General features: G+C 55.0%; 1 long non-coding RNA gene across 1 annotated transcript; it reads left to right on the forward strand.

The window, feature by feature from the left end:
• Window positions 1–19,310: 19,310 nt before the first annotated feature.
• LOC148056041 (uncharacterized) lies at window positions 19,311–35,349 on the forward strand. The gene is made up of 10 exons (XR_015704294.1): window positions 19,311–19,447; window positions 20,987–21,233; window positions 25,791–26,257; window positions 27,478–27,662; window positions 28,222–28,348; window positions 28,456–28,653; window positions 29,629–29,877; window positions 30,057–30,195; window positions 34,654–34,723; window positions 34,847–35,349. It is a non-coding gene; the product is annotated as an uncharacterized LOC148056041 (long non-coding RNA).
• The last annotated feature ends 34,713 nt before the right edge of the window (window positions 35,350–70,062 follow it).

Here is a 70,062-nt window from a genome sequence, read left to right on the forward strand (position 1 = left end):
CGTATAGGAAAAATCCTTCAAAAGCAAAGCCTGCTCTTGTCTGCAGTGGCGACGTAGACTGAAATACTGAGCACTGTCTGCTTGTTCCTTAACTGTGCAAAACATCAGCGCTTGGCTGAATTGCTGCTAGACGTTGTGCTAGCACGTGCCGGGATCGCACGCCGGTGCCTCTGCTCTCCCCTGTGCAGGTACGTACAGGAGGAGCCGCAGGCTTTCCCAAAATGCCATCCTTTCTGGTGAAATCCTATCCCCTCCCCAGGTTTTAGCACGGGAATCTAATCTTTTGCAACAAGCAGAGGTTCTTTTTTGACAGCGAAATTAATATTCGTTATTCATCAGGGAAGAAAACGCTGAGCTGTTTATCATTGCTTCATTAGATTTAGCCAAATACCAGCTAAACATAATTACTTGCATAAACTCCTGTGGCAAAGCTTGAAATTTGTAGTCCAAAAAGAAAACCTAAGGAAGGATGGTGGCAATCTGACCCGTGGGTCTGGGCTCAGCCCCAGTTTCCGAGCTGCGGCACTGCTGGCGGGGGCACCACCACGCCGGGCACCGGGAGGCAGCCGCAAAGGGACGCGTGCTTCAGGCAGGATCTCCCCAGTCTTTGCCATCTCCTTCCTGTTGTTTACAGCCCGGGAGAAAACAAACAAGCTAACTAGCAGCCAACACGCCGAACTGCTCTGTTTGTGTCTGCCCGTGCCGCAGCTCCAGCAAGGGATGTGCGGGCACGAGAAGCAGCTCCAGCCCCGGGAGAGGCACGGGCAGGGCTGGGCTGGGCTGGGCGGCTCGCTGATGGCTGCGGTTTCCCCCAGGTACGGGCCAGAGCAGGGCCGGCAGCCCCCCCAGGTGCCCCCGTTGGGTTTTGTGGGTGGGGAAACGCAACTTAATTAAACTAATCAAGCCTTCCCCCTCCCCATCGGCTTCCCTGCCAATAAAAGCAGTGGCACGGGGCTGTATGAGCCCCAGCTGGGATGTCCTGCTGAAGCCCCGCTTGGTCCCAGCCCGCCTGACGGAGCCCAGCCAGGGATGCGGTGGGATGCTCTCCAGCGTGCGCGGAAGGCAGGTCACCTCTCCTCCTCCCCCGGGTCCTGACCAACGTTAAATACCTCTGACAGGCACCCAAAGAGGCAGCAAAGGCTCTTCTCTGCTTTCAGATCTGCTTGGTAATTACAAAGTGCGTTCATTTTAGCACCCTGCTATCCTATAATTGATGTTGGATACCTCTCACAATGAGCCTGATTTAAATGTATACATGTTTCTCCTTCTCCTGAAACCCTGCTGGCTGTGAGACACCTAATTAACAGCAGAGCTTTCAAAGTCTCCCTAACAAATGCATCCCTGTGTTTCTCAGCACAAGGAGTCTCATTAGTGAAGCTGTGCTTTGTGATTATTTATACCCCTTCTATAATTAAAAATTCTGAAAGCTAATTACAATTATCCATCAGTTTTCCAACATACTGGGACTAGAGATCTTTACCTTTTTTTACCATTGGGTTTTTTTTTAACCGCCATCCCCTTGTCCTTCAGGCACGGCCGTGCACAACCCCCTCCCAGGCTACGCCGCTCCCTGCAGCCTCCTCCTCAGCTGCAGCTCTCCTTCCCGTCGCACTCCGTAGCCGCTGGTTATTTGCTTTTATTATGTGCTTTGCTCCGTTGTTGCCAGCGATGGTGTTTGCTTTGGTAGCTGAAAGTGGAAGCAAGCGGCAGCAATTGCTCCTGGCTCCCGAGAGCCGAGGGAGCGTGCGAGGCGCTTGCGCGCGCGTCGGCCCCGCTGCAGCCCTGGTCAAGCAATGCTGCGGCGCCGAGGAATCGCACGTGGCAGCAATTAAGGTTCCCCTCCCAGGACTGGTTGCCCACGTGGCACTTTCCCTTTAGCTTTAGGCCAGTTCTTCCCATTGCCGTGGCAACCCGCAGGTTGAGCTGGGTGCTGCATCCCCGTGCCCACCCAGCCGCCCCGGGCGCGTCGCCCGCTCCCCCCTCGTGTCGTGGCCCCCATAGCACCTTTTGGGGTTTCGGAGCGGGACTGAAAAGGGACTGTGAAAAATGACTTTCGAATAGAGCGTGTTCCCTGCACGGGCTGCGTCTGGGAAGTCATAATCTTAATATGAACATCTTTAAATATCCTTACTAATGGGCTCATTCTTTAATTTCCTGAAGCAATGACAGTTTCAACAGACCCTATATCACAGCTAAGATGGGATCTGTCACTGAATGGCTGAATTATATTTCATCCTTTATTTTTATCAGCTCTGCTGACTTATTTATTACATTTAGAGTCTCGGCTGGCTTTTGTCTGGCCTGTACTTTGCTGCTGCTCATAGAGGAAAAAGCGATAGTTTATAAAGCCATTTTCTCAGCGTCCTCATAATTTTAGGCCATGTCTGAGGCTTCATTCTGAATGAAACTCTGTAGATAAACTGTTATTCGTGGTGATGCCTGTGAAGTCCTTGGCAGCCCCAAGAGAACGCTGCCTGCTTATAAAGGGCTTTCCTTCAGATTTATTTTTGAAGAACAAAGGGCGATTTTCCCATCTTCGCAGCAGCAGCCCACATGGCAGATGCCGCTCAGGGTGTTATCTTGCAGCATTTTTTTTTTATTGAAAACATAATAAAATCCGGGTCTGCGTGTGGCTGGAGAGCGAGCCCTGGGAATTGCTTCCCGCGTGAGAGCTGGTGGGTTTGCAGCAGGTGGCTGCTCCACAGACTGGCACCGGCCCCGGTTGCAGCCGGGCAGTGCCTGGGCGGGCAGGGCGGTGGGAAAGCCCCTGCGGGTTTCCCTGCCGGGCATCCCTGGGTGGTCCTGCCCCGCCACCGGCTCTGCCGCACGGCAGCTGGCCAGTTCGCCCCGGCCGAGGGCGAGAAGGTGACTTCCCGCTCGACTTGTCCCCCGCCTCGCTCCTCCGAGAGCCTGCCTCCCCGCAGTTCAGCCTGAAGCGAACCCCAGCCAGGCTCTAAGCATCTGGACGTTACAAGTACAGGTGTTGTTGAGCCAACAGAGCATTTGGTCATGTTGTCCTGGATGCGTTCCCGTGCTCCCTGCTCTGCTCGTGTGTTGGCTCTGGGGTTGCGCGTGCCCCCGGGAGCCGTCAGCATCTCCCAGGCCGGGCGCTGCCGGCACTGCTCAGCTGCTCTGCGGCACCGGGACGGCTAAGCACCATCTGCGAGCCTCGCCGGCCTCTCCCGCTTGCCGAGCAGTTCAGGGCAGCTCACAGCGGGGCACAGAGACGAGCTGCCGGCAAATGTCGGTGACCTCCAGCCAGCCGCAGTTTTGGGGACAGGGAATTTTCCAGGCAGAAGAGGAGAGCAGAAACGAGCCAGGGGAGCGGAGGTGAAGCACACGAGCAGCTCCGAGAGCTTCTCCCGAGACCCGGCAAGTGCCAAAGTTAATACATTTAATATATTTTGTACGCGCTATGCCAGCCATTAGAAATGTGCTTGTTCTGTCATTGCTCTGAGGCAATCACAGTGAAGCATTTGTCCTCTGAGTGCACGGGGAAAAATTAGAGTGCCCTGAGCTGAATTGGTCAGCCAAAAATAATGTACGGCTTTATCCTTGGAAGGAAATTGGGCATTGATTGGAGGACAGAAGTTCAGCACAACACTTAAAGCAATGTGACATTTCCATATGTTAGGGGAGCGTGCGCAGTAGGTGTAATTCAGGGTGTAAATCACCGGGTTCCGGTTGCGCTCCTTTGCGTGCCTTCACCCGTGGTCGAAGGAGAGCGGCTCTCGCCAGGCGCCGTGTCCCGGTCCCCCGCTCGGTGCGTCGCCCGCATGCAGCACTGTCCCGTGGGAGCATCCGTGATTCTGCCACGGAGGTCGCTGCAAGGATCGGCGATTTAGCGCCGCCGTAAAACCTTGAGTGGGGAAATGATGGGAAAGCTAATACAGTCATTACCACATACTGATTTATCAGTCGTGGGGGGAGGCGATGGAGCAAATTAGCTTTGGTGTAAATGCAGGCAGCTGCCAGCCTGGACCCTGCCTGATCCACTGATCTGTTGCCTGCCCTCCACCGCCGCTGTTCGGCTCAGCGATGGGTAGGGTGGGATGAGAGAGACGCTGGGAACTGCGTCCGTTTTCAGGTGCACGGGTTTCCATCAACAGCGTATTTCCAAGTCTTTTCATATTACTAAAAATGCCCTTAGCAAGTGTTTATATTCCTTCAGTTCCTATGCCAATGGATATTAAGAGGGGAAAAAAGGCAACTTCTGGCTTAGGTAATTATGAGATTGCTTCTGTTGCTGCTGACGTGCGGTGGGAGTACCTGAGCTTGATTTCTCCCCGGAGAAAGGCTGTGCAAAGACCTAGAAGAGAACCTTTGCTAAAGCATCCTGCTAGCACGAGGTGCCAGGCAGCTGCGCCTGCTGCCTGCGCCTGCTGCCTGCGCCTGCTGCCTGCGCCTGCTGCCTGCGCCTGCTGCCTGCGCCTGCTGCCTGCGCCTGCTGCCTGCGCCGGCTCGTGGCTGCTCAGCAGGTCCTGGGGTGCTGCAAGCAGCAGACCAGGAGCACCTATTCTCCGCTCTGGGGAGCTTTTCCAGCCTCGTCACGGGATGTAGGAGGGACGACCTGTTGCCACTTGTGAATAAAAAGCCTATAGAAAAATTCTAGCCTGCGGATTTCTCTGGGAGCTCGTCTGAGGTGACAGCTCCTACAGCCCTTAGCAGGCTTGTGGAGGTAATTGCATTAGTTCCTGTGCATCAGTCTGAAGAAGTGGACGTTCAGATAGGACTGGCACTCGCAAGAGGAGACACACAGTCGGCTGAGCAGCAGCTGTACCTGTGTTACTGCAGGTAGTAAAGCCACTGTGGGAGCCTTCGGGATGTTCCCGCAGCAGCGGTACAAGCAAACTGACATGCATCAGGGCGAGAACATGCTCACCCTGGCCTTCCTCTATCTCGCCTCACCGCAGCTAAAACCTGGAATAGCTGCAAAGGAGCGAGTGACCTGGAAAAATGCCGAGGTGTCCACCTCCTGCTCTCCGGTGGACAGTCCCTTCGTGGCGTGTTAGCTCCGAGTGCCGGGCTGGTGCTGCCACCGGTGCGGGCTGGTGAGCCCTGGGTGACCGGCCCAGCGATGCCCAGGCTGGGATGCTCCTCTGGGGAGCGGTGGCTGCGGGGGAGAAGCTGCCCGGCCCAGTTGGCCAGAGGTGCTTTCCCTGTTGCAGCCTGTCCAAACCATGAGAAATTGCTCTCAGCTCTATGAATATTTAAAGTAACTTGCAGGATCTCAAGGGCTCCGTATCTACCCTTCTTAGGCATGGTAATGATCTCTGAATATGAAATTAGGAGTAATTATAATCCATTCATCCCTTTAATAATGAGTCAAATAATTCCAGTGCTTGTTGGCAGAAGTTCTTTGAAAGTTTTCCCTCCTGCGTGAGCCGAAGCAATTTCGCTGCCGGCTGAGTTGGTAGCTTTTCTCTTTGCAGCAGCCCATGGTCCCCCAGCCCCCGGCGGCCCGGCTGGGCGGTGTGGGTGCCTGGGGGGCCCGTCTCGCCGGCCTCTGCCCTTGGCGTCGGGCGCTGCCCGCGAGCCCGCAGAGCCTCCGCACAGGGCGCTCGCCACGGCTGCGGCACCCGCTCTGCCGCTGCCCGCCCGCTGGCATCTCCGGTCCCTCTCCCTGCGTGGGAAAAGGCATTGAGAAGTCTCCTGGTTTTCATGTAATTGATTTTGCTGTGGTTTTAATTAGCAGAAGGGGGATCAAGCTCCAACTCTCAGGTAATGAGGGCATTGTCTGTAGCTTATTTATGTTTTTCCATTTAAAGTGCATTGGTTTTTATCTCATTATATTTTTTCCCCTTCAAATAACTCACTCGTAATTACCTGTTCTCATACGGATAGGATGCTTCCATTTTATCAGCTTGGTTTTTAAAAGGCTGCTAACAGCATAAATGTCAGAGAGACTCGGCACTGAGCGACGCAAGTCGTGGTCGGCTCCCGCGCTCGCTGTCGGTGAGCTCCACCGTCGGACGGGGCATCGTCAGGGTCAGTGCAGGGGCATGAAGCGTCCAAGGGCCGTGGCTGCGAAGCAATCTGGAGAGGGGGAGTGCTTTCATTTCAGAGCAAACTTTCCAATTCCAGCAGTAACTTGAGGAATTCCCAGGCATGTCCGAGGATGGAAAGCCAAGCGCTCCCTTCCCAAAGCTAGTATATATATATAGACAAGAAGAGAAAAAAGGAGCTTATGACTAAACATTACAGTAGCCTGAAGAGCACAGCAGTATTTTAAGCTACTGCCTACTATCTTTGGACTGTGACTCTCTGATGAGTAACAAAATATTTGCTTTTTTTCCCTTTATGGGTCTGTCATTTCATTGTCAGAATCTTGTCCTATTGACCCGAAGAACCTCAATTTCAAAGCTATTAAAACCTAATTTTCTATACCAGGCTCCTGAGACAGGCAGTAACTTTCATGGAATAATTCATTTCTTCCCTCTGAAGAAAAAAAAAAAAAGAGACGAGAAAGACGTTAGAGTGCCTATTCAAAGGAAAGGCCGGGATGGAGCCGCGCAGCCAGGCAGCGGCCGCCCGCGTGTTCGCTGCTGATATTTCCCTCCACAGCGTCCTTCCAGGAGAGGAGCAGAAGCGCTCCTCGGATAAATGCCCGTTCCGTAGCCACGGAGCGTCAGCTGTATTTACACAAGGCAAGTGTTGTGTACTGATAAAACACAAAGCCCCTGCCGCTGCGCTCCATCCTGCCTGCGGGCAGAGCTGGGCAGCCCATGCCGGCGGTGCTGCCCGCAGCCGGGCGGGCAGGGCGGCTCGCCTCATTCTCACGGGACGAACTAAGCTTCCAGCCGCCGCCTCCTCCTCCAAAAGAGTTTGAGACCTTTGGGTTTGCTTTATCCCAGGAGCTCGGTGCTGGTATAGGACCGAGCCCGAAGCCTTGCATGGCCGCCACGCTGGGCTGATGCGATGGCCGCGTGGCTCCCGGTGTTGCTGCAAGGACGGCGGGGGCCAGGGAGGTGTTGTCAAGAGTTTGTGGCTGCTGGGTGAGTCAATCCCACAACACTGCTGCTTCCTTTGGCAAAATGTAAATGTAACGGAAGAGAAAGGCCCAACAGAATAACGCCCGAACTGCATTTCAGCACCTGGAGGAGGGTTTGCTGAAGAGCAAAGCCACGATCCCAACAGGGGACGCGTTTTCCCAATCCATGGCGAAAGAGCGGATTTCGAAGGCTGACACCAACTTTGCTGCCAGAGCGGCGCTTGCTGATTCCATTACTGATCAAAGCACACCAGGAGGATGGGGACAGTCGCAGCCAAGGACAACGTGCCGTTTTCTGGGGCTGGCATCTCCTTTCAGTTGCTGGGTACCTGACGATTGCACAAATCTCCCACGGCTGCGCTCTGCAAGAAGAACAAAGGGAGCATTTGGCGCGGGGACGAGTGCTGGGGGTCCCAGGGAGCACGGGGAGAGCTGGGAGTTGTGTCATGGCAGCAAACTGAGCAGAATAAGTTGGGAACTCAGGGACTCCCCGCTTGGCTATTGGGAAACCAGAGGGAAAAGGGTGGTGGTGTGTGGGGCTGTGCTGCGGCGGGGCCATGGAGACGCCCCCCCTCTCCCCTCCTGCTGCAAACCCCTCGCTGCGCTCGCTTGGGTGCCAGCAAACCCTGCAGCTGGCCGTGCTCTGCCGAGCCACCGTTTAATATTCTCAGTCGTGATAACGCTTTGTTGGATAAGTGCTTTTTAAACCCTACAGATAGATAGAGTATCTGGAGTGGCATTTTAAAAGAGAAAATTGAGACAAGATTCATTACAGGCACCAGTAAATGTCAAACATTTTATCAACTGTGTAAAGTGCCGTGTTAAGCTGTCTTTTCCCCCCAAAGCTTGATTAAAACTATAAATGCCTTTTTAATATTAATATTATTCTCTCCTGCGTGCTGCTTGTTTGGTTATTTGCAATGGGAAGAAAGGGCTGGCGGTGAGCGGAGGAGGTGGCGTGGGCAGGAGAGGCAGGGGTGCAGGCAGCAGGAGCCCCGCAGCATCGCTCAGCCCTGGCAGCGCAGGTGCCCGGCTCGGAGCTGCCCCTGGGGAGGGGAGCAGCCGCCCCCACCGCCCTGTCCCGGGCTGAGCCCTGCCGCCGCGGGACCCCCGTCCTGGGGCAGCCTTTCAGACTCGCTCCCGCTCTGAAATTCTCCTGCACACATTTCTCTCATGCCAGGAGAGTTGTCTGTAACAGGTCCTTCTCGCTAAGCTGTATTTAATTAAAAGCTGGCTCTTCATTGCATGTGCTAATTAGCACTCTTTGCTTGGAGGCTCAGACTCAATCAATATCTAAATCCGTGGTCTAAATCTAGCACAATAATAAATAGCTGCGCAGGCTATTTTGCAAGGATCCCAAAGCTGTTGTCACTGTTGTCGTCTGCAGCGTGAATTCAGCACCGGCAGTGCTGAGCGAGTCTGCCAGAGCCAGCCCACAGGGCCGGGAAGGGCTCGCACGTTTCCCCAAAGACTCCCTGAATTTGCAGGCAACGTGCCCTTTAATGCAGTTTTCCTCCAGAAGTTGCCCGTGTTTGCAGAGAGGGGGGCAGCGTGCCTTGGGAGGAGCCGCCTGGGCGTACCTGGCTTGCAGGGCGCTTGGTTCCCCCCGCACAACCTGTAGCGGGGTTTGGTACCCCTCTGCGGGTGCAGCCCCTGAGACCCGCCGGGGACCGCGGGTCCCTGCAGCGTCCCTCCTGCCTCCCCCACAGAGCAGAGCAAGCCAAGCTGCGTTTCTTTCATCAAGATGATCAGAACCAGCTTTTCAAACAAATTATTCATTATAAAATTACTTCTGTTACAGACACGTCTGATCTCCATAAAGGGTGCAGTTTCTGAGAGCAGAACGAACTCATGAAAAGTACATGACCTGGAGCGTCTCTAGAATATTTATTTATCCAGCGAGTCTCGCGCGGGGCGTCACGGCGCTGCTGGGGGTGCACGGCGCTGTTGGGCGCCGGCATCGGCAACTGCCGCCCCCGGGGCTGCCGGCTCTCACCCTGCCAGACCTGGGTCTTGGGTTTTGGGACCGGGCAGAGTTCCTGCGTGCTGCCTGCAGGCACGTCACTGAGGAGCTCCGAGTTGCAGCTTGGCCACAGGATAAACCAGGGCATGCAAAGACTTTCCCAAATAGCCAACGTCGGGTCTGCTAACGAGGTTCTGGGGGCAGGCGTGAAGCCTGGCTGGGAGGCAGCAGCTTCTGCCCCGTGCGGTTCGCCCGGGCTCTGGGGCAGCGCGGTTCCTCCTGCTGCTGGATGAGGCTGAGCCTGTGTTTTTCCTGTGTTTTCCTGATATTTTCCCTGCGAGTCGCCTTCAGCCAGGAGCCAGTCTGGCAGCTTCAGCCTGGCTTCCTTTCCCTGATTGTATGAGTAACACCGCCGAGCTGTCGGATGGACCTGCTGACACAATGAGTTGTGCTGGGCTGGGGCATAGCAACAAGGCTATCAACTAATTTCATAGAGAGTGATAGGTAAAATAAATGACGGTAAACGAATTAACTCCATTTGAGGATTAAGGCTGGTTGTGCACAAATGGAAATGCTCCTGCTGGCCGGCGTTTTCTGCCCGTACCGGCCCCGGTGAGGCGGGCGGGAGGACGGTGCAGGCACCGGCAGCCTGCGTGGGAGCCGTGCCTCGGCTGCCCGCGGGAGGGGGAGAGCTGGCAGGAGCCGTGCTGAGCCCCAAGCACGGCTCCCATCACCTCATTGCGAAGTTGTAAATTAATTTTAAATTTACACTGCTGTGCTACATCTACAAGCTGATCCTTAAAGATCAGCGCTTTACCAAAATGATGCCATTAACTGGTTGAGATATTAACTGTTGCTTCCTATCCCATCACCTCGCGCCGATGCTTAGCCTCATGTAAACGCCATTTAGCAGAGTCACTGAAAAAGACGTGTAAATCGAGAGGGAAAAGAGATGCAGAGAGAAGCCCAGTGAGCGCTGGGGGGAGTCTGGAGGTTGCTCCGTTGTGATAAAATGGGCATTTAATGATACTGGGCAAGACTGGTGTGTGCTCCGTGGGCAGGGTATGATTCGGCCCCGGCGACTTTGCCTTCACATGCTCACACTTTATAAATGGGGCGGTTGGTAGCTACTTTGTCGTCACCTAACAGCCTCGAGGGGTTTGGGGCTCAGCGGGCTCCTGCCCTGGCGCCGGCTGGGAGCAGGCACGTCCCCTCGCACCCGAGGGGTGTCCTCAAGGGAGAGACACGGGATGGAAAACACTTTTGGGGGATAACTTCATCCCTGCGTCAGCACTGATGCTAACCCACGTGTTAAACTGGAATATCAGACTCTTAAATCCCATACCGAGAGCACCACTGAAGAGGATTCGAGCCAGACAGTTAATTACCATGGCAAGGTTTTTATTTATTTTTTAGGAATGGGCTGGGAGCAGGAGGTTCATGCGAGCACAGAGAAAATGGATGGTTGGCAACTCCCATCTGTGCAGTCCTACAAATCACCCGTGATTCACAGTTATATAAAGCTTCTTATATAGTAAACAATCTTGTTAATAAAAGCAGAAGTACAAGGTCCAATGTAATCCAGCGAGTGTGACTAACTGGATTTATAGGCTCACTCTCAGTGCTCGGTGCAGAAGCAGAAAGATTCCTCAGATCTTACAGGAACTAATTTTTGCAAAGATCCTCAGCGGTGATCGTTCCGCCCGGAGAAGGGACAATGGCATGGAAATAGGTTAGCATGATTTATTTTTTTTTCATTTGCTTTCCCAGAACTACGATTTGAACGGCCCACACAGGTACTCCCCGCTCTCCACAGACGGGGGCTTTGCATCCGCGGAGGTGGGTCCAGCGCCCTGCTCCCGTCTCCCCTGAAAGCCACGCTGGGGAAAGCCCGGGGCCACCAGCAGAGCCCAGCTCGTGCGGGGGCACTCGTGGGCCACCACCGTTCCCTTCGCCCTCCTGCCACCCTTCCTCTTGGACCCTCGGGCCGTTTTGGGGACAGCGGTCGGTTTGCTCCCGAGGCGATGCGTCCCACCCCGTGCTGGTCTCGCCACTGCGGATGACTCCTGGGCTTGGCTCCGTCACCGATGGACCCTCCGCAGCATGGCCAGCTGCGGTGTTTGCTTGCGTCTCAGTGTCAGGACAGAAAGCTCTTTTTCCTTTGAATCAAGTGGCGATCGTGGGGTGGCCATCGCCTCCCAGGGTGCTTTCACAGAGATGGATGTGCTCCCGTGATCCGTAGCACTTCACGTCTTCCCTGCAGCCAGAGCTTTTCCAGCTTTCCATCTCGGGGTCCGGGGCGTGGTGAGTTGGGTCCTCGTGTTCCCGTGCTGGTTTCGTTCATGCCGTTTGTCAGCCCTGGAAAGGGAACGGTGAGATTTGGTGCACGGTCGGGAGAGAGGGGAGGGCTGTTGAGAAGGAGGCTTTGAGAACGGCAAATATTTATAGAATATTACAGCAATGGCATTTGCAGATAATTTTGGATATTAAGGGAAAATAGCAGCATTTGCTTTTCCAGCTACGCAAAGTATTTGTGCTCACAGCCTGCCCTGTCCCCTCCCGACCCAGCGAAGGCACCGTTCCCATCACTCGCTCGTAAAACCTCTCACGACTTTTTGTTATCCTCAGAGACAGCAAGTGGGAGAGTTTGATCCTTCCAGAGGCTCTGCCAGCCTCGGTGCTGCCTTCAGTGTTCCCGAATTGGGAGCCCCATTTGGCGCCTGCCCTGGGCACTGCGCAGCCCCTGCCACGGGGGTCTCGGCGCTGAGCCGCGGCTCTGCCCTCCGCCCCACCGCCCGCCCTCCCTCGCCCCTTGCTCAGGCCGTGCCGCTCGTCGGAGCAGCGGAGAGTAAGTGGAAACAATCAAATTAATTTAAGCACCTGCCAGACCTCCGCCTTCACTCAAGTGGAATAAAATTTTATAATTACGAGAGTGTGCTTTAATTATATCTTTGAAGAACTAGAGGTTCAGCTTTGGCGTTGACAAGGAGGAGCCCGTTAATCGGCTTATTTGATCACCCGGCGCCAGCGCGTGCCTCGCGGTTTCGCTGGGGCGGCACGGGCAATGCACGTGCCGGCAGGTCACGGCACCGCGGGCGCGGCAGGTGGCAGGCTGCGTCCCGGTGGGACCAGGCGCGGGCACCCTCGCCGGGGAACGCCGCTCCGCTCGCTTTTCCCTGGCCCTGCCAGTGTCGGTTAAACCATCGTAAGCTGAGGTGCCATATGTCATCTTTTCCTACAGCCTTTTTAAAGTGCGAAGAAAGAGACAACTGTGAGAGATGGCATTTCCACGCTCAGTACCGCAACATATGCTTTTCGTGAATAAACTCAGCCTCCTATAATACAGGCAACAGGTAGTGTGACATATTGCTGGCTATTCTGGGGACTTGGAAAGTACAAGTGATGGCCTCGGAGCTGGCCCTTGGAAAGACGCTGCCTTCCCAGCACGTGCTCGGGCTGGGTCCTGCCGGGGGGGACACCGATAGCCCAGCTCCCGCAAGCCCCCGGCTGCGATGCCCTGCCTGGCTGCGGGGCCGTGGGGCTGCCCGGCGCCTGCTGTGGCTGCTGTCAGTATGACCTAGGATGCCGCAGATCCAGAAACGCAGCTTAGCTCACCGATACAAACCATCTTTCCAGCTCATTTGGCTGTGGTAGCTCTTCAGGCCGCTAATGTGCGAGATCCAGCCTCTGGCTGCGGGCTCCCCGCTTGCCTAATTTCCCATGTCGGTCTTTCCTTTCTTTAAAATTCTGCTTAACGCTCCCTGGGCTCGGGAGCCGCCGCAGCATCCCCAGCGACGGCCGTTCAGGCCGGCTGCCTTATGTAGGCGAGGGAGGGACTTCGCAAAACTTGCTCCGTTCTGAGGCTTATTTAATTAAAAGCCAGTTTTATGGTGGATGTGCTAATTATAACTTTTTAGCCCGGAGGATCAAAATGAACTTGTTGCTTATAACTCTATAATTCAAATCTACTGCAATTAGTCTGGATGCTCAGAAGTTTTCAAAATGATTCACCTATATAAATGTGCTTTGCTGAGATGATTTTTTCTCACTTGAACATTTTTTGTGCACTTATATGCAAAGGAAACTGCCTGAGGCTATGTTCCTTGCAAAAAGTAGGGATGCTGAGTCTTGAAACTATTATGCTGGTGAACAATAATGATTATCCATGTTTTTTTCATACCGCAGTGTAAGATATCCCAGGCAACTGAGCATTGCAGAAGGGGAAACCAGTCTGGGGAAACACCGAGCCATTTTCTCTGGTGAGAACGGCAGCCATTTCCCATCGGGGCGAGCTCTTGAGACTTTAATTTGGTGTTTTCCTTCAAAGTACATAGGCTGCCGAAAAGCCGGACCCCGTCTGTGACTGAAGGGGAGAGGCTGGGAAAAGCAAGAGGCCATTAGTCCCTTGTTAATGACCGGCAGGTACTGTCCCTCTCGGGCAGCTCCGAGGATCCCTGGCAGCAATAAAGATGATTTGGCCACAACCCTCTCTGAGTAACGTATAGGATTCGGGGGGGTCTGAAGTGCTGGCTGGCGAAAGGGAGGCCCGTTAGTGCATGGCTGGTGCAGGGCAGCAGCAGGCGAGCGAGGACCGTGACGCCGAGCACCCACAGCTCAGGTCCGCAGGGATGCAGCGTGCTCCGACCCGGTGCTGTGCTCTTGGTTCTCCCTCTCTCCATGGCTGGAGGCGTTCGCTGTTGTCTGTGACAGCCGTTACAGAGCCACTGGCCGGGAGGGCTGCTGCGTTCCTGTCTGCGGTGCCGTGTGTGCTTGCCAGCGTGGGTCTGGATGTGGGTGGATCATGGCCCTTCAATGCTGTGAGAGACTGGACTGTTAAGATAATTGTCTCAAAGCTTGCGTCAGCCTGCGGTGGTAGCAGGAGGTTCTGATACCTGCCGGACACCAGCAGAGTGGCCGCAGAGACGTCCAGACCTGGCTGGCAACTTGTCACGGGGCAGGGGGGCGCGTGAAAGACTCCTGGCATGCACGCTACGAATCGCAGTAATTCTGTGTCATAATGAAGCCAATTCGCACCGCGGCTCTGCCAGCGCGGGAGCCCCGGGAAGGTGCACTGGGTGAGGATGCCTGCACATCCCAGGAGCGACCCACCGGGCGCAAGCCGTGCTGGCACCGGAGCCAGAGCGTAAACCCACGCTCCCGGCATCTCCTTCCCGTGCTGGCACTCTGCTGCCAGAGGCATGAACCGCAGAGGCGCGGGGAACCGCAGGGATCTTGCGAGGCAGCAACGCGTCGCCTGCCCCAGCTGTGGGTAAGTCACAGACCCGCGGCACGTGCCCCGGCGTAAGCGCCAACCTGCCCCGCGCGTGTCGCAAGAACCAGTCGTGGCCTCTGTATCGCTTACTTTGGACAGACCAGGGAAACTGAAAGGGAAAAAAAAGACTAGTCTAAGTTCGGAGTGGAAAAGGGCAACGCTGAATTTATTCTCGAGAGTGGAGCTGGGACTCCTGAGTACAAGCAGCAGCTGGTTTTCCTGAACGCACAGTGAAACACTGGGGCAAATTCTCCCAGGAGTTTTTAATTTTCTGTCCGGTGATTTCAGAGCTGTTTCCATCCCGACTCGCGAGTCCCAGCAGCAGGAGGCTACGTGTGTGCTGATGTGGGAGGCTGCCAGCAGCGCTGGCTTTCCCAGCTGCACCCCGGCGGCACCGCCGGCCACGGCAGCTCCTTTCCTGGGGCGCGGATCGCACCTTTCGGCTCCATCCGGAGGCAGCCTGACGAGCAAAGGACGAGGAAATGGTTCCCACTGAGGAGCAGCCCCCCCGAGGTCCCCACCACGCACCCTGCCGAGGTGGCGGCAACCAGCAGGGCAGCCTGGGGAGACCTTGCACCAGCAGCCCTTACTCTCTCAAAATTACTTATTTTGATAAAAGAGATTACTCTGGGGGAGAAAAAGGCTGGCTGGCCCTTTTCAGGCTGATCTGGAGTACATCAAACACTTTTTTCCTTGGTTTGCCATGCATCCCAAGCCTTTAGATGAAAGCCAAGTGCGAAGTGCTGCCATGGGTCGTGCTGGCCATCGGTGGGCGAGCGCTTGAAGCCAGGCACCACGTCCCAAATGCCACCTGCGGCGAGCCCGGGAGGGCATTTCACATACTCCCAATTTCTTATTCTGCGCTTCCAGGAGTAGCTGCAACGAGCTGCCTGCTCCGCTTCCACTGGGAAGATGATATTTTTGCTTCAGTTCATCATAAATAAGCATCCAGGGAAATATTAAGTCAGGAATTAAATTCCAGCTACTTATGGGATTGACACGGGAGTACATCATCTTAGTCTGAGGGGTAAGACGACAGGAGCTTCTGTAAATAGAGCGGCTTACCTGTGGCTCCGGCTCCTGCTCCGGGCGAGCACTCCCTGAGCCCTGGGTGCGGGGGCGGGAGGTGGCAGCCCACCTTCCCCGGGGCCGGCCGGCAGGCTCAGCCGCTCCTCACTGGGGGCACAGCGGTGTCGGGGGACTGAGCACGGGCTGGGGCCTGCCGACGGGAGGAGAGAGCCGCGGCTCGGGTCACGCTGCTCAGCCCCCTCCTTAGACGCATCCTTCCTTACTCCTCGTGCACGAGGAGTTTGCATTCAAAGGGGGGAGACCCCGTACATCTTGTTGAAAAGGTTGCAATCTGTTAATAGGTAAATTGCTCATTTAAGTAGCTTAATTGTGGTTTCGCTGAGCTAATGTTACTGCCAATGCAAATGGAAAAAAAGGAGAAAAGAAAAAAAAATCTCCTGGATTAGCAAAGCCTCGATTACGGGCAAGCGAGCAACACGTTCCTGTTTAAAGCCTGGGTTGCTCTCCGTCGCACTCCGTGGGCAGAGGCTGAAAGGAGCAGGCTAGCAGGCAGGGCAGGCTGCTTCCCCGCCGTGACCAGTGCTGGTAACCGCCTCGCCACTGCCGCCTCCGCACACGGCAGCGGCTCATTTTGCGCTTGGCTTTTCACCGGCACGACGTTGCCCAGCTTTGAAAAATCAAGGCAAACGCAATAAAGATGGCTAGAGCCAAGGAGGAGTGCCTGACTGCCGTGCCTCGGCGCGTTCTGCCGAGGTGGCTACATGCACTTTTTAATTTCTCCGTGATACAGTAAACTGATGCTGTGCTGCTGCCAAGCGCTGTGCGCGGTGCCTGGCATGCCGCACGGGTGCTTGCTGGCGGACGGTGACATTGCCAGCTCCCTCTGCGGTTTCTCGGCTGCGATTAGACCTGCGTTGCCTCCTCCCTCAGCCGAGGATGAGGGGTCGGCGGAGCTCTGTTGGGAGATGCTCTCTCGGGGCAGCACCTGCTCGTCGTGGCCGAACGCCCACAGCTCCGTCCTCACCCTCCCTCCAGCGTTCTGCCCTGTGCAATCATCTCTGTGGGAAGATGCGACTGTTCTGGCAGCTGAACTCGTTACGACCACGCGCCAGTTGGGATCAAGATAACTTCCAGGTTTTCAAGGTGCGCGAATGTCGGCTTTTGATCAGCACAAGGTGAACGGGGAAGGGCACGGCCCCTGTTCAGCCGGCTGCTGGCAGCCCTCGCAGAGCCCACGATAAAAGCGCCACCGAACAGCAATGTGTTTAAGCGTATGCTTAAACGTTGCGCTAATTAGGGCTTGTGAGAACATGTGCGGTAATTACATTTTTTTGCCGTTAAAACTGCAGCTACTATTATTGTACAAATAGATGGAGCAAAAGCAAATGTGTTTGTTTCTACCTTACCTTCTGCGTTAGAGGCAGAAGCACAAGCTGCCTTAAAAAAACATATTTATTATTCACTCAGAACACACTTTAAAAAACCAGGAATAAACAGCAAAGTCAAAATATTTGGTTTCCACAGCGAGCTGAGGCTGCCGCAGGACTTCCTACAGTGCGGAAGCTGAGGAGCCGCAGGCGCAGAGCCATGGTGTAAAACGAAGGGAAGAGTATTTTGAGGTCAAAAGGTTCCGGTTCAGCGCAGGGTGCTTTGGCATCGAGCAGTCGCAGCGCCGAGTTACGGGATTCCAAGGGCACAGATCCGCACCCTGCGACGGAGGCAGCCACCTCCACCGCTCCTGCGGGAATGAAGCTTTTCTGAAACCCTACTGTCTGCTGACTCTTCACTAAAAAACTCCAGCAGCCCCTTAGATGGCTCATTTCAGCAGTAATTATGGTACCGGGAGACCTTGCAGCGCCCTGTGACCGCAGCGGCTGACGTTCCCCACTGCCAAGGCGGGCGGCGTGCACGCTCAGCTGCCGCATCGCATTTACTTTGCTCGCGGGACAGGAAAGTCCTTGGCAGGATTTATGCAGCCGGTACCCGCTCAGATGCGAGGCATGTCGCTGCAAGCATTACTGGAAGGGCTATCCATGGATATTGGTCTGGAAGGAGAGCCGACTCCCAGCAGCATGTGTACAAATGATTTAGAGGCTGGGCAGTCAGGCTGTGCTGAAGGATGCTTTTTCGAGGCGTAGCGGGCGAGTGCTCCCGATCCCATATAGGCCCTGAGCGCGTGTTTATGGCGATGGCATGTATGGTAATTACAGGCATTTTGTCTGAACGCGTTTAGGCATTTTCTCCTATCAAACTGGGGCCTTTTTCAGTTTAAATGATGATAATGGGTTTCGGAGGATGAGTTATTGGCAGCAAGGAAAGCACGAGGCTCTGGAAAATCGGAGGAAAGGAGAACTTTGCCTCGCGCCAGCACTGCAGCAGGTGATGCACGGCACCTGGGCCCTCATCCTCCCTCCACGTTTCTCCCCACCTCTGCTGGGCCCATCCCCATCCTGGGGAGGTGACATGATAGACAAATAACAGATAAACGATAGATAAATAATAGATAAATAATAAGTGCTGTGCTGTGTGCTCTCAGCAGCAGGGGACCAAGTCCTGGCACCATTTCGGAGCAGCAAGCCGATCTCCGCGACCCGCTTGCCAGCCCAAAGTTGGCCAAACTTCCCGGTGCTTCAGAGACCAGTGAGCCGGGTGGGAGGTCCGGAGCGGCCGACGGGCACCGCCGGCAGCCGCGGCGCGCGCGGTTCCCACCACCCGCCTCTCGCGCTAGGAAGCTGAATAATCCGGTTTTCCCCGGCCCCAGACAGAACAAGCACGTCATAAATATTCATCTGCTCAAATGAAAGCATTAGCCCTTGTTTCCTTGAGTGGAACTAACTGAAAATTGATGATAGTCTTCTGAAAAATGCCAGATTATGTACACAGAAGCAATTATATATAAACTGATTAATTATTTAACAGCTTGTTAATGAGCGAGTTTCGGTCTCGTAGCTTGGGCCGTCCCGCCCGTTTGCTGCCGCGGGCAGCCGGGGAGGGGTAGCCGAGGGACCGAGATGCTTTTCACGTCTTAAGTGATGACCTTTGGGCTCTGGGAGGTGACGGTGGCGAGGCCAGCTGCGGGCCAGGATCCCGCGGCGCAGCAGCCCTCTTCATCCCTGGCTCCAGATGCCTGCTCACAGCCTGGAAGCATTAGCTGCATTATACGCTCTTGAAATTCTCATTAAACATGTATAAATGGAAATAATTTGATTTTCTAATGCAAACGAACAATTTGCATTGATAGAAAATGCATGTTCCTTGAGCAGTGCTGGTGTGCCGGAGCAGCTGGCACCGCCGGCCAGGCTGCCAGTGCCTTCTTCAAGCCTCCTGCAAATGGAGTTTCTCACTTTTATTGGAATTCCCAAACATCCCGAGCTGCGGTCCGTGCTGTCAGCACTGACTGTTTCAAGCCGTTAGGTGTGGGAGGTCTCGGTCGGGTCCTGCCGCATCACGAGCGCTCCGCAGCCACTTTGGAGGCGAGAGGAATGACAAAGTTTATTTCAATGCTTGGCGTGGTGCCGCTTTCAGAAACACGTTTTACATCATTACGACCCATGCCAGCATTGAGATACGCGCCCGTAAATCGGCGCATGGCACATGGGGATTTGGGGCGAATGAAATCCCACAAGCCGGCTCCCTTGAGCCGGGTGAAAGATTTGTGCATAACAAAAGTAAAAACTAATGAACACTTGCAAATGCAAAGAAGGGGAGGTACATTACTCATGTTAAGCAGATTATGCGCATTACTTACAAATAGATTACTTATGTGTTAGTGGACATGGAAAGCAAAATATTCCATGTAATTTTATACGTGGATTCCTTTACATGCAGAAACACCCCCGCCCCAGGCCAAGCCTCCGTCGTGCAGCAGCATGGAGGATGGCGATTCCCCAGCTGAGGAGCGGGATCCGACGGGGCCGGGGCCGGGTGGGTGCAGCACCCACCTGGGAGATCAAACTCAGCTGCAGTGGAAACTGCTTTGATGACAGAGGGTGAGGCTATAAATTACCTCATCAGAGGGCAAGCTGTCTTTTACTGCTTTTGCAGCCTCTTTCTTTATCTCTGTGTTGTTCCAGAGCAGAAAAGCCTTGCTCTTTCTCACAAACCAAAACCTACGAGCCCAGGGAAAGATGCGTCTCCTTCTGATTCTGTGTGGAATTGGTGTTAGAGGAGAAAGGCAGGAATATCTCACAAGGTGAGCGACACCAGGCTGGCCTCCGGGCAAACCGTGTCCTTGCTCTGCAGCAGGAGAGCAGCAGCTTTTCCCGCGGCACGTGCCGCTGGGCCCGCCGGCAGGGACGGCGCAGCCTCGGGGGCATCGCTGCCCCGCCCGGGCTGGCACCTGGGCTCATCCCTCGGGAGCGCAGCTTGGGAAAAGATGGGAGCAGGTCAGGAACTGGCAGAAACGGTGAGCGGAGCACGAAATTGCGGGCAGCGGGCGTGGCGGGATGGGCAGCGGGCGTGGCAGGGCAGGCAGCGGGCGTGGCGGGACGGGCACGCGCTTGCGTCTCTGCGAGGTTTGGCCGGTGCTCGGTCGCAGAGGCGCCAGGCAGGGCCATCTCCGCAAGGCAGCCCCTTGTGAGGAACTGATCAATTAATTTGCACTTTAATTCTCTTTCCTCTCCAGACAAGAGGACGTTTCAGAATTAAGTGTAATCTAGATTATTGAAATTTAATACAATCTGCTGCCAGATTTCAGAACCTGGCTGATGGCAATGTTTTTTCCCCCCATGAGCTAATTTGCTTATTCCTGAAGGAAAATATGTAATATCTCGTTAATAGAAGTCTGCAGAGACTTGTTTTAATTTCAGCAAACAGGAAAGCTGTCAGGCTGTAATGTGAGCAATGGAGAAATTATTAGGGGCGTTATTAGAGACTCATAAATCCCATTAGCATAAATGGGAACAGATAGGCAGGGTCTCTGATGTCCCGGTGATCATTACTGGGGAAACAGGATTCCACATCCATCAGGAAAGCGCATTCCCATTATTTTATTGATCGCTATGAACATGACGAGCAGAGTGGATCTGACTTCTTTGCATTTTAAATGTTAAAACCTGCTACGGAGGCTTGCTCGGCCCCGGCCAGGAGGGCAGGGACCCTCCGGAGGCAGCTGCCCGCAGCCTGGCGGGTTTACTGCCACGGGCAGGCGTTTCCCCCGAACCTTCCCGGTTAAAAAGTGCTTTTAAAAGCTGCTAGCAGAAGCTGTTGGCAGCAGGTATTTACATGTCTTGGTGGAAAGACTTCCTGCAGAAGATGTGCAGGTTTAGGGGAAAAAAAAGAAGTCCTATCACATTTTTTAGTACGTATTGCTGATGAGGAGCTTCATTGCATTATTCATCCTGGAAACTGTGTAAACCCAGAAAGTTACAAAGAGGGAAATTGCCGCTGTAAGCCGAGGTGTTTCAACATGCAAATGACAGCTTTTATTCCTAGCGATAGAGCTGCTAGATTTTTAATTTTACATGCTCTGTGCTCGGTTTGCTGTCTGCAGACGCGGCAGTCCTACAGCTCCGACTGGGGTCTCCCCTATTTCCATTGCCGTTGAGCAGCTCTCAGATCTGTGATAATTTAATTAACCTGCCCTATTCTGCCGCATCTGTTGGGAGCAGGGGAAAAGGATCCGGACACCCAGGGAGTTACTTCTTTGCCTGAGCACATAAGTCTTCTGTACGAAGTCACAGACCAGCAGTTTCCCCACTTGGAGATTTCATTGTGAATTTTTAAATTGCAGATCATTTTCATAAACACGTGTCAGCTGCTCCGGGTAAAGAAGAAAGCAATCTATTAGATGGATGGTGCGCGGTCACGTCCGTGCTGACCCTGTCCGCGCGGCTCCTGGGCGTCGAAGCTCTGGGGGAAGCTGGGGGCGAGGGCTCGCCGGCCGCGCTCGCTGGAAGAACTGTCTGTCGTTACGTTTGATAGCCGGCTGAAAAACCAAGGTGCTTGCACAAGGGCAAAGGAATTTCAGACGTTTAAAGGTAAGCTTTGACCCTGTCGCTTGTCAGTGCGCTGCTCCATAGCTCTAAAAATAGAGCGTGTCTGACAGAGGAAAGATATTTTTGGAAAAGCTAGTTACTGCAGCCAATCTCGCGCCGTTACCGCAGCCCCTGCTCGGAGCCTATCTTTAATTTCCTTCTGCACGTAAATTTTATGAAGTGCCAAGGAAGAGCTGGTGCATGCCCTTGCAAAGCAGCACTCTGCAGCGTGCGTGCCTGTCCCCATCCCCGAGCCCCCTCCTCCCCGCCCTCCTGGGGGCTCGCATCCCACCCCGGCCGAGGCGAGGCTGGGGGCCATACCCAGCCTGGCGTGACATATCGGCCCTTTGCAAGTCCTGACCAACCCTCAGACCGTAAAGCGTGTCTGGGGGTGTCAAACCTGGCCAAATATCCACCTGTGCCCCTGCACGAGGGCTCGGCGAGCTCGCGCAGAGGTGTGGGCGCAGGGGGTGCGGGACGCCGCGAAGGGAAGGGAGCGCACGGGGCTGCAGCTTGCTGTCCCCGCGCAGAGGTGCCGGGCTTTCAGATGTGAACTAATGAGCCGCTTGCAATCAGGTAGCGGGGCCGGGAGGTGGCTGTGGGAGCCCCGAGAGATGCAATTAGTCATCGCCTCACTCAAGGCACAGCAGGGAAGCCTCATTTGAACCGTTAGAAAGTGTGATCCCGTGGGTCGGGCACGTGCCTCATAATGAACTGAAGGGAATGCCCCTGGCAGTTTATTTACCGGAATCACTGCTCAAAACGCGCTTTGAGAGGGACTCTAAATATAGGGAAGTGGGTAGAAATTACGAACTCCAGCTAGAAATCTGCTCGGAGAGAGCAGGCGCGCGAGGTGAATTTTTCTTTTTGTAAATGAAAAAGGAAAAATACGCTCTTCTTGCTCTTGGCTCCCAGCAAAGAGCTCACGCCAGCTCCGCCACATCTCCCTGATGAGGGTGGAAACTGCCTCGGATGTCTCTTACAAGTACTGAAATTAATACCCTTCTTCATTGGAAGTGGCATATCCAACTACTCCCCAAAAGGTGAACATTAATATTCTGATTTTCAGTTGTCTCAGAGCTGCAGAGCTGGGGGAATGAGGGAGGAAAGCGCAGCTCTGGGTGGGAGCCGGCGGGGTCGGGTACCCCAGCTCCATCCCCGCAGCATCGGTGGAGGGAAACTCCTCTGGCGAGGCCTGATCCGATTGGAAAGGTTGTGCCGTGACAGCTGCCGCGTCAGACCGCTGCCTCGGAGCGTTTTCAGGGCAAGAAAAGGAGAGATAAATCTTCACAGATGCAACCTCATTATCTATGTGGCATTTAAGCGTAATTTATGCCCGACGCCTCGCCACTTCTCTGGTAGGAAATTGCATTGTTGGTTCCCCTGCTCTCGGCTTCTGCGGCAACTGTGTCAGAAATATTGAAATAAATCGATCTGACTTGAGTTCCCTGTGCATTTTTATTGCCAGTTTATCAACGTGGGCAAGGCACTAAATGAGTTATGTTGGCGGGAGGAGGAGAAAGGCGAAGACGCGGTGGCCTGGCTGCCCATGCCGTCACTAAAAAGGGGTTTGGGCGTCAGGGCAATCACTGCTGCCCACGCTAGGGATCTGGCTGAATTCACTGTACCTCGAGTTTTCCTTCTTTTCTTTTTTTAATCGCATCCTAATTAGGGAACCAGCAAAAGCTTTAAAAAAAGAAAACAAACAAACAAAATTAATGAGCAGCGTCAGGGGAAGAAAAAGCGTTTTCTGGCCGGAGTCCTTGGCACGGGTAGGAAATAGCTGCTCCTCTTGGAGAGCGTTGAGTCCGCTGCGAGCTGCCAGCTGAGGAAGTCAAGTGAAAACCAAGTGCCTGGAAGCCACAGCCTCCCTCTGCTTCGCTCGTTTAGTGCCTCGGCCCTAGCAGTGGGTACTTGGATGTTTATTCCCAGACTAAATTGCTTTTGGAGCTCTGACTCGTTTGTCAGCGAGAGAGAAAACAAGCTGTCGTTTGGACTAACAGCCTTCGCAGCTCCTTCTCCTGGTTGGTTGTGCTCACGCCGAGGGGGCCCGCGGCGAGCATCCTCAGCCAAGGGCAACGCCATCCCCGTCACGAGTGCTGCTCGGGCTCTGCGATGGAGGTGGCTGGTGAGCAGGGAGGAGTGGTTGCCTCCTGCTGATTAAATCCTTCCGTAAAGACCCAGACTGGCAGCCAGCCCCATGGATTATAGCAGGGCCGAGCATCCCTGGGGCTGGCTGCTGCGCCCTGGGGCAGTGGTTCCAGGAATCCCACGGGAGCAGCCCGGGCTCCCTCCCCGCTCCGTGGCGCCGCGCTGCCCGGAGCTGTTCTGTGCCAATGTTTGCCAGCGTGAAGACAAGTGCTCCTGGCGCTGGCATCTGTGCGTGAGCGGCTGACACACGTGGAGCGGCGCCTCGAAGCTGCAAACTCTTACGGGAAAAGTTTCGCACGTCTGGGAAACGTCGGAGTCTCTATCAAACCTCGGAGCTTCCCGGTTCCTCTGGGAGACTGGCTTTGCTTGCGGGCTTTGCTCAAAACAAACATTGCCAGGTGCTTGCACAAATTAGGAGGCTGGCTGGTATAGACCAGAGCTTAGTACGAGTTGCTAAATCTCCAGCAATTGTTTATATACGCAGCTCCTGTTTATATACAGCGTTGGGTAGCAGCCGGTGGTACAAACCTCCTTCGCTTGCGTATTCCCCTGTACGATTCGGCGGTCAGTTTTCTTACCCTTGTGTTTGATTCTTTCTGGCCAGTGTATGTTTTGGGGTTGAATTTTTTTGTTTGTTCCTGCTTTGAGGTTTTTTGGCTGGTTGGCCTCTCTTGCCTGCGGGGAACTGGGCCATCCAAAAGCTGAGTCTTGCCTTGCCTTTGGGCATTGCCAGCCGCTGCAGGCAGCCCGTAAGCGTGTGACTGCGTACGAGTAAAACACTGATCCTGGCGGGTATTTCTGGAGTGCCGGGGGTCATTGCATGCTTTCCATGGCTTTAAGCCTTTCCTTGCGAAGGTTGTTGATATCATGGGCCACCTCCGTGGCCAGGGCTCCCTTACCCATGGCAGCGTTGCCTTTCCTCCCAAGCGCTGAGCAGCAAACGTTTTCCTTGTAGGCTGCACGAAAAACTCATTGCAGGGGAAAGATTGATTAAAACCTTATCTTCATCCTCAAGGTCTGCTTGGCAGGGGTAGCAGGAGGTAACTCTGATTTTTAGTGACTCTGCCGTATATTGGCCGGCGGAAGCCCTTGCTCCGTGAGAGTGCTCCTCGTGCACGCGTGTTCTTCCCCTCCTTCGCCGTGGACCATCCCAGCTCTCTCTAGAGGAATCAGCAGGTCGTTTCCAGTCCGCGGGGAAGCGATGCGGGATTGCTTTTTTAGCAATGCTCCTTTTCAGTCGAACTTTCAGAATTTACCCCAAAGTTTTGGGTAGGAGGAAGAACACAGTTTTCTTGCTTTGGCATGAAGTGAGGAACCCAAATAGAGACATTTAATGCCTCACAGGGATTATTAGGAATAAAAAAGCATTGGAAAGAAAGCATGCCATAAATCCAAGCCTTTCTGTAAGCTCAATCTGTTACATGCTAGACCGTAGTCTTCTAAAACAAAAGTGACTGCACCAAATAGAGACTGTTATTGTTTAAATATTTCTGCTGGGAAATGCTGCATAAAGAGAAGACACAATAGCTGCCCTGACGCAGGATTTATTAGAGCAAGTTGGCACCAGTGTATTTGTAGGGAGCGGAATATGCTTGTAGAGATTATACCAGATTTACAATGATTAATAATGGATTGGACACGGCAGGCTTCAAAGGGTTTGGCTCCCTTGCAGTCTGGGGGTAGGTTGAGTTGAAATAAAATTGCAGATTCGCTCCAGTGGTTCAAACAAGTTTTTTGCCTTAGAGAGCAAGGCTTTTGGCCGAACAGCGGCAGCAAAGCCCCTCTCCTCGCACCCTCGCCCCCTCGAGCCTTGTGCAAGCAGCACGGCCGACGTGGCGCACGCCGAGGTTGCCACCCAGCTCAGCGCAGTTCCCTGCGGAGACCCGCTCACCACCACGGCCAAACGCGGCGCCGGTGCGGCACCCGGCCGGCCGCTGCGCCCTGGGGGGTGCCCTGCTCCGGGGAAGCCGCTGCACCGGCCGAGGACGGCCTCACGGCAGGGAGAGCCGGCTGCCGGGGAAGGGTAAAGCCCTTAATTACGGGAATGGTTCTTCTCCAAGATGGGCCGGGGAGCTCACCCAGCAGGAGGGTGAGCAGGGATTTTGTCGTCAGTCTGAGGGATTAAGCGAGCCGGGAAATGTAGGACATCCCTCTCGCTCGCAATGTTGTCTGTGCACACGCAGACCTCGAGCTATTTTTAAAGACCTTCCAGCGTACGCTGTGGCTGTAACTTTCGGTATTAAACCCTTGAAATCTGCTCCTTGCAGCAGGAGCTCCCTCTCCCACTTTGTCTGGAGGCTCCCAGCCACGCTGAGGACAGCACAACAAACAAAGATCAGGACTTTTGAAATTAATAAGTGTTATGAATTATGCATTATTATAAATACACTCTCCTCCTATCTTTCTCAGGCAATTTCGTAGTGTCCTGCATGCAGCTGCAATTGCACTCTGCCCAACCGCATGGCTTCTCTTTCCCTGTCTGCTCGAGCACACGGATGGATGCCTCTGCGATGCCTCTGCGATGCCTCTGCCTCTTAACGTAGGATCACTCGGCCGAGCTAGGAAAAGGCCAGGGCAAGCGCGAGTTGCCGAGGAGCCTCAGATGAATATATTTCCTAAGTGATAAATGCTTCGGCGTTAATCAAGCGTTATTGTGTGTTATAGTTGGGAGGCATCTCGAGCTAATGAAGACGTTTTCCCCTCTATCTGCCATTATCCGGGCGCCGGGAAGAGCTGTGGAAGAGCTCTCATCCTGCTCCAGGCAGGGCTGATGGGATTTGCACCGGTCCCAGTTGCCATGGAGAAAGTGTTGGATGGCTTTAATACATCTCTGCAAATTTCTCCCCGGAGTTTTCCTGTGACAAGCTGGACTGGAGGTAGTGTATAAGAAGCTATAATCTTCCAACTCTATGAAAAAATGATTGATGGAGGCTTGATGACCTGCACGGAGGGGCGTAAACAGCTTACCGGGGCTCTGGCGGCACGTGGCGCAGCAAGGCGGGCGGCGGGAGGGACGGTCGGGGGCTCCGCTGAGGGATGTGCCCCCGGACCGGGGCCGCACTGCGCAGCCCTGAGCCGCCCCCGGCCCTGCTCTGCCATCCGAATCCGTGCGTTGCCCTCGCCCCACGCCTCTCGGGGGTCACCCGGACGCCCCCCTCGGCCTCTGCCGCACCCCTCGGCGTGGGGCGGGACGGGGCCGGCGGCCGGCGGGCAGCCCCGCACCGGGCTGAGCCCGCGCTCCCCTTCCTCGTCGCCAGTCCGGACGTGTCCCGCATCACCCCCGCTTCTGTCAACGGAGCTGAGCTCCCCACCTTCTCATTAACGTGTGTTCACCAGGAGTTAAAGGAAAGGAAATTAAACCTCTGTTTGTTTTTGCATCAATGTATTCCCGTTTAAAAATCTGACTGTTTACATTTGCCCGTTTGCTTTTTAAGTTGATGAAAACATGAATGATTCATATAAACAAAGGAAAAAATAATTTCCAGCTCGGTGTGCCAAGCAGCAAGTCATTCACCTGCCCGGCTAGCCTGCCTTTTCATTTTGGCTTTTTTCCCGTGTGATTCGTACCATTGCCCTGCCTTTGACCTGAAAGATTATGGGACACGGATCGTGATGGAATCAAACCAGCCTGAGCCGGACCTTTTCAACGAGAAAGGAGACGGCAGGAAAATTAGGAGGAGCAGAGAGAGAAGGGCTGGCTGTCCAAACCTGCAGAGGCTTCTGGAAACTTCAGGAATGAGACCGGGGACGGGGGTTTGGGAGCCGGCCCTGGGGCCGGCTGGGGAGCTGGCAGTCGTTTTGTCAGTGCCATCTCCTTCCTCCTTCTTATTTTATTATTTTTACCCCCCACACCCCCGGTGGTACTTCTAGCTGCTTTAGATTCTCTAACCATTTTCTCTTCAGCAGCTCACGGGCTTTTGAAATATGAAGTCTATCAATCACCGGTTAGTGTCACCTCCGCAGCAGCTTGGCTCCCGGGCAGGCTCCGCCGGGGCCGGGCATGGCACGGCAAGGGGCTGGATTTGGTGAGCGGCTGCTGCCGCAGCCAAAAATCAGGTTACCTGGCTCCTCGTTCTCGCCTGCCTTTGTTTTCCAGGGGTTTCGGTGAAATCCCCCACAAATTCAGCCGCTCCGCCGGAGGCTGCCCCAGCGCTCGGCTCGGAGGACAATTTCCATGGAGTGCCGTGGAGAGGAGAGGTTGCACGGCGAAGCCTGAGTGCCGTGGAGAGGAGAAGTTGCACGGCGAAGCCTGTGCTTCAGCTGATACGCCGGGGTTAAAAAGTAATTAATTAGCGAGTTTATGGTGTTTTCCCATCTGAAATTAAAACCAAAAATTATGCAGAACATACAAGGTAATTAGGAAGCAGCAAGCTACAACACACCTTTAAACGAGAGCTCTAAAAAGCCTGATGTTCGGCAGCAGGTTTTTAATGTACCAGCTGATAAAGGCTCGTGCCCTCGATCGCGTTCCGGGGAGCGTTCAGCACGCTTCGCCCGTCCTTTACAGATCCGGGTAGGGCCCCAGCAGCACCCGAATTTTTCGTGTTCTCGGTGCTTATCCATGATCAGGTTTCCCATTTAAAATCTGTTAGTCCAGATGAGAAAATTGCTTCATATTTTATGTGCCTAGTTTAATTTTTTTTTTTCCCTTGCATTTGCAACTGGCCCCTAGTGTTTCATCCACCCCCTGATGATTTAGCTGTGCAAGATGTTCCACCAGTTTATTCGAGTGGAGTGCATGGAGCAGGTCATGCATATTAAACATGAAGTTTTTACTACAGTTGGTTCAATAATCGGAAAGAAAAACTTTTTTTTTTCCTCATTTTTTACTGTGTACCAGCTGCCGCTTTTGGCAGGGCCGTTTCTCAGCCTGGCGTCCGGCACCGCTGATGCCCGGCAGGCGAAGGGCGTCCCCTCCCTGCCCACCGCGGGGAGCGCGCCTGTGCTGCGCGAGTGGACGTAACAAGGTACGTACAGATATATCGCCTTTGGGAGATGAGGCCGCGGTTGATCCATGTCTCTCCCTTGGCACTAAAAGCTGGAAATCGAGGTTTTACACTGTTTTTCCTTCCAGGCGGGTCTGCGGTGCTGGCAGCAGAGGTGTGCGCGCGCCGTGCCGCTCCCCCCTTTGCTACCCTTGCCTAAACCTGTCTGCACGGAGGCGTGAAAGTTTTCCTCCCGGCTACCTTGCCTTCTGCGTGTGTCTCCAAAGGCTCCTCGTTTCTCCGCAGGAGGCAAAGGCTCGTTTTGGGAGCTGTGACCGAGGAAGCAGGTACCCGGCCAGCCGGGCAATGGGTGGGGGTGGCCAGGCTCTTGGCCGTAGCTCTGGGATGGACAATGGCCACACCAGGGAGGTGGCCAGAGCTATTCGGCCACATAGCAATGTTTTCCTGTCTGGGAAGCGTTGGTCTTCCCGCAGCCCCGTTGGCATTCAGCAGCCGCTCAAATTTCCAATTGCACTTTTGTCACCTGTATCCGTCATCACCTGCTCTTATTGCTGGCCCGGAGAAAAGCTTTGGTTAGATGGGGGGTGATTTAAACTGTTGTGGTTAGGTTGGCGTATGGGATGCTGAATGCCAGCCCGAGGCAGGGGAACCGGTGTGCCCGGCACAGCTCTGCGGCCCCGACCCTGCTCCCAGCCAGGCAGTCTGCCGGCTGCGGGGTTTATTCCAACACTGCGAGCGCAATCCCGGCTAATGCATTCCTGAGATAAGGCTGACTAATTAACATACAGCCAAGTGCTGCTGCTCTGCTTTCCCATTTCTTTCGCTCATCAAGCTCAGAGTTGTATCATAACTGGAAATTTTTAGGAGCAATAATTTTACACGAAATAATTTTCCTCTTTGTCAGCGCATGGGGTGGCTCATGGTCCCGCAGTGGCTGATGGCTGCTGTTTGCTTCCCACCGGCACCGAAAACAGCGCAGGGGTCGTGACTGGCGGCCGGCTCAGGCAGTTAGCCACGGGATGGCTGGTTCCCCTCGCAGCCAAATGAGGCAGCAGCAGAGGGGAAAGGGGAGCAAACAGCCGAAAATACGGCCGGGGCATCTCCTGCTGCAGGAGTCGCGGCACTGGACCTGTGGTCCACTGACACAGCAGCCGGCCAGCAGCAGGGGCGCTCGGGTGACTCCTAAATGAAAATTCTGATTATCATGGGCAGTAATTGAATTGGTTAAACAATTTTAAAGCAAGACCATTCTTCTTATCATGTTTCTTAGTGGCTTTCTCTATTTCCCGCCTGTTTTCCAGCCTGTGCGGTTGAGGGCAGTGCCCCTCGCAAAAAGCTGGCGGGGGATCGGCATGAGAAATGGTGGCAACGCGAGCTGAGCCAAACAGACGGCAGAAGAAAAATCATCCTCACAAAAATGCCAGCGTCAACACTGGCAGGGAGAGAAGGAGAAAGATGGTGTTTGAAGGAGGAAAACGTAAAAGCTTCTGTGGGAATGGTACCTGCGCAGGAAATATTGCCCCAGAAGACAATGTCGGGGAGTGCCAGAGGTAATGGCTCTTCTCTGCTTTATTAGCTTCACCCGCACGCTCTGGGTAATGACTGATCGTGTTTATACTGTTGTTTCTACAGTTTTCGCTGTATTTTGTGTTTCTATTCGCTTTCTCCCTCGGTCTCCTTTCTGCCTCTCTCTCTCTGTGCTGTTATCTGCCTTTTCCTTTGGTTTTAGGCTGCTCGCTCCCACAGAAGAGAGGCGCGCTGTGTTCCCTGCCGCAGCAGCCTCATCTCCTGCCCCCGCTGCAGCCTCGCTCCCTGGGCTCTCTCGTCAGCTCACCAGATCCGCTTTGCCCACGACGCCTGGTTATCAGGTAATTCACTTATTAATACGTTTGCCCAGGCTCGCCCTGCCTGGGTTTCGGGCGCGTTTCCGAGGCTGCCCGGCCGTACCGACCTTCGTGCCACCTTTTGCTTGTCACTTAACCTCCAGAAATACGAAGGGCCCCCCCGATGCACGGGCTCGGGGAGGGGGGAGACTTGGTGCGATGAATTTGCTGGAGGCAAAGGCCTTTTGTTTCTATCCCAGAGCTGTGGGGGGAAAGGATTGGAGGGAAGGGGATGAGATGCTGGTTTGCTCTCCCCTCTTCACGACGACGGGAGGACTGGGGCAGTGCGGCGAGGGGGAGGCAGGACCTCGTGGTGGCGAAGTCGCCGAGGACGGTGGGTGCACCACGGACACGAGGGTATGAGCGTTATTATTCCAGTTCGGTGCCTGCAATCAATACGAGCTTGCTCAGGGTGATTTTTCGTGTCTGGAACAGTTTATTTGGTTTCTAAAGTGCTCGTTCTCTGGAGTAATTTCTCAAGCCTTGTCCAAGCCTCTTGTCATGTCTGCACTAAGTGAGTTTGAGGGCTATTTTCTAGTCTGCTTTGTCATTTCTATTTTATTTTTTGGTTGGATCTAAATTTACATTGAAGCGTAACTGTGTTTTGTTTTGCTGACTTGGGTATGAAAAGAAACATGTTACCATCACCCAGAAACCCTACGAGGCACCCGTCTCTCGAGCAGCCTGCTGAGCTTTATGGGTTCTCCTTTTCTCACCCCAAGTCCTTTTCCCCTGATTTCTCTCCCCCTTTGTTGGGCTTGGGCAGTGCCTGGGGATGCAGGAACTCAGGGATGCAGGGATCTGGGGATGGAGGGATGCGGGGATGCCGGGTCCCCACAGCCGCACCAGCCCCGCTGTCCCAAGCACCCCTAAAACCAAGCAGTAAATTAAAGGATGGCCCATGAGCATGGGGGAGGGAAGAGAAAGCCTGATCTTTACAGATGACATTTAAGCCTGCAGAAGGCCAATGTATTTTACCCACTGTCAGATTTAAGAGGCACTGAATTCATTACACTGTTGAATAAATCATTTTTTTAAAATGTATTTATCTGAAGAAGAGCCACTGCTTTCCAGTCAAGAGCTCCTCCTGCTAGGACAAAAGCTTCCAGGGAGCAAGCAATCCAGCGCTCTCCTCTCCCGCGACGCCCGCAGCTGGCGTTCGGGTCCCACGGGGCTGAGGAGCCCAGGCTTCGCTTGGGGGAGCAATTGCCGAAGCGCTCGCCCTCCTCCACCACCGACAGTCACGAGGGGTTAAGGTGCTGAGATGGAGCTTGGTAAATCAGGCAGGAAAATAATCAGCTCCTGACTGAAGTGAGGAGATGCTTGATATTTTACAGCTTCTTTCATACACTTTACAGAAACTAATGGTTACACAAATGATACCCAGGGGATGATAACAAGCTATAAATAATTGAGTTCTTGGGCACAGAGCTGCCACGTGCAGGTTTGAGGAGTGCACGGGCGCCTTGGCATGGCTCAGGTCCCGGTCCTCCCGAAAGAGGCACAGGGGAACGGTGCCTTCTTAACCTCCCGGCATCCCTCTTGGCGGTGTCCCTGCCGTTTTCCCAGCCTTTCCGGACCAGCGCCGCTTTCTCCTCTTTGCCCCTGCGTCACCCGCTCCCCTGGCCGCTCCCGTGGTTATCGTGATGCCGTTTGCCAGTGGTGCCAGGAGAAGCCACAGGTTTCCCATCCATGGTGGGACCATGCAACCGGCTCCCCAAACCCATCGCCTTCCACGCAGGTTTGTGCGTAGGCTGCTTTGACGTCCGCCTGACCCAAAGACACGGATGTGTTTCCGCATCTGAGCTGAGCATCTCAGGAGAGCGACTGCCTCCTGCCAGCCATGGGTCAGGGCCAGGCAGGCCCAGGGAACGGCTCTGCCCGTCTCTGCGCCAGCGCAGCAGCGTTTTTCACAAGTATTTGAGGTTTTCTGAGAGCCATTGCGCAGAATTCCCCATCTGCGGGTGTAGTGGTTTCAGTTTAACTCTGCTGCTAAATATTTTGACAGCCTCTCTTCTTAAAGCATAGCACAGCGTGTCATGTTGTACGGTAACAGTCCCCTCGGCTCCCCGCGGCGGCGTGCCGGCGCACCACGTGCTCCCTGCCACCAGAACGGGCTGCACCGGGCGGCCACGACCCTCCCGGGGGGAAAACGCTCCCGGCTCAGACCCCGGAGCTGGGAACAGGGACGAGGGAGAAAGCCGCTCGGCAGCCAGCTGTCTGGAAGCGGGGGCAGGCTGCCTGCCAAAAGGGGGGCTCAGCTCATCTCCCCCAAAAGAGCCACAAACATCGCGTCCCCCGGCTGGCATCGCGTCCCCCCATCGGCTGCCCTGCTGGCTGTCTTACCATTTAGCCCACGAACTTCTTGCTCTCTTAATGAGAACATGACCAGAAAAGTTGGTGGCAGGACCCACAGCTCAATAAACCAAGAGAACAAAAACCTCCTCCATCACAATTTGGAAATGGGCTTTTTCTTCTCAGCCCGTTTTGCGGGGAGGAATCGATCTGTCTAATCTCTTATCTATGACTATGAAATTGTATTTCCCTCTTAATAGGCCTACAAATGTTACAGATGAATAGTTCAGGAGGCACACTGCAAACGGCAGGAATACTAAAAAAGGACGTTAGGTTTTGCTCACTTTGGGTTGCAGAAACCAGCGCGCAGGAATGCCTGGATCTGCATCGGCTTCGGCCCCGATCCCAGGGACCCATCTCAAACCCTGACATTCGCGCCCAATTCCTGCTTAAATTGGGCTGGGGGGGCCTCTAAGAAGCTGTGTTTAGTCTAGGCATCACGAAGCTGCCCCATCCCCTCCTCGCCTCGTGCCTGCATTGCAAAGGAAGAGGAGACAGCGGCAGACCCGACTCTTGCTCCACTAACCCCAGTTTCCCATGTGGAAAGGTGCCAAAGCCTGGTTTTCCCATGCGGGGGTGGCCACCGAGTGCCTCTGCCATTTAAGCTCCCCATCGGAGTGACAGCTGCCACCTTCAAGGCGGCGGACAGGGCTCTCGCTGCCTTCCCTGCTGTCACCGCTGCGTCTTCACCCTCCGCAGCTCCCTCAGCAGGGTGTCTCTGCAATTTCACTTGCGACTCTTTAGGCGCTGGCTCTGTGCTTTGACATTTGGGTTGCAAAAACGTGAGCTGACAACGTCCTGTTCAACCTCCGCTCCCCGCCTGCCGCCTGGCAGGGGCTGCCTCGTCGGGCAGCGTCTCCAGCGTGGGCACCACGCGTTGGCGTGAAGGGCCCAGCCTCGTCCTTCCCCCCGCTTCCGTCCGCGGGAGCGGCTCCTGGGACCCAACAGCCGAGGTGAAGCAGAGGCGCGAAACGTTCGCTCCAGCCCGGGAATCTGGGGCTGCAGGCAGCAATCCCAAACCACTGCTAAATGGTTTAGAAATGGGGAAAAAAGTCAGCCTCCCTCCCACCTCGCTGCTTCTAGAAACCTGCACAAGCAAGGAACAGGAAAAGCACCCAAGCCCCCGCGATGAAGCTGGTCGAGGAATGAATTTGGAGCAGCCGAGGCGACCTTTGCAGGAGGAGATGGAGGCCGTGCCCACCCCCGTGCATCCCTCGTGCCTGCCTGGGGTCGAGCCCTTTGCAGGACCCTGCTCAGCAAAGCCCCCTCCTCTGTCAGGGCACTCATTGCTGAGCCATCGCAGTATTTAAACACATCAGATTAATCGCTTTATCATCCAAACACAGGTGGCTTAATGCAGTCACTTAATACTCTGTTTAAGCAGCTGATTTTTAAAAAAAGCTAAATAATTGAGGGCATTACTGTAAAACTAGAAAACTTAACAGTTTATTCACTGCTTATTGTCAGAGCAGCTGGCCAAAAAATGCCAGTGGATGCATGCTGCTGCCCTGGCTCAGTGGGATGGCAGGAACCGGGGGGACGGCAGGGCCCGGGGGATGGCGGCAGGGACCAGGGGGACGGCAGGGACTGGGGGATGGCAGGAACTGGGGGATGGCAGCAGGGACCGGGGGGACGGCAGGGACTGGGGGATGGCAGCAGCATGCAGCCCCAGCCGCAGAAACCAGAAATGCAAAAAGTGGCATTCCTCTATCTCCTTTTTAGCCACCAAGGAAGTGTTGACAGTGATTGCTCCTGCTGGTGTAGCCGAGCCCTGTTAGCTAAACAAAACTGAAAAGGTGAGGAAATAATTAATAAAAAGCTGAGGCACTGTTATTTTCTCTAGATAAAAGTACTACTTTGGTAGAAGTGGTATCAATAAGCTCTCATTTCATCCCCTGCAGCCCATCTCTCTTCAAACAGCCTATCTGTTAACACAAAGCTGGCGATCCTGTGCTTCATTTGTCTTGGCTGTGCCCAGGGCAGCTGAGCTGCCTCAGAAAGCATTTCGGTTTTCAGCCCCCTGCGTTGGCATTCGTTTATCAGCTGTGGGCAAAGGCTTTTTTTTAACAGGTCTCTCTCTTTTTTCAGTGAGAAGAGGTAGCTCCCCCGTGGCGCATGGCAGCAGGAGACGCGTCCTCACCGAGCTTTGCCACACCAGGTCGGTGCAGGCAGATGGCAGCCGAGCCGTACCCGGCCCCAGGCGGAGGCTGCGGGCCAGCGAGGCGTGATGCCCTCTTCCCTTTTCTTTGGGTTTTTTTGTAGTCACATTTTCTCCTTGCAGACAATGAAAATGAGGCGCGGGCTCCCGCAGCGAGAAGACGGGGTACAGAAAGAAGTTTCTTGGGGGGATGCCTTGCCCAGGTGAGCAGATTCTGGAGCCGAGGGTCCGGGTCCAGCGCTGGCTTCAGAAGCCCTCTGGTCTCCCCAAAACGCAGCCACGGGGCGGGAAGGGGCTCCCGGAGCCACGGATGGGTCTCCTGCCCGGACCACTGCGGCCGAGACTGAGCAGGCAAGCGTGCGAACGACTCTGTCGTGGGAAGAAACGAGAGTCATCGCCTCGTGTTTTAATGCGGGAAATATCACCTGCTCCTCCAGCTCCTCTCATAAACAGAGAATTTATCTGTCAGCAAGCTAAACCAATATAAGTTGAATAATATTTGTTGATTAATGTAGTTGATGAATTTCATATTTTCTTTAAAATATTTGCTGCATATTTCTGTGAATTATTCATCCGGTTTATAAGGCAAAGCAAATATTTGTGAATAGATATGAATTATGTTATTTATAAAAATGAAATATTCATGAGTCATTTTCATTATTCACCTCGTCCTGGAATTGCTACATAAATCTGATCAAGCAAATAGATTTGGTGAAGCTCAGCCCAAATTTACAGATATCATGGAGCTTGCTGGCTCCCACGCAGCAAACCAGAGTGGATTTGGACCAAACGTTTGAACCGTGTGCTCGGCTGCTGCTGCTCAGGCTGCCGTCCCACAGCTTCGAGCAGAGGCAGGGAAGGACGCGACGGCTGAGCCTGCAGTGTGCTCTGCAGCGCCGCTTCCCGCGGAAATCAGCTTTAACCTGAATTTCAGCAGAGGCAAGGGCAAGAAGAGGAGCCTAACGTTTTCCTTCCCTGACAAGGACGCCGGCGCTGCTGGAGGTCGCGCAGCACCGCAGGGAAGGGTGCCAGGGAGAGGTGTTTCGACTCGGAGGGACAACCACAGACAGCAGGAGCATCGACCGTGCAAAATGAGTGAAAAATTGGATACAAAGCCTTGCCGTTGGGTGGCTTCGAACCTGGCGCTTGCAGATGCTCTTTGCCAGCCTTTGGCGAGAGCGGGGTGGGCATGGCTGCACAGTCGTGAGAAGTCCCCCCGAGCCACCCCGGCCTGCCGTGCATCCTTCCCCAGCCGCCCGGCGTGCCCGCTCTCCCACCCGCCCGCTGCTGGGCTGCTTGGGCTCCTGCATCCATGGGTGCTGAGCTTCAGGAGGGAAGGTTTCGCCCTCTGATCCCCACCGACTGCTGGGGAGCCGTCTCTTTCCAAGAGGCAGGCTGCTCTCCCATGTGCATCTTCCAGAACATCGTCTTTGCTCCCTACCTCTTCATTAAAAGCAATTTATTTGACGAAGCGCTGTCCAGAGCTATTGCCCAAACTGCCGAACGGTGGGAGCAGCGAGAGAAGCGTCTCGTGAAGGATGCGCTTGAGCGAGGGGCGTTTGTCTCAGGCTGTTTTCCAAAAACCAAAAAGCACCTTGGCGTTGTGAAACGAGGACAAGGATGGAAAACGCTGACAGCAGAGCTGTGACTCCAAAGCAGAGCCCCCAGGCCGGCGGGGGACAGCGGGACTCCCAGCCACAGCTGCCTCGCAGGGACAGGGTGAGTCTGGGAACAAATCTGGTGCCAGTCTTGGTGTTTAAAAAAAATAATAATTAATTTTAAAAACTCAGTTAAGCAGATGCTTAACTTTCAGGACGTGAGCAATGCCTCCAACTACGCTGGGACTGTGGGCCTGCTTAAAGTTATGCGCACGCTAAGTGCTGCTTGGACCGGTGCCACCCGGCACTCGCTGCTGCTCAGTAATGAACTTGGCTTTTTCAGAAGCTGCAAAATGAGCACTCAAAAATTCAGCTTTGGGGACTTTCATATTTTCCAAAGTGTTAAAGTGCTTTCTTTTTAAATAGCAATCTTCCATTTAGAAAATAGACTGTTCCACAGATAGCATTATACATCTCCTGCCACTGGGGTGTTTTGCTCAACACTGCACGGGGACATCATAAAAAGCATGTGCTTAGCCAAGTGGAATTGCTGACTCTATTACCCTGGTCAGAGAAAACCGTCTGTCTTCATCCTCTCCCTTATCCATCAGAAAGGGGCCGGCGGTTCAGCGCCGTTTCGTACTGCGCATCCCAGATCTGCAGCCAGAACTGCTCAAGCTGAATTAAGTGGAGACTCTCTGGGGATGCAGAACCTGAGGCCATGGCTCCTCTCCGTGTGTTGAAGAGGTCGGATCATCCCATAGGATTATTCAAATCCACCGGAGGGAGGATGGGCCGCGTGGACCCCCTGCCGCCCTCGCCTGCGCTCCTGCACTGAGGCTGCGGCCATCAAAGGCAGAGCTGGACGGGCGGGCTGCTTTTTGTGGCATCCCAGAAAAGAGGGAGCCATTCCTGCAGCGACTGTGGGTAGCGATTGCTCCTCGTCCTTTCGGGGTGGGGGGAGCAGCTGAAGGACCGAATCCCCCAGGTGAGGGGTGGGCGTGAGGGGAGCCCCGGGCAGCAGAGACCCCGGGCACTGGGGACCCCCAAGCAGCGGGGCCAGCGGCCGCACCGAGGAGGGATACAGGGGCTTTGGGTCCCCAGCAGCTCCATCTGTGCTGCTGGCATGCTCCTTTGCAGCCCCTCTCCCAAAGGTGACATTGCTGCCTGCGAGGCAGAAGCAGTGATGGTTTATTCTGGCCGAAGCAGTTCCTGAGTTTTCGCACTAAACTCCGACTTGTTCAACCATGGGATGGCATTTTTCCCCTTCCCGGTGCTGGAATAGCCACAGAGAAGCCGTTTATCAGCACTGTGTGTGCATCCAATCTCCAGGGCCCTCTGCTTCGCCTCCCATTATCAGCCGTCTCTGCGGCACTTAATGAAGCAGCTATTTTGAGGCGACGGCCTAATGAATTAGAAAAGTTTTTGACCCTTTTATTGCAACATCTCAAATACCAGGTATCTGGAAAATAGTTTTAATGTTGCATAGACCGTTATGAGCCAATGTATTTATTCTAGGTATTCTGCTCTGAGATGTTTCGCCGAGTTTTGGAACAGCAGCCAGCAAAGCGGGGCCGTGGGAGGTTCAGCGGTAGGGCTTTTCCTTAGAGAGACGTCCCCATTTACCGCTCCTTTCCCACATGCCTTCTCTCCCATCCCTGCCAAGCACGTCGCTTCGTTGTGAGGCTGGAGGGTAAAGCGGACTCGTGGTCACTGCAGGCAGAGCCGGCGTCGGCTCTGCTGTCACACTGAGGCTGGCCGTCCCGCGGCACGGCTGGCACGATGGAGCTGCCTGCCCGGCTGGTCCGTCCCCAAGGGAGCTGCCCCCGAGGCAAATGTCCCTGCCCCAAATCCGCTGCCGCTGGGCTCCGGCAACCCAGCCTGAAACGAGGGGCTTGCTCCGAAGCATGAAGAAATGAAGTCTCAGTGGCAGTGGAGCCGAAAGGGCAAGCAGAAGTCACCCGTCGGTGCCTTCCCCCTTAAAAAACAGGCTGCGATGTTGCATGTCGGGTGCGAGCAGGGTGAGGCAGCAGGAAGCGGTAGCTAGCTGGTCTGCAGGTCTTGCACGGGCACGCTTCGTGCCGGCACGGCAGCACCTGCAGCCCCCGGGAAGGCAGGTCTGGTGCCAGCCCCGGGGCACCGAGAAACAAAGCCTCTTTTTCCAGAATATCAGCCTTTCCGTAAACACGCCTTTCCTATCAGATGGCACGGCGGGCTGCTAAGCTGCTTAATAGCTGCCGGCTGCAGACACGGGCAATGCGGCAGCACCGGCAGCGGGAGAGGCAGCTCGCCGGCAGCACCTCCCCTGGCAGCGTCCCCGCATGCGGTCCGGCCACGCCTGGGTCTGCGTCTGAGCCCCTACAAACTCTTCGCTGTACCCGCCTTTCTGTGGAGAACTGTTCCTGCAAAACAAGCTCGTTGTTGGGAAACCCTCCTCTGAACAAGGGTGTTTCTGCGAGTTTAGAGGCACCGGCAAGAGCGCAGAGCCCTGGGAAAATGCTCTTGAAAACGAAGCAGATTCGCCTTTACCTACATGTTTGGCAGGAAAGCACGGTCAGCCTGTGTGCCTCGGCGGCGTGCTGGACAAGGGCTGGGCCGCACGGTGCCTGTGTCCCGCTGCGTCCCCGTTACCCCTCTGGCTCCCGGAGCCGGCCGGGAGCACCCCACGCGCACCTCTCCCTCCCGAGCCACACGTGGCTCCCAGACCCGGGCTCTCGGGGATTTTGAGCCACCCTTTGCAGGTGGGTTGAAACCACGCGGCTTTTTCTGAAGCAGGAGGGAGGGGATGCGGGGAGGAACTGCTGCTGCGGCAGGGCCACCGAAGGAGGGGACTGGGCTGGAAACCCCCCGGCACCGCCCGGCTGGGGGCTGGGACAGGTTGCCAGGCTTTGGCCTCAGCTCAGTAACGATGCGCGGGGTTAGGAACAGAGAGAAATTGCACCCTCGGGTTAGTGCAGCTAGAAATACACCTGCCAATATTGGCCTGTGTTTGTTCGGGGTTTTTTCCCTCCTGGCTCTACATGGTCTCAACAAAATGAAGCACAGCATGCAGGTGAGGGATCTGAATTCAGACAGCAAACTCTGTAGTATTTTTGGATAATATTGAATTTTACACAAGGAAGTCAAGAGTTGGGTGACTTAGAGACGACTGCAGCTTTCAAGGGCACGGCAGTGAATCGTCCCTCGTTCACAGCCCCGCTCCGGAGAGGCTCGGGCTGCGTCTGAAGCGCGTCGCTGCTCCAGGGCCAGGGGATGCCTAGCGAGTTATTGCAAACCCGTCTCAATAAATACAGGTGCCAGGTTCCCAGAGGCACACCGCGGGCGGTGTGTGGTCCCCTCGCCGGGCTCACGCCGTCGGGGAAATCCCAGCCGCTCTCCCAGGTGCCGCAGCCCGTCCTCCCGCGCCGCTGGCTCCCTCCATGCGCCCGACAGGCAGGAGAGCGCAAGCAGCAGCCGCCGGTCTCGGGGATTTCTCTTTTCGAGCTTCCTCTTTTCCCCCGTAAGCTTTGTCGAAGGACTTTGTTCCCTAGTCATTTATTTTTTAAAAGAAAACGAAGATAGAAATCTCGAGTCCTCCAAGGGACATTAATTGCTGCTACTTTAGAGCACACAGGGCTGGTAATTACATTTTTTGCTCAGCAGCTGATGGAAACCGCTTTTAACGCTGAAAAGGAAGGGAGAGCCATACCATCTCCCAGGTAAAGCAAGGACGCGTCGTCAAGCCCTGGGACAACGCCCGCGTTCTCCACGGCCGCGGGAAATGCCGCAGCGAGGGCTGAGGGGTGGAGCTGAAGCCCCCCGGCAGCCCTTTGGGGAGCGTGGCCTCCCCCCCTTCCCCTCCAGAGCCGCTTCTGCAAGCCCTCCCGGACACCCTCGCCGCTGCCTCGCGCGGGACGGCGCGTTTGGCAGCGCCGGGAAACAAACGCGGGCAAAGCCGTCGTTAGCTCGTGGCGATATTGGCTGTAATTTTAAGGTCCGTTAAATATGATTTAAATATTTTTTTACTCATTAGCAATAATTTAGAATTATTCTCTTTTTTTTTCAGAAACTTCAAGTATGATTGTAATAGCTTTGTAATTTTGGGCTCTATCATTAAAATTAATGATATCCTAATGCTCTATGTGCACTAGAAAAGTCTGATCAGTTTTTTCCCCTTTATATATCATTACTAATAGAACATTTTAATGGCTGTAATTTCCAGCCCTGTAGATGGAAACCTAAAAATAGAAAGAAAGCCTATTTCATCACGCCATGCCAGCCCCTAAATAATTCAATTACATAGACGGGAATATCTGAAGCTGGGTGTGTTCCCAGCTGCAGATAACCAAAAGTACTTGATATTACTTTTAGAGCAGGACTGGTTATTACGAGGTCTCGCCCTCCGGCCCCCGCCAGGCCGCTGCCGGGGACGGCAGCATGCAGCCATCAGGGATGCAGCATGCAGCCATCAGGGATGCAGCGTGCAGCCGCCGGGATGGCAGCGTGCAGCCATCAGGGATGCAGCATGCGGCCATCAGGGATGCAGCGTGTGGCCGCCGGGATGGCAGCGTGCAGCCATCAGGGATGCAGCGTGCGGCCGCCGGGACGGCAGCGTGCAGCCATCAGGGATGCAGCGTGCGGCCGCTGGCTGCGGAGCCGCAGCAGGAGCTTCCCCTCCCCGAGCCGGGGGCTGGAGGCTCTGCCGGGGTCCAGGCGGATCCTGCAGCCGGGCAGGAATGGGGCTCCAGAAATTCAGCCCGACTTGCGGTAAGTGCAAGCCATCCATTGCTGGAGGGAAATGCCCGCAGCCAGCGTCCGGCAAAGGCTCCTCCACAAATATCTTGGGCTCCTCACTGAAACTGTCCCTCAAATGGCCCTTGCTGTGGTTTCCCTGTGTCTCCCCCCCACCATGGGGAAGGGCGAGAGCGTCACCACAACCAAAGCCTAAAGCTTCCCTAAAACCGTGCTAAACAGCTGGTTTATTGCTCCCCACAGTCTTTCTCCTGCTTAGGTACTTCTACAGCCTTTCATCATCCTACATACTCCTACGTGCAGCTGAATTGTTTCACATCTTTACCTTGCAGAGTTTATTAGACATATTTCTGCTATTTATTGGTTCATGCTTTGCCTCCGCCAGCAAGAATCCACGATTAAATTCTCACTGTGGGTTTTTTTTTACTTCTTTCTTTTTCTTTGCCTAAGACGGTGAGAGATCGTTCTTCCGTGCTCACGTACAGCGCTGCTATCTCCCTTTGGCGGCCGGACCCAAGTGGTGGGCGGGAGGGGAAGGACGGCACAGGTCGGTTCACAGCCTACGCGTTTTCTCACCTCAATAGCACACCATTTTGCTCCAGATCCGCCGTGTCACTGCTGGTCCCCTGTGAGCAGAGCAGAGCGTGGGCTCGCCAAGGCTGCGGCAGAGGTGGCAACCGTGCCGTCGCACGCCATCGGTGCGGTGAACCTGCCAACGGCGCCTGCCAGCGCTGCCCGTCCCACCAGCCCCACCAGCCCCACAGCTCTGTGGGCAGCACCGAGCGCTGCCAGGGAAAAAGACAGAGAGGTCCAGGAGTTACCTAGGGAGGAAAGAAAAGCAACCTTTATATGTCTTTATTAACAGTTCATGCACCAAAGGCAGCAGCGAAGGACGCAGCCTGGCCTGCAACAGCAGCAGCAGTCCCGCTGGGCAGCATCGCAGCTCCAGCCACTTAGCCCTGACCGCCAGAGCCGTTGGGCAATTTGCAGTTAGGCATGACACAAAAGGTCAAAATAATTAATGTAGGCACAGCTCGTGCCTCGGGAGCCTCTCCGGAGCCCCCGGTGCCTTGGGCAGCTGGCTGCGCTTTCCCTCCCACACCATCCTTTCCCACGGATTTTCTCATGCCTTTCGCCGCCCGAGTTTGCAGACCCGCTCCCGGGGCAGCCCCTGCCTGCGCTCCGGGCTTGCGTGGGGCGAGACCGCACGAGCCCCGCTGTCGGAGCACGGCCCTGCCCTCCTCCACGAGGCAGATGACATTCGCAGGGGTTGAAGCATCGCCTGAGAACCGAGCATGGAGGAACAAGCTGGAGACAATTAGGGAAGTGTCAGAAATTGCAAAATTAGAGATGAAAACCCTCCGACCATGGCACAGTGCGAGGCGGCTGAAGCAAGGAGCGGAGCTGGCCCCGGGCTGGGTGAGGTTACGTTCCTGGGCAGGTGAGCAAGCCCTGCGCTATGCTTCCAAGGCTGTTTCCAACCCAAACCTTGCGCGTTCCCAGGCTGTCAGATTTGCCATCTTCTTCCCGCAGGGAGCCGCTGGCACGGCTCAGCTGCAGCTTTTCCTGTGTGCTCGGAGTCCCTCGCAAGCCTGCGGCGGCGTCAGCAGGAGACCCTGCGTCCCGTGAGAGTCGTCCCGCTGCCCGTGGGGCCGCAGCAGCCCCGGGTCAGCCCTTCCCAGGTGGTAAAGCTACAGCCAATTTATGCAAAATGCAGTTGGATGGAGCTCAGAGGGCTGTTAAATCGATTGCGCTGTTCTCAGGTATCCATGTCAGAAGCAAAAGAGGCTCTGCTGAGAAAGAAAAATCAAGGGAGGTTGGGGAAATTGCATTTATTTTCAGGTGGGATGCAAGCGAGGGCAGCTGGCGGTGGCCTCAGCCTGGCAGGATTGAGTCAGGTCTCCAAATCAATGTTTAACACAGGATGAGGCATTTAACATAGGTTATTCCGAGGAGCTAATATTGGCCAGCTGGTAGCTGCGTGTTCAGGAAAGAAAACTCTTTTATTCCACCTCGCCTTTCAGTTCCCAGCGTGGCGATGCTGCAGAGCCAGTCCACGTTTCGGTTTGCCTTTCATCTTAAAGTTTGGGTGCCGAAGGGGCTACATGATTGCCCAAAGAGCTGCGTCCACAGCAGCAGGCTGCGGAATAATACAGCAATTTCAAATTGGCGAGAGCAGGCTGAGCAAAACAAGGTGCCGTTCCTTCCAAGGCGCTGATGTACAGCGCATCAGCCCTGGCCCCGTTGGCACCTTCCCCAGGAAAGGAGGCGATTAGCTGCTTCCAGCCCTCCACGGCAACACGGCGTGAGGGGTTTTGCCTGCAGTGTTCTGTATTTCACTGACTCCGTACAGGCGGCCTGCCCAAGTGCCTCGATGATTCCAGCGCCGTCCAGCCCCGCGCCCAGCCCTGCCAGAAGCGGGCAGGAGCAGGCAGGGGGTGCGGGCGCCTGGCTTTCGGGGGGCAGGAGGATGGCTGGATCTGCTGCTCTGCTCCCAGCAGGTTGTTGAGTTGCTCCTTTCCCCCTCGGAGGCAAGAAGCAAAAGTCAGTAAGCAGGTGGCTTTCCACGCTCTGCAACAGATCGGCAAACCACAGTATCTAAACGTTTGGACTTCTTGTTCCCAACCTATTGCTGCATTAAAAGATAACTGAGGCACTAAAGATACATCTTTTAAAGGCACAGTTGTCTAAAAACACCAGGGTTCTCTCCTTTCATCATTTGAATGACACAGGTCTGAAAATGTGATATTCTGGCTGTTGAAGAGGAAGGATTTCTACTTTCTTATGTTCACATCAGGATATCCTGATGCTTCTTGCCTGTCTGCCTTCGTGTTGGCTGCGCTCCTGCCCGCAGTGCCCGGCCGTCCCCAGGCTCCGGTGTCTCCATTGCTCCATGGCAAGGCCACAGGCTGTGATCGTAGCGCAGGTAGAAACCCGAAGCTGCGTCTTTTCAAAGCATTTTAAGAGACTTGGTCAGTCGGTTCACACTGATTTGCAAGAGTACATTGCTTCCCACTTGGAAAAGCGCAAAACAAAATATTCTGGAAAAAGCTAACTGGGTCCATGGAATAAAAAAACTATTAAAAAGAAAACCCTGGCCAAGTTCCCAAGGAGCAACGTCAGTTCGTTCAGTGCTGGGGGCTGCAGCGCGCTGCAATGACGCTTCCACCGCGGATCTGGGATGCCGTGCGCCCGCCCCGGGCGCTGTACACGCGTCTCGCTCTGGCTCACCCGTCCCATCTCCGCACCGCCCTGCCCACGGCCGGCGGCTGTTGGCGAGAGCGTTACCCTTTGCACTTCCACCGGCACGCAGGAAAATGGCTTTAGTGCGACCGGCTGCTTCTGTGGATTATCAAGGGGTTGATCTGCACGTTTCTGAGAACAGGTCCCCAGGCACTTTGCAATATTTTCCCTGTGTACAAGGATCAATGTTTTCTTAGGAATACGAATGTATCGTCACGTTTTTCCCCCTCCTTTCGGTAGCGGGAGGTTTTCCTGCCCAGCACGGGGGGAGCGCAGAGAAGAGCACGTGAAATCGTGGTGTGGTCCTGCTGAGCTCCATGTGTGCTGCGAACAGCCATGGGACAGTCGAGACAGCAACATATTCAGCATCTGTGTTCAAAGCTGATACACTTTTCTATCTTAAAAATACTAATCGGTTTTTATCAGTTAAATCAGACTTCTCCGTGTGAGTACTGTTCCACTATCAGCTTGTTACAGTGTGGTAAAAGATATTAGAACATATTCAAAGCTGTATTTTGCTCTTTGGAAACTCCATTCCCAGTGAGCTGTTCAAGCACCAGTTCTCGGGTCCGTCACCCCCACGCTGGGAGCGCAGCCCGGAGCCGCAGCCCCATGGAAAGCCGGCACCGCAGGCGCTGTGGTGCGCATCCAGCTGCAGATCGTGCAAAGGCTCCGTCCAGTTGCACCCTGTTTCCTCCAGTGCATTCCCAGTTCTCGGCCGACGCTCTTTGAAGGAGATTCCCAAGTGCCGGAGCAGGAGCTGGCTGTGACCTGCAAGCAGCGGTCCCCGAGCCCGTAATGCCCGGCGTAACTCTCCAAAACTTCTCTCACAACCGGGGAAAGTGCTCAGGGCAGCTATTAAAGTGTAATCAATCAGTGTCAAATAAAAGTCATCAGAATATGACTAAGAGTCTGATTGCCTGTAACCAACATAATTAGACGGTGAGGATTTTCTTTCTTTTCCATCTCTGCAAGGAGGCTAAAAGCCTCCAAAATTGGAGCTAATATCCTGTGTCTGGAGCGAGGTGAATTCACATTTGACCTATTGTTCAAATAAAAATTCTCCTCAAATCCAGCCCAACCTGGTGACGCCAATCACGGCAGGGGCTTCAGCACAGACCGAAGAACATCGAAAAAAATATAATCCCTGAAATTTCTTTCTGTTTAGTATGCGCGATCGGGCAGATTTCAAGGGTGATGGGGCAGCAGAGAAGGTCTTCGTCTCGCTCATTAATCACCACCGTGCGAGCAGCCTTTGTCCCAGCACAGGTGAGCATCGCGCTGGAAGCGTTTGCTAAATAAAGCCATGTGTGCATGGGCAGCAAGGCAAGGGAGGGCGAGGTGAACCAGGGCGAGGTGGGCGAGGGGACGCACGGCGGGCAGATCCTTCTCCCTGGGGCCCGGGAAGACCCAGCCGAGGGCAGCAGCGAGACCTGGCTCCCTCCAAGGGACAAACGGCTCCTGCCAGCGGGTGGCCCTGGGATGGATCGGGAGGACGGCGAGGCACGGAAGCCTCCCACTTCGGAGATGGAAGCAGCCGCTCCCTGGCGAGGCTCTGCTGGGGGTACGGCTGCTGCCTCCCGCCTGGGAGGTCCCGGCTGCGACGCCGAGCCTGGCGGTGCTCGGCAGCGAGGCAGGTCTGCCTTGGCTGCTCCTCTCGGGCTCAGACCGAAGAGCTTTCCCTCTGTTTTCTGCAAAGGAAGAAGGCTTTGCTAGGAAGCAGAGAACGAGCCTTTAAGCACGACGCCGCGGGGCTGCGATGCTGCGGTGATGCCGGGTCTGCTGTCCCAGCCGGTCCCAGCCTGGGCGTCAGGAGCATCCCGTATCAAAGCGCTCTTCTTTGCATCTCCAGTAATGCTGTACCAATTTCCTCAGGCTGACAAAAGTAGGCCGTGTTTCCATATTCCCTGTCACTGCTTATCTGTCTCCTCTCGCTTTTCAAATCCTGTTTCCATTTATATTGGCTTTAATGAAGTGCTGCCATCCTGCAGCACCGCTGCCGCGCCCTCGCCCGTCCGGTGCCGCCTCACGTACCAGCACCCGGCATTGTCCAGCTGAGCCAAAGGCCAGCGTTACAGCTCCTGTCCCACCTTTGCAGAGGTGAAGCATGAGGTTTTCTGCCTCATTGGCCGTATCATCTGGCTGACGCTTACGTGGGTTTTTTCCTCCAGCTATTTCTTTATCAGATAGCTGATGTTTTTCTCCTGTCATCCTGCCTTTAAGGCAACCTGCAAAGGAAGCAAACAAATGAGGCGCTCATTATTTTGTCCTTTTTTCTTCAATCCTTGAATGTTTTATTGATCCCTTTCTTCCTCACCTCATTTGTGCATGTTTTGGCATGGAGTTTGTTTGGGAGGGCTTATGGTAGGAAAGGCCAGTTCCTTTCCCGCTGTGATTCTGCTCCTGGTGACGGTGTCATTGCTAGCCCGCGGCTGGCAGCGGCAGGGTGCTCTGGAGGAGCCGAGCGTCGTGGTGGGCTCCTTGGACCAGGTCTCCTCTTCCCAGGGCCGGGTGATGTTAGGACCCCGGGAGTGCTGAGCAGCCTGAGCACACAGCCGGCACGGACATCCCCTGCCTCCGCTCTGCGGGATCAGCCGCCGGCTTCACCAGCTGTCCGGTCCTCGGCATCGCCCCGAAAGGTCCTCGGCATCGCCCACCGCGGGGCCCCGCCTGTGCCGAGCATCACCAGGCTGCCACAGCCAGCAACCAAACCATCCAACTGATCTACTTTCCTAAGCACTGAGTAATTAAAAAAACAACGAATGGAAGTAATTCCCACTTAGGAGAAAGGACCTGCTGGAATTCGTGATGGGAAGGAGGCATTCAACAGATGTGCATTAGCATAATGTGGAAATGGCGTGAAGCACGATGCTATTTTTCTCCCAAGCCGCTTACAGTAAGCAGAGCTGCCCTCCCCTCCGCTTCAGGTTTTCCTAGCAAAAGGGAAAGTCAGAATAAATAAACCCAAGGAACAGCGTGGCTGCAGTCCCAGTCGAGGCGAGCACCAACCTTTCTGCCAGGGCTCTCCAGTGTGGGTGCAAACCAGCCCAGCGTAAGGCGGGAGAGGTTTCCTTTGGAGGTAGGAAAGGCGGGTGAGCCGAGCTGGGATGGTGGGAGCCCTCCCCGGGGCGCCCGGCCCCCCGCTCCCGCCGCAGCCCCCCCCCGCTGCTGACATTTCTCCTCGGGCGCTGGCATTTATTTTAATCCGTGCTGGTTTTGCATTTCCCTCTCAGGATTAACAGGCAAAGCAGCGAGCTGTCGATACATAAAGATTGATTCTCCCCGCATGGGAGACCTGCTGCCAGCCACAGCTCGTGGTGCAAGAGGGGAAACTGAGGCAGACTCAGCATCACGCGGGAGGGATGTGAAGCCCCCCAGAAACCCTGCGGGGCAGTTTTTTGTGCTTCTTGAATGCTGGCAGAAGTCATCAGACACATGCACACGCAGGCCTAAGGGCCGGGGCTGGGTCCCCAGTCAGCTTGCATTGCAAAGCACGATGAGTCAAGACAGCCACTCTCCATCCTTGTCTGGGCACCGCCTGGGAGATGGACAGATGGACAGACAGACAGACAGACAGGCCATTGTGCATCATGCTCCAGGCACTGCCTGGGAGGCAGATGGACAGACAGACCACTGTGCATCAGGGTGGCCGGCCGGCCGGACAGCTGCTCGCCACCGGCCTGGAGGCACATCGTCTGCCTGCAGGCTCCATCTTGTGGAAGATGCTCCCCCGAGGAGCTGGCGCGAGAAGCCGCCCCTCGGCGCGGGAGTCGGCGTGCGTGGGTCCGCTCGGCACCGCCGGCGTGCCGGCGCGGCAGGAGGGTCCCTGGTGGGCTGGTGATGCTGGCACCCAGCCGGCACCCCGACTCCCCCGCTCTGCCTCCATGGGCTTAATAATACATTACGCCCCTGTACAGTTACTTCGAGGAATGAATGCGGTGGAATTTATTTCAACAGATGGAGGACAATTTTCTCCTCGTCGTTTAAGCGACGCGCCGTGCACCTCCCTTCGCAGGGTCCCTGTGCGGCAGAGAACTGAAACGGAGAGCAGGTGGATTACGCCGTGCTCATCCTGCTGCTGTTACAGGGAGAATTTATCTCTCCCCATTTAGGGGAATTTAGATTCAGCAAACGAGAGGAAGGAATGAAAAGCGGTGGCAAGTCCCGCCGCGCCATACCGGATAGCGATGCCTCGGGCTGCGGCGCAGCAGCACTGGGGCTTTGCCGGCAGCGGTGCCGGGCAGCCCCCGCGTCCTGGCCCCCAGCACCCCACGCTGCAGCAGAGCAGCCTTTCCCCCGTTGTACCTCTCGGCACTCAGCTGCAGGATAAAACCGGGTGTTTTTCAGTCTGCTTGATGTTCTGCCTTCATTGAGGTTTATTTACCATATAATGTGACACAGTAATTTCACTGTATATAATTTAATGACACATTAGGAAAGAATTAATCACTGGAAGCGGTGTTCACGCCGGACAGCTTAGCTGAGGTCTGGTGAGAGGAGCCCCGCTCCCAGCCCTCGCTGCCCGGTCCCGGGTGGAGCAGCCAGCCCCTCGGGAGCAAGGGTTCGGCGGGCAGCCCCGCCGCCGCCAGCAGAAACGCTGCCGGCACCATGGCTGCTGGCTTTCTCACCCCAAGTGGCCCAGGTTCCTTTGCAATCCAGCTGTGCCCCAAGGCTGCGGACACGGCTGGAGGGATGCGGCTGGAGACGGCACTCGGTAGGAAAACAGGATACTCAAAACTCTCAGGAGCACATCCAATTTCTACTCATTAAGCTATAATTTCCATCATTTTAATTACAGAAAAGGCAGACAAATGGCGAGTATGCTCCTACTTGTGCCTTTTCTCTTAATTATTAGTCCTTTGCACGGGCCAGTTTGCAATGAATCAGCCTTTAAACAGTGTTCAATCGGAACATGGTCTGCTTTACTTGAATTATCTTGTTGGCCGACCATTCCCCAGAACGTAATAAAACAAACATTAATTACTACTTCAGCGGGTGTAATCTTCTTGAAAGCACTCAACGCTACTCAAACGCCATTGTAGCCTCACGCTCCGCACTTTAAGGCGCGTGAGTAAACAAACTCATCCAGCAGGTCTGAATGGGCAAGCAGAGCTCGCTCCTGCCGCTCCAAACAGGCGACTTTGGAAAAGTTTGGAAAATGAGCGGGTACACAAAGGAAAAAGCCAAGCCTGTTGTCCAAAGAGGCTGGCAGATCCCGCAAGGTCCACCAGGCTGGCTGGCGGCTCGGTGGGACGCTGCGGGGTGCAGCGGGATGCAGCAGGGTCGGACCAGACCACGTGCCGAGGCACGCTGGGCTCCCGGCGCTGGGGTGTGCTGGACTCAAGGCAGCCAGCGAGCAGCCACAGAAAGCTGTGCCGACGCTTGCGTTTCAGCTTGCACAGGGCTTATCTGGGCCTCGCCTCGATCGATTGGGAACATTTCATGTACGTGTAAATGGCAGCTCCTAATCTCCATTCAGAGTTTCCAATGGCATTTCCAGCGCTGTTATTAAAACGCCCCAGACGTTGCACCTCGCCAGGGGAGGATGGAGAGCCAGGCGCTCGGCACGTGCAAATGTCTGCTAAAACCGATGGGATGGGATGGGATGGGATGGGATGGGATGGGATGGGATGGGATGGGATGGGATGGGATGGGATGGGATGGGATGGCAGGCACGCACCTCCATCGTGCCTGTCCGGCTCCTTTACCGGCGCTGGCAAGGTCAGCGGGGAGGCCGGAGGAAAGGAGGGGCTGGGGCCCCACTTTTCGGGGGCAGTGGTGGGGGCTGGGGCCCAGAGCGCTCCCTCCCCAGCTGGGGATGCTCACAGCTGGGGCCACTTGGCCCGCCCCCGCAGCTCGCCTATAAAAGGCTGCTGCAAAGCCCAGGAGGACTCTTGGCTGGAAGGAGAGGTCTCTGGTGTGAGGGCTGTCCTGCTGAATTCACCTCTCCTGCTGAGCTTTGCTTCAGAAAATCCCTGCCTGGGAAGATCTGCTGATCTCCAAGTGTTGGCTGTTGGTGGGGCTGCTCCAGGCTCCTGGGTGTGGGCAGGCTTTGCATACCCAGGGCTTCACTGCCCTCAGGAAAGGCTTTCCCACTGGCAAAGTGAGCAGAGAGACAGGAAAACACCGGTGTGGGGCAGGGAAGAGGATTCTTCAGGAGCAGTGAGCTTTGTTGAACATGCGTGAAGCCTCCTCATGGTCACCCCAGGGCCAGCGCTGGAGACACAAGGTGGGTCGGGGTTTGGGCTTTCCTGGCTAGGGAGTGCTGGCTCGAAGGTGGCTTGGGAGGTCTGGTGGTCTTAATTGCCAACACCGAGGTTTGAAGGTCTGGGGGGGTCCTGTCCCCCAGGGAAGAAATCCCAGGGTGCAGAGTGAAGGGCAAGGCAGGGCTGCAGCTGACAGCCGTTGTGATGCTGATCTGAGATTCAGGTGGTGCTGAGTGGGTTTCTGTACCAGTAACTGAAGGGATTCCTTCTGTTAGGGACTTTCAAATGCAGGGGAGAGAGGAATAAATCTCAATTCTCGGCATCCTTCTGCCACGCTGACTTACAGCAAAGCAGTGCACATCTGCCTGATTAGGAGCAACGCTTCTGGCAGTCGTGCTTCTTCCTCTAAGAGAAAAGTGGGATTTCCTCCTGCCGGCACCTTTCGAGAGCATTTGAAGAGTTCCCCGCCAAGGGAGCCCTCTGCGGCCAGGGCAGCCCTCTGCTTCCCTTCGTGGGTCGTGGCTGAGGAAGCGTCCGAGTTGCTGGTGTGCAGAGGTAGCCTCTTCCCCCACCTCTGCCCTTGGGGTACGTCGCTCCTGGCCCCCGATGCCCCCAGGACAGGGATGGGTGCTGGCGTGGAGGGTGCCTGGTCCCACCAGCTGGCTCAGAGATCTGGTATTGCCTCTGGCATTTAGGCTTGTCTGCGAGCAAGGAGGGGTTTAGCTTGGTGCAATCCAGCCGTGTTTTAGCTGGGAGAGGGAAGAGGCATGTCTAAAGCCAGGCAGCAGTATGACATTTTTCTAACCAGTTTAAGTTCAACATCATTAGACATTCCTCCTACACATATCGAGGCATGGAAATGCTTTGGCAAGGTCTTTCCCTAGCGGGGCTGCCTTCTCTGAAGCCGCTCCCCACCTCCCTCCTGCTCCTCCACCTGCAGAAACCCAGCCGTCTGCGTTCTCTCTTGGTGTTACTAAAAGCTTTAAAAATGAGGGCAATTTTCCTTGCCCATCGCCCTGCTGCCAGCTGCAGTCCATTTCCAAGAGGATCTCTGCATTTCATTAGATGCAAAGCTTCTGTCTGAGAGAAATCAATTGCAGCCTGAATCTTAAAGACAAAAATCAATTGTAACTCCGCTCATATGCATACATCAACTGAAGAGGCTCGGGCAGCCTCCGGGTCCAAAGGGACCCTTACGGACTGTCATGTTAGGCATCTGCAAGAATAAAAATCAGGTATGAATGCAAAGAAAACACAGGCTTTTCTTTGGGGTGCAGTTGTTTAAGGGGCCGGCCCTTGTCAGCGTGGGAACGTACCCCGATGTAGTGAAAAACCCATCCTCGGTGCAGGTTTCCATGGAGAACTACATGGAATCAAAACTTACCCTGCGTCAATGCATTCTCAGGTGTGCCTATCCAAATACCAATGCATGCCAAAAAGGAAATGTCTGGGTTTCCTAAATACTCAGTAATGTTACTTTAAAGCTCTGGGTTTGCATTTGCGCAAGAAAAAAGGAATTTAAATATGCTCTTAAATAAGAAAACTGTTTCATGTCGTTTTGTTAACATCCCTCACACCCCCAGAGGGCCGTGCCTTGCTTTTCCTTCGGTGTTCACCCTGAGCAGGGTGCCCGGGAACGGGGGCGAAGGGGCACAGGGCAGCCAGGGAGAGCCCCGGTCCAGCCCCGGCATCCTGGGCAGGGAGGAGGAGGAGGGAGGAGATGCTCTGCGGATAGAGCCATATGTTGTCAAGTTAATAAAAGACCTTGGAAAGCATAAATCCTCTGTATGCTGGCTGCTAGCCCAGGTGCATAATTTCCTTGCCATTGGGGGGAGCAGACAGCATCTGTACAGCTCCTGTATTGTAAGCTAATGAAAAAGCCCACAATGAAACGCTCCATCCCCCAAGGACGGCGAGGGAACTCGGCTCTCTCCCTCAGAGCCATTATTTGTGTTGGAGGAGAGCCTGGCAGGCTCGCGCAAGGCTTTCTCCTGCTCCCTGTGCTGGGGAAAGACTATTCCTGCTGCAGACTGCTCCTGGCTCAGAGAGGAGCACCCAGGGCTCCATGCCCGTCCCCTGGGGAACGCACAGCGGGGGGAGCGAGCCGGGACCTCGCCTGTGGCACGGCGGGGCACAAGGAGCTGCTCCTGCAAAAGGGGGACAAGCCCATTTTCCTGCTGCACATGGCTGACCTGCAAAGCCCACTGCTGCAGAAACAGTTCGGGATGCACTCAGTGGGAGAAGCGGGGCGCGGAGGAAGCAGCGAGGGCTGCGGCACCCCGGACCTTCGCTCTGACCCGGCCAGGTGCTTTGTCAGGCAGCCCTGGGCCCTGCTGCCTGCGGGGTTTATTCCAAGAGACTTGTTTTTATCAGTAAAACAAATTCTCAATGACCCACCTGAGGCTTAGAAGGAACGGGGAAGCTGGTGTGTATATGACTCAATCGTAACGCAAAGCTATTTCCTTTCTCATTTGCAAACCTGAACATCCAGACATACACAAATTAATGAGTATTATTATGAGCCTCATTAAAAGAACTGTTCTTTAGGGGGAGCCATCTTCCCCAATACAAGCACTGTGTTCTGTTTGCTCGGCTATTAATTGATGGCAAACTGTGAAATTCTCAATTTTGTTATGATTAACTTGTGCAGTCTGTAACTTGCCGGCTGGTCCCTTGCCGGTGCGGGCAGCGATGGCGTGGTGCTGCGCGCGGTTACGGAGGCAGAGCTGGCTGTCACGCCTGGCCACTCCTTAGGGCTGTGGGGACCGAGTCCCGCGTTGCTCGGACGAGTGTGGTGCCGCTCCGAGGACAGCCCTATGCCTCTGATGCCGAGCGAATTCACTTCACTTCCCGCAGCTCTGGCAAAGATACCAGACTTAGGGAAATAAATACCACACTGGGTTTTTTTTCTTCTCATCCTCATGTGGATTGATCCAATACAAGTGTTCATCCTCGCCTTAAGTAGGGAACCGGCGCTGCATCTCGAAGCCTCATTGTGCTTTTTGCCATTAAATTATATTAAAAGGGCTTTCATGTTATCACTTAAGTAGGTGCTTTTCATTCCAGCCACATTTTCTCCATTACCACCAGCCTTCTCCCCTCAAAGCGAGAGCTTTCCTCGTGTGTACAGAAATGGAAGGCATCTTGGTTATTTCTCTCACGCAGATTTTACGGACCTTAAACATGATGGGGTGTTTAGAGAGAGAGTGTTAGAGAGGGGAGAGGTTTAGATTGGATAGCAGGAAAAATTTCTTTACCAAAGGGGTTGTGAGGCACTGGACCAGGCTGCCCAGGGAAGTGGTTGCATCCCCACCCCTGGAGATGTGGTGCTTAGGGACATGTGAAAAGGTGTGACTTGCTCCTACCCCCTCGCTACAGCCCGGGGTCTCCCTGCCTCCCTTTCCATCCCCTGGGATTTAAACATGCTGGCAGCAATGAGCTGAACGCCAGCGCGTCTGGAGTCGTACTCGCTTCCCGAGGTTGAGATGCATGTTTTTTACTGCGTGCCCATCTCTATTAGAGGTGCTGGAAATTGAGAGCCGGGCATGGATCCTCCTAGTTCCAAGTCATCAGCAATTACCTTCCTGGAAAAGGCTGTGCTTTCCTTGCAGGTGTGCAGAGCAGGCCTTGGGGAAGCGGCCATGGTGCAGAAGGGTCTCCTCCTGCCCTCCTGCCGCAGCAGGTTCCTGCAGGTGCATTAATCTCGGTCTCAGAAACTGGGAGAAAAGGCCGGCTTCCCCGGCATGCCTCCCGCAGCCTTCTGACCGTGCGAACGCGGTGCTGTGCCGCTGAATTCCGTCCCCGCTGCTCCCAGAGGATGGTGTCAGCTGGGGAGTGGGGAGATGGGGACCGCCTCTGACAAAGTCTGCAAGTGAACTGGTTGAGGAGGAGGGATGGCTAGCTCATGACCCTGACAGTAGAGAAACCATCAAGCCAGCCTCACCAGTCCCTTGGATGCCCGAGGATCCGTTGACCAATTGGGAGCGATGCTTGGCCCGAGCCCCATTTGAAGTCTCAAGCAGGTTTTTCCTTTACAATGGATGAAAAAAACTCAATTCTCAAGAAGTGCATCAAGCCCTTAATTGGGACTTTAATTCCTAAATGGCAGTGGGTACAGCAAGCCTGGCTCCCCAGGCTAATGCGTCCTGGTTATTAGAGAGCAGATACCCCTTGAACGGAGGAGAGACGGCAGCATTTGCATAGCAATGAGGTGTTCTGGCAGCCCCGAGAACCAAAGTTGATTTTCTTCTGCATCTAAAAGCAGACATGAGTGGTACTTATTAATTTGAGTCCACCTCTGAATGCACTTAACGATTCAAGTCCAATTAGTTTTCAGAGTGCCCAGGTAGGAAGCAATCATTAAAAACATGTAAATTAAGTTACTGGGGAGCTTAATAGATTAGTCATTGACTTTCTAGCTTATGTTGGCTCTTAACCTTCAGCTTAAATTTATCACCAACAATTTCTCTGAACTGGCTACAAAAGGTTAGAGCCCGGGGGCTGCGGCATTGCCGAAACGAGAGCTGACCTTGCCAGTGAGCAGGCAGGGGCCGGGCAGCTGTGCGGAGCCTTCCCTTGGCCTCTCCCTCAGGAGAAGGAGCCCGCGCTGGATGCTGTGCTGGAGACCCCTCTCCTTCCAAAAGCAAAGACCCCGGCTGCTGCGAGCGCTTCGTCTGCGGGTAACGAGCCACTGTGCCCGAGCCAGGGGCTGCCTTCTGGCAGGGTTTGCCCCGGGCATTGGACACCCGGGAGGTCCCGCTCCCCTGTGCTGCTGCTGGGCTCTGCCCAGGTCCAGAGCCCAAAGCCGTTTACTGTATGCAGGAATGATCATTTTATTAACTTAGGAACCGCGATGTGTGTCTTGAATCGGTGCCTCAGGGATGAACTACTTTGAAGTGCAGGTCTCTCTAATTCTCCCTTGACGTCTCTCTTGCTGGGCTTTTTTCCCCTCTGTGCATCACTAGCACGTTTCCCATCCTGCAATAACTGAATCTCAGTTGCAACTGGAATGAATAAGAGTTAATCTGAAATGATTAGGGGACTCCTAACAGGTGCCCTAATAGAGCAGGAGGCGCCTAACAAAGATGGATTCTCCTGGGGTGGCACGAAGCTCTGGGTCTGTGCTAGGGGGGCACCGCAGAGCCCCCGCTCCCCCCGCGGCCTCCCCTGCCCCGGCCGCCTGGAGCACGTGCCGCCGCGGGCAGCAGCTTCATCAAGGAGGGGAAAACGAAGGAAATATCTTCTAAAAAGATACCAGGCTGCGAGCATTTGAAAAAGCTATTTCTAAAATTGCAATTACCAGGGAAGAGAACAAATTACCACTTCAGGGACCGTCACATATGGAGAATCAGAGCTTTGGGAAATAATCAGAAGAATATATTCACAGAAGTGCATTATTTATATTGAAACATTTTAAAGTAAAGGTCACAAGGAGAAGCTGAAGATTAGTAAATAGGAAAATGCAAGGATCACTTTACTGCCATAATGATTAGGGTCCATTTTGATTATGACTGCATTAGGCACCAAGACGCATAAGTCACTGCAGATCGGCACCCAGGCACGGGCTTTTCGGCGTTAAGGAGATGACGGATCCTCACGCACCCCTCCATGCCGCCTTCGCTTGTTCCTGCGCCGACCTGGACACCCACGCTGTTGGCCTCGGCGGCGGAGCGCGGGGCCGGCCAGCTCTCTCCTCCTCGTGCCCTTTGGGAAGCTTCACCTTCGAGAAGCAGATTCCCCTGGCTCTGCAGCCCCTGGGCACGGTTCCTGGGACCTCAGGGGTCCCACGGCTCCCGCACTCGCGGGTGACACAGACGGACCCTGCGTGCACCTCCTTTCTGCCGTTCTCCTCACGATGCATCTTGGCGTTTTTTGATGGCATCCACCACCCTCAAAGAAAAATCCCAAGCGTGGAGAGTTTTTCTCCCCCAAATCCAGCAGTGTGCATGTGCGATACAGCAGATCCATTAATCATGGTCCCTTCCACGCCTTTCAGGGATGACTTCTTGTAAGACAGCCGTCTCTTTTTCCTCCCCTTTTATTATCATAGATCATTTTTAATACTGCACCAACCTGTCAAGCTTCCCCTGGCTCCATCTAAGCTATTACAAAGGACTTAAAACAGATATACAGAGAGGTCTTCCCGTGTGGTGCCAGAGCCCGTGCGAGGCGGCAGACGGTGCTGGGATGTCTCCCGAGCCCCTGGGGTGCCAAGCAGCGCAGGCGAAGGCAGGGGGCTCGCGGCTGCGGGCCCCCCAGCGCGTCCTCTGTGGGATGACAGAGCCAGCTGAGCCGGGCCACAAGGCCAACCTGGCTGCGCTCAGCTTTGCCAGCAGCCCCCGGCTCCTATCCTCCTCCCTCTGTCCTGGAGTAGCCCTGAGAAAATATTTGCCGTCTATAAGCAGCGAAAATGGGATTGATTTACTGTAGCGACATCTCAAAGCATGAAGTGGCACTTTTACACTCGTATCACCCATTAGACATCTGAAGGCATCAGCACAGCCCATTTCATTTTTAAAGACGTACAAAATGCTCAGAGGAAGCCATTTGACATCCCCATTCTGGGAGCTATGATAGCGTGCTGAAAATAATACAAATGCATCAGAAGTCTTATGTCTACTCGTTTCAGTCCCCGTTTTCCCTTTGAGTTGTGTCAATATGCTGCTAAAGTGTTGCTCTCTGATTTTTCTATATGTCACAGCTGCTGAAGAAGCTGCCCGTGGTCAGTGCGCCTAAATCGAAGCAGCAGTCGTGTCCGCATCTGGCAGGGGCTCCAGCCCCGCGCGCGGGGAGCATCTTGGGGAGCATGCAGCAGCATCTCCCGTCAGAGCCGTTTCTGGAGCAGTGTGTCTGAGCCGCCTCTGCTGCCCAAGGGGAGGAGAGAGGCTCTTCGGGCGAGGAGCTTTCCTGCCCTTCCCTGAAGCCGGGCTGTGACAGCCTCTGAAATCGCCACCCTGTGCCCTGCACGGGGCAGCCCGTCTGTGTCCGAGCGCGGGGTGCGTCACCCCCGGCCTCGGTCACCCTGGGGGCACCCCGGTTGCACGGGGGCTATTTCTCACCCTCCGGCCCCGGGGCTTTTCTCTCCAGACCCAGCAGCAGCTCCGTGCTGGAAACACTTGCAACTTTTAATGGTATTAATCCATCGCCGGGTGCCAGCGAGGAAAGAGCCTGACCGTGTTTCTGAACAGTAATAGCTGTGCCCTGAACAACGCCGGCCCAGATTTATTAACAAGGAGATTTCACAGGCTGCCGGCTACTGATAAATGGCCACAATTTGAGCCCCTCCCCAATCAATACCTTTTAATCAAATCCAATCACACCAAATTAAATTAAAGAAAGCATCCAAAATAACCCCAAAGTGCTGATGGTGCCGGTCTCGGCACAGCCCGCACCGGCATAGGGAGCCGTGGGAATTAATCACCCCCGTGCTGCCGGCGAGAGGGGCCCCAGGGGTCGGGCAGGGGCAGGAAAGGCAGGTTAGGCTTCTGCCCCCGCCAGGGAGCCAGCTAATCCGTACGGTCCCTGAATGTCCTTGCCTGAACTCCAGCGGTTTTCCTGAACACACCCTGCACCTAGAGATGCTGGAGAGCCCATTTCATTACAAGGTTTCCTGTGGCCAAGAGCTGCTCGGGCAAAGCGTTTATAGCACTCGGGATGTGTTGAAGCAACATGCCCAGGAAACAAAAGGACTAAATATATATAGAGAGAGAGCATACAAAACTAACGGTGCTGTTTCTCCGGTGTCCAACTTGGCACAAGCAAATCCAAGGAGCTACATCCTTCTGCCGTGCAGAAGGAGCTGGCGGCGAGGGAGGGGACCTCCCACCCCTTCCCAAGCCTTCCTCGCTCCCCCTGCAGCCCGCAGCGGTGGCACGGCTGGCAGGAACTGTCCTGGAATATTTGTTATCATTGCTTCTGTATTGCTCTCGCACTTCCATCATGTTTGTGCAGTTTCCTTATTGCTCCTTGGGGTTTGCTCCATTTAGCTGCTCATGCTTCCACTAAGTTTTAGAGCTATTTCTCTGTATGAATTATTCTCTGACATAATTTTGCAGCACTGGTTATATTTAGAGAGCTCGTTCATTGGGTGAGGCTTTCTCATTTTCCGTTTCGTTGAGTGAGCTCCTCTGATTTCTGTATTCCATATTTCAGGCTCCAGTTGATGTGCGCTAACTAATTACATTGTGGGATGCCAGATGAGGCCGAGCTCATGCTTCCTCTGGTTTTTATAGTGATATTTATTTGTGATAACGCAGAAGGCAGCCGTGGAGAGACACATCCCCCTGCGTGCGTGTTACAACTGTATCAGCTTGCGCTAGATCAGCTATGAAAGAAATTTTCACCATGAAAAGAGAAAAGCTGTTGCAGTGGGACCCGGATTAGTTTATTATGCTCTCTGTCTATTAGGGGCTGGCTCTCTGCTGCCATGTCTGCATTTCGCATCCTCGGCCGAGCGCGGCTCTCCCTGGGGCCATCCGGACGGCTTTGCTGGACAGCCAGAGCCTCCCGGTCCCCAGGGGGGTTTCTCTGGGGGCTGCGGAGGTTTGTCTGTCCATCCTAACCTGGCTGGATGCTTCCCCTCCATCTTTCACTGCTTCTTATCCACCGCTCCTCGCATGGGCTCTCATTTCCCCAGGCACCTCTCTCACCTCGTTACCTTGATCTATTTTTAATGCTGCTCTTGTTTTTCCTCCTCATCCTTCTGCCTTCCATAAAATACTTGACTTTTCACAGTGTAATTGGCATTTTACAGGTACTCCTCTTGCATGTGCCCTGGCTCCCCTGACGGCCGGCCGTCAGCTCTCGGGAGCATCCTGGCAGCCCCGTGCCTGCCTCCCCAGCCGCTCGCCCGGCTCTGGGCACCGCTGACATGCCCCTGCGGGCGCTGCGGGCCAACTGCGTGCAGTGTGACCTTGCTCCTGGCATGACCCCCTGCCACCCGGCAGTGCCTTTAGTGACCAGCACCTCTCCTGGAGCTCCTCCTCTGGGCCCAGCATCCCAGCGCAGTCTTCGGAGGGGATGGCTAGGCTGCTGGAGCTGTGCCAGCTGCGGCAGCTGGAGCCTGGCAGAATTAAAGTCTTAATTGCCTGTGATAATTAAAAATCTGAGGAAGTTTCCCCAAAGCATGAAGCTGTGTCCTGGTCCAATCTGAGCGTGCGCAGCAGCAGGACAGCCGGTTTGTGCCTCCAAATCATCCAGCAATGAGTTGGGGATGGTTTGGGTTGCGTTTTTCGGACTCCTGCAGCAGACCGAGACGAAGCTGCCCAAGCCCTTTTCTCCCGGAGGGGATTTGATCTGAGTCCTGGACCAGTGGTACCATGCAGGCGGCTTCTGCAAACTGCGTTGGCACCCCATCCAGCAGGTCCTGGGGAGGGGGCTAGCCCACAGCTAATTAACGGCTCTGCCAGGAGGGCAGTGCCGGGGGGCACAGGCACCCCAGCCCCCCCAGCAGGATCCAGCCCTTCGCCAGCCGTTTGGGATCCACGCACGGTCAGCCCCACGTGCCACGGGGAACGTGCCGTCAGGACCGAGCTTAACGAGCTGGTGGCTGGGGAGGGGGGGACGAGGTGGTGACAGAGCTGCAACTGTGCAGGGGCTGGCTCTGTGCTCGCTGCCCGCGCCGGGACCGGTCTCAGCCGCCAGCGAGGGAGACGATGCAGGAAAGACTAATAACATCTTTAGTCTTGTGCATGCAGTTAACTGCAGCTGCAGATTTATGGTTCCAGTTAATTGTGCGAGTAAATTAGAGGCACCCAGGTGAAACCACAGACAGAAGACATTTTCTACATGCTTTTCCTTCCTTGGCACTTGCCCACCCCTTGGAGGGCAGAGCAGGCTCCTGCAGAGCTCTGTCCTCCCCCGCCAAAGAAGGCATCGGGGACACTGGTGTTCGTCCCCGAAGGCTGATACTGCTCCCCTGGTTGGGTCCTCCTGCCCCACGCGCTTCTCCTGGCCTGGTGCCCCACAGCCTGGCCCATTGCCCCCTGCCCCTCCTTCATCACAGTTCGTACAGAGGCCAGCCATTCCCGAGACCATTCCTGGGGGCTGATCCTGCCCCTGTTTGGATGCATGGCTCTGCGAGCACCCTCCAGAATGGTGCACGGTGCTGCAGGGCAGCCCCCGTGCTGCCAACCCCTGCCCGCAGCCATCCTGGGAGCGGGGTGTCTCTCGTGCTGGGGGCTCACGGGGTCAGACCAGTGTTCACAGCAGCCCTGCGACCACGTATCTCTCCTCCCTCGGTTGAGACGAGCCCTGGCAGAGCATTGCTGCTGCGGGAGGACGACCTTGCAGTCCGCGCTCCTCCGCTCCCTCTCCTCGCCAGCCCTCAAAGCCACAGGTGAGCCGCCACTTCCCAGGAGAGAGCTCCATCTTCCCTGTCGACAGTGCATCCCAACTCCAGTCATCAAGCAAATCTCATCAAGCTCCCTCCTAACCTTTGTGCAAAGGTTGGGAGAAATGCCAGGGCCGTATTTCACAAGAAATATGAGTCCGCGCAGCCCCAGGCTCGTAAAGCCTCCAGGAGGAGATTCGGCAGGGCGGCCAGGCTCTGCCTGCCTGCAGCAGGAGTTACCCAGCCCTTGACGAGTGCGGCAGCAGCCACGTGGGGACGGTTTGTTTGGAGGAGGCTGACCCTCTGTGGCTCGCTGCGATGGATTAGGAGAGCCAGGCTTGCCTCTGCTGCCTTATCTGCCCAATAATTGAATGGAATAAGCTCTCTTATCTTTCTGGTTCGGCTTTTCCCTGGCAGCCCCCTTATCTCTCATCCCTTGGAGACTGCGAGCAGCTGTCGAGCCTCTCGCGAGGGTACTGCATCCATCCGCTCCTGTCGGGCTTGGGCGTCCCGGCACGGTGGGGGACGTGGCCCCTTCCCTGCCCCTCATCCTGCTGCAGAGACGCGGGTCCTGCCGGAGGGGGCTGTCCGGGAGGATGCTCCAGCCGGTGGCTGCATGAGCGAGGATGCTGCTGGGGGCTGGGGCTGCAGGCAGCGGAGGGGTGGCGAGGGATGCGCAAAAGCCTCGTGTTTTCAACAGAAACAGCACTGGAAAGCTGGAGCGGACCCTGCCTGTCAACCCTGTGCTGCTTTCACAGCGCAGTTTTCACCCGCGCTGTACTCTGCCGTGTGGTTTGCTCATTGCCTGGGTAATACAGGGGAAAATTGAGTCTGCTGCCGGTTATGGCTGCCGTTCTGGGGGCTGCATGGGGGGGCGGGTGCCTCTCCACTCGGGCGAAGGCAGAACTGAACTCTTGGAAACAAATCCAGAGAACTGGTGCGTCCTTTTTGTTACTGACCACCTCTTCGCTTTGCCTTTGATTAGCCCCTCTTGTTGCAGGCACCCCAGTCGCCGACCGTCAAGGAGCTTTGTGCAAAGATTTCAGGGAAAAATATTGAATATTTGGGTTAAGTTATTTTATTATTGGTTGTTATTGATTGTATGAGAAAATGGAGGATAAAAAGCAGCTGTGAGTGATTGCCACTAGATGGCAATGAGAATGTCAATGTGTCTTGACATAGGCAGCCTGGCAGGGCTGGTGGCCCTGGGCTGCCAGCGGCACAGCCGGCCGCTCTCCGGAGACAGCCCCTGCTGCTGAAGGCCCACAGGAGCGAGCTCGGCCCGAGGCCGGGTACCCCCGCGCCCCCGCAGCCCCCTGCCCGTTCCCGAGCCCTCCCGGGGAACCCAGCAAAGCAGCACAGAAACCATTCTGCCCTTCGTTTGTTCACCCAAAGCCTTGCTGTTATTCCCCCGCCACGTGTGATCCCATGGGGATCTTTGGGGACGCGGCCGGCGGTGGGGTTTGTTGGCGCTGTCCGGAGCCGGGCTGCGCGGAGGAGAGCAGATACCTGGGCCTCTGCGGTAAACTGCGCCGGCGGCAGCCGCACGGAGCTGATGGACCGCTGAGGAGACATTAGCATGTGGAATGATGACCATTACCTTGATTAAAGAAAGGACGCAACACGCATTTTGTTCTTGTATCCAAGCCGCTTCTTCCCACGAATCGTTGGTTGGGGATTTTGATTGCCTTATGCCAGGAGACAAAACACCTCTGAAGCAATGGGTAATTGCTTATGGGCTGAGTTTTTCTAGGCTAACCTAATCTTGCCAGGGATTTGCTTTTAGCTTCAATGTGAGGATGGATTTTCTTGAAGATCAGGATGAAAAACACTGTCATATATTAGAAGCAGAATAAATGACTTCTGAGCACTGGATTTACACAGGCTTTTCTTAAGTGATGGCTAACCCAAAAAAGCCAGCTCCAGTCCTATCCGCAGGGACCGAGGAGCAGCTGCGACGGGTGCAATCCCGACGGCGCTCCCGGGAAAGCGACTGTAGGTGTGGGCCAAAGGGCTGGGCATCCCGGCCCAGGGTTACTGAGAGGGTTAAAGCCAAGATAGACAAAGCCACTGCCTCAAAATGCCTCCTGAAAGAATTAAAGCCCAGGGGCAAGGAGGACATTTTAAATACCTTGGTCACTTAACTAAACAAAAGAAAGGCCTATGAGATTTAGGGGTAGTTAGAATGGTTGTAAGATAAGGGGGCTCTGGGATAACCCCATCCCAGACAACTGGGCCTTGGGAGAGCAAACTCACGGAAGATGGGAGGTCACAAAAGAATGACAACAGCCTTGAAGGACACAGTGTCCATGATCCTAGGACTGAGTTTGGGCAGAAGCAAAGGTCAATCAGCGAACACAGTGAGGAAGACTAGGAGCCTTCATCTGAAGACCCCCAAAGACCACCTGAAGACCACCACGGGAGACACTGCGCATGCGGATCGTACATTTGCATATGTTAATAAGTTCCAGGAAATCTCACGTTTATGTAAATGATTTCTCGGAAATCCTGTGAATATGTAGGATTTCATAGTATACAATCTCTGAAAGTCTACCAAATCGGTGGAGCACTTATGGTGGAGAATCCCCAGCGCTGCAATAAAGGCTACCTGCTTAATAGTGACTGCGTTGCTATTGAGTTTCATTTCAGGGACTCTCTGACTGCTCCGCTTCTTGCTTGGGGAGATTCGGACTGTGAGGAGAAGCACCCGTGAATTTTTGTATCACCCAGGCCCCTGGAAGGGGCGTCCGGCAGCGCCGAGCGAGCCCCGCTGCCCCAGCCCTCGCTCCCTCTGCCGGCCCTGCCGCCGGCACGGGTCAGCCCGGCCGCCGCCAGAGCGGGCAGATGCGCTCCTAATTAGGATGCATCAAATCAGTTAAAGCTGAAGACAAAGAAAATTAGACAAAATGAAGAGGAAATGAAACGGCTCGCGCAGATGCAGGAAAAATATTTTTAGTCCTTCTAAGTCCATGGCGTCTGTTGTTTTTGAAGAGTCCGCGCTGAATCCTCCCGGGACTTGCTTCCTTTCAAATGAGGTTGCCATCTCCCAGTGCTGCAATTAAACATGTCCGCACAGCTTCTATTTAGTACAACCAAAGCACTTAATTTTCATTAAAAAGATGACATTGTGAGCAGTTATGAAGGACGGGCGACAGCCACTGGTATCCGCATTCCTGAGGACAGAACGGGACGCACAGATGCATAAATTATTGGGCTTCTTTCCCACGTTTCTTCTTCTGCTTCTCTGCAAAGAAGATTGCCTCGACTGTAGGTGCCTCTCCTGATATTTCTTTTTAAATCCTATTTATGTTTGTGTTAGATAATTTGGTATATCCATAAATTAGTACTGAACATCAGTTTGTTTTACAGAAGTGTTGAATAATCTCCGCCTCACATATATTCATGGTCCACCCCAGGGTCCCCAGCAGCGGCAGGGGAGGCTGGTGAGCGTCCACAGAAAGGACCCTGTGCTCCTGCCATACCCCCGCGGGGTCCTGCCGAGGCACTGCTGGCCCATCGCCGGCTGGGATGCTGCCCAAAAGCCAAAGCCAGAAGGGCACTAACGGAGCTCTCCCCCGTCAGGTGGGAGGTAACAGGGCTGCGTGCGCCTCCCTCGGCATCCCACCGGGGCAAGCGCTGCCCTGGCTCCAGGAGCACTTCCCGGAGCAAGCAGGGGTGCCCTCAGACCGTGGACACCACGCTTCGCATCCAACCCCATCCTGCCACCACCTGCTGTCGTAGCCAAACTTTAACAGTGCCTTTTCTTGCTCCTGCCAAACCGCTCCTGTTGTTTAAAGCCTAAAGCCCTGATGCTGCTGCCTGCCTTGGCGGGGGCAGCTGGCCCCCAGCTGAGCTGGCGCGGCAGCCGGCCAGCTCGCTGCGCAGCGCACGTATCAAGGTTTACACCGCAGCGTGGCTGGCCTTCCCGGGAGCGGCAGCGGGCCCGTGCTGGGCGAAGGCAGTCGTCCTTGTGCGCTCTGACATGAGCCCTGTGGTTGAAACCTCGCAGGGTGCCAAGAGGAAGAAACCCGGGCTGGATAAAATAGGGTCATTTTTATTTTTCAAGTTTTCATGTTCATGAAAGCAAAGATTCGTGTGGCTGAGCCTGAAGACAAACTGCTTCAAAGAGCAATTTTAATTGAAATGATAATGATGAAAGTTTTGCAGCCAAAAGTGAGACATGCATTACAAGTATTCCCTCCTCCCACGAAGCGTGTCCGTGAAGAACAATAACAAAAATAGGGGTCTTTTGTGAGAGCCCTTTGCTCTCTGTCTACCAGCGGTGGCAGTTTCCTCAGTCCACGGATTATCTTTTTCTCTGTAAAAATCAATAAGCGACTGTACTATCCAATTTCTCTGCAGCTTTTCTCATGTTCCTCCTCTCCCCTGGCTCCAGGCATCCGGGCTGGGTGAGCATCGCCGCGGCACGCGCCTCTGCCAGGTGCCGGCCGCTCCGCATGCCGCGCCGGGAGCACACAGCACGAGCTCACACTGACCTGTGTTAGCACAGCGCTCCTCCTGCTCCGAAGCCCAACGGCGGGGCTGGCAGCGCGGGCTGTGCCGTGGTCACCAGCGGAACGGCCGCCCGTCAGGTACCATGCAAGGGGCTGCCGTCCCGCTGGCGCACGGGGAGTCCTTCGCTGCACTGCCCTAAGTGGCCTTGAAAGGGCAGAATTTAAGATGCTTTTAGGAAGGAGAAGGCAGAGGTGCCGGAGGCAGGGCCTCGGCAGGTCCCCACTGCGGAGCACCAGTCACTCCGGAGCAGAGCTGCACGGCCGCTGCCTCCCCTGAGGAGGGTCCCGGGGCTGCAGAAACACCTCGGAGGTTTCTGGCATTGCTTTCCTTTTCCTATCAAAGCCCCCCAAAAAAGGCAGGGGTGAGGAGGTGGAAGGAAAGCCTTCATCTTCCCCCGGGAGAGGAGTAAGATAGCGAGGAGGGGCAGGGGTAGGCAAGCCTGAGCACAGGGAAATGATCCCGAGCGGAATAGCTTTCGTCTGGTTTGATGAATAACTGTCGAAAACAGCAATGATTGCTTTTCAGCAGGCTGGCACTTGGGGAGTTATGGCTTTGTTTCTAATGAAAACAAAACCAACTGGTGGAGCTGATGGGGGAGCATATGTTGGCGGGCGCCGACCCTGTGGTGGGGCAGGCAGGGGACGCTGCTGGGGCAGAGGAAGGGGTTTGGGCAGGCTGTCCCACTGCCAGCGCTCGGGGAGCCTGGCTGGGAAATGGGACGGGTGCTGCCAGACTGACCTGTGCTCCTGCAGCGCTGTGACCTTTGGTTCTGCAGCCAGGGGATGCCCTCCTGCCTTCCCCGGGCAGGCAGCTGCCTTCCCGCTGCCAGCTGCCCCTGGGGCTACCCGGCACTGTGCTCCTGTGCGGTGCAGATCTCTGGGTATCATCAGGGAACCTTCCCTGGGCAAAGACCGTCAAAAAAAACCCTGGAAAACTCTCAGTTCCGAAACATCATATTCATGGCACATTCCCTTGCAACCTGTGGCAATGCCCAGAGCGATGGCCAGATGAGACCGCGCATAATTCTTATTACCCGGCGCCAGGCATTTGTTGTTGTGCTACAAAGCCGGGAAAGAACAAAGTGGCATTCGACAGGAGGCCTTTATGGGGACACGTGTCTTTTAAGAGCTAAGCAGAAGAACAGAAACGCATCTCGATGGAGACGGTGTTTTACCACCCGGGGAGCGGAGGGAGGCTGCACTGCGGGGCCACCGCCGGCACGGCAGGAGCAGAGGGTCCGCACGGGGCTGGAACAGGGACACCTCTGCTCTGCCCAGGTTGTGCTGCTGCCAGATTTAGCCCCGCTCCACCAGGTTAGCAGATGAAAGCGCTGAGCTTCCTGAGCAGGATGCTCCGGGATGCTCCGGGATGCTGCGCTCAGGGGTGGCTTGGCTCCCAGTGGAGTCAGGATGGAGCCCCGAGGCCGTGCCCCCCGGCTGGACCACTGCCTGGCAGGAGCACAGGGGCCCGGGGGGTGAAAAGCTCCTCCGCTCCCCAAACAGAAAACGAATGCTGGTTCCCCTCTCCTCAGCATTAATTTCTGTCCCTCCTGGGAAATTACGCCACGATAAATCTTTATTTCTCATCATGGCTTGCCAGCTTTAATAACAGTTTTGCGGGGGACGGGAGAAGCCGGCGAGCCGGAGCCGGAGTGCAGGCTGGAGGATGCTCCGCTCCCCCTGCAAACACCGATGGGTCGGGACAGATTTATCCTCCTTCCCCAAGCTCTGTTTGTCCAGCTGTCGTGTAGGGACAAGTGAATAACTGTTTCCTCACTAAATTTAGCCTCTTCTTAATCTTTAGTCATCCAAGGTTTTCTGGAATTTATTTGCTACACAAATGGAACTGGATGGCGAGAGATGTAGGTCTACAGCCCCTCCTTATGCAAGGATGCCCACCTCACTCTTGCACCCGCAACTGCGGGCAGAAGGGCCGGGCCCCGCAGGGTGCCTGCCCGCGGCCTGCCCGGTTTGACCCCAGCCGGCAGCTCAGCCCCACGCAGCCGCTCGCTCGCTCCCCCCCGGTGGGATGGGGGAGAGAATCGGAAGGGTAAAAGGGAGAAAACTGGTGGGTTGAGATAAGAATGGTTTAATAATTGAAGTAAAATAAATTAGAGCAGTTACACAGGCAACGCAAAAACCGTGCACGCAAGCAAAGCAAAACAAGGAATCCATTCCTCCTTCCCACGGGCAGGCGGGCGCTCAGCCACCCCCAGGACAGCAGGGCTCATCCCGCGTAACGGGGACTTGGGAAGACCAACGCCATCGCTCCGAACATCACCCCCCCTTCCTTCTTCTTCCCCCAGTTTCTATACTGGGCACGACGTCACGGGGTACGGCATAGCCCCGGGGCCGGTCGGGGTCAGCCCCCCCGGCTGTGCCCCCCCCCGTGCCCCCAGCGGAGCAGGGGGGGCTGAAAAGCCCTTGACCGGTGTGAGCGCCGCTTAGCGCCTGTCGGGCAACAGCTCAGCGCTGCTTAGCAAACCCAAAGCAGCAGCGTGTCATCGGCAGTGTTCTCACCCTCAACCCAAGGCACAGCCCCGTTCCGGCTGCCAAGACGAAAATTAACCCTATCGCAGCTGAAGCGGGACAGGCGGCGGTGCCTGCGCCCGGGGAGGAAAGCGCCTTGCGCTGCAGCACCTCGGAAGGGCTGGTTGGGCGCTCTGTTTGCTTGAATGTATGAATGTTGAGGTGCCAGGGATTTTTATTGTTTTCTAACTCAAAACCATTTGTAGAGCTGCGTAAAAGAAAAATGGAATTTGTTCTTAGTTCCCACGGTATCTGACTGGCGAATGCGAATAATTGTGTTTTCCCTTATTTGTGGAAGTAGCTGAATGTCCAAATGCAATTACTTCTGGAAATTCTGCTACGATGCAGAGACCAGTGTGAGCCCTGAACTGGTTTTCTCCAAACAGGGGTGGCCGCTGCTCCCGGTGAGCGTCGGGATGCTCAGGAGCCAGCCTGCCCTCGGCTGCCCGGCCCCCTCCCGCTCCTCCTCCCCTCCCAGGAGGATGGGCAGGCGTTCCTGGGGGAAATGCTGCCAGAAAATAACCACCAAAATGCGGATGCTGGCCCTGTGACCGGGCCCTCCCGCAGCCACCCGCATGGTGCCTGTAATGGCTTAAACAGGCCCTGCACTGGAGGGAGAAAAGGAGCGGGGGAGTCCTCGGCCGGGGCTGCGGCCGGGGCTGAACAGCTTCGGCAGGGGTGGGTGTCAAATGGTTCGGCAGGGGGTTACTATAGAAACTGTCTCGACTCTTCTTTCTGTGCAGCCTCGTTGCTACTAATAAATAGCCTCATTATTTTGCAAAAAGTGCTTTGGAAACCAGCAGCACCACAGTTCGAGCCAATACAAAATTAATGATCGAAAATAGTGGGGCCATTTTTTTTCCTGTACCATAAAAAGCGGGGAGGCCGGGGTTTCCATTAGGGAGAGTTATGGCTCATTTCTCCGCTTTTGCTGTATTTATGTTTTATGTATTCGAAAGCGATTTCAGCCACTACCACAAATTACTAATTCCCACATTACATTAAACGTCTGTGAACAGGAATGGCTCCTGCCTATCAAAATAACCCAATAAGTGATGTGCTGGCAGGGACGCGGGCGCCTGTGGGCACGGCTCACCCGGGCGATGCCGGGGGGCTGCCGGGGCTGCCGGGCCGACCGATGCTGGGGGACCACCAGTGCCCAAGGCAATGGCAGCCCTGATTTCCACGACGGCTTTCTCCACCTCTCTGCCCAGGTGCTTAAAACGTGCAATTTCCATTTCATCTCAAGCGTGCTCTTCCCCGTGCCCCTGAGCAGCCCAGGAGAGGATGGTTAAAAATAATAACAGGAATAACACAACCCACCAGAGAGGAGCTAAAACACGCATTGCTCTTTATATATTAATAGGTCCTGTTGTTAATCACTTTTATTGCTGTTTCTCTCCCAGCTGGCAATGTGCTCCCTCCACGCCGGGCAGGCGCTGGGCCTGGGCTCAAGCTGGGGAGCGTACAGGCTTTTAGGATTTGCACTGGGGCCTTAGACGTTTGTGGACGTCAGCCCTCTGACCGGCTCGAGGTGGTCACCGTCCCGTTGTACGCACCCGAGTCTCACTTAGCAAACCAGTTCCTTGCTGATCCCTTCAGCGCTGGAGACTTCCACAGCTTCCCCTGGATCGGGATGATCTTGGCTGACTCGGGCTCCGAGATCCAGCTCGCTTGTGCCATCTAAAAAACCTCCGGACTTGGACATCAAAAGCTGGAGCATTTTGCTCGCGCAGCCCGGCTTCACTTCATCGCAAATACCACCCCTGGTATCTCAGCCGCACGCAGTTGTACACGCAGGTCAGCGGCGAGTCGCTCCTGCAAGTGAAAACGGAGCAGGTTTAGGGACGGGCTCCACGGCCAGCTCTCAGAGCCCTTTTTTCTGACAGACAGCCTGTCCTCCTCGTGCTGCAGAGAGGGCAACTGCTCCGATGGGAAAGGTTGCACTTTGCTCTTTGCATTTTGCACTGCCCTGCCCGCAGCTGACTGACTTCTGCTAAATTGAATATTATAATTCTTGGATCTGAGAGGCAAATATTGCCCAGGAGAAGACGAGCTCGCTATTTACCTCAAGGGAGGATGGAAGCTGATAGTCCCCACAATAAACCCTCAGCGCGTGGCGTGTCTTGCTGCGCACCTGCCCCTGCGGTGTCTGCGGGCCTCTCGGCCATGCTACCGCTTCGCAAAG

This window comes from Nipponia nippon, unplaced genomic scaffold, assembly GCF_047370975.1.
Source record: "Nipponia nippon isolate SJK-2023a ecotype South Korea unplaced genomic scaffold, ASM4737097v1 scaffold_19, whole genome shotgun sequence".
NCBI classification, from domain to species: domain Eukaryota; kingdom Metazoa; phylum Chordata; class Aves; order Pelecaniformes; family Threskiornithidae; genus Nipponia; species Nipponia nippon.